At 28.5% G+C, this 72089-nt stretch overlaps 2 protein-coding genes and 1 long non-coding RNA gene across 4 annotated transcripts; 1 reads left to right on the forward strand and 2 right to left on the reverse strand.

The window, feature by feature from the left end:
* Positions 1–960: 960 nt before the first annotated feature.
* mle (dosage compensation regulator mle) lies at positions 961–58450 on the reverse strand. Of its 2 annotated transcripts, XM_071184328.2 has the most exons (29): positions 58315–58418; positions 54937–55058; positions 53307–53450; positions 50464–50652; positions 49003–49142; positions 46936–47077; positions 43885–43931; positions 42339–42475; positions 40080–40175; positions 37744–37896; positions 37280–37357; positions 35155–35274; positions 33480–33551; positions 29428–29569; positions 23923–24005; positions 22447–22603; positions 21126–21232; positions 20371–20469; positions 19800–20009; positions 18303–18376; positions 18010–18162; positions 17679–17839; positions 15664–15775; positions 15316–15568; positions 12908–13006; positions 10908–11075; positions 4291–4406; positions 3351–3578; positions 961–1511 (listed from the first exon to the last, which is right to left on the reverse strand). In XM_071184328.2, exons 6-29 carry the CDS (start codon positions 46941–46943, stop codon positions 1202–1204), a joined length of 3183 nt encoding a protein of 1060 aa, XP_071040429.2. In that variant the 5' UTR covers positions 46944–47077; positions 49003–49142; positions 50464–50652; positions 53307–53450; positions 54937–55058; positions 58315–58418; the 3' UTR covers positions 961–1201. The 2 variants fall into 2 exon arrangements, with proteins under 2 accessions (XP_071040429.2, XP_042899163.2); XM_043043229.3 differs by lacking the exon at positions 46936–47077 and having other exon boundaries at positions 58315–58450.
* Polr1E (RNA polymerase I subunit E) lies at positions 58396–60725 on the forward strand. The gene has a single exon (XM_016061492.4). The coding sequence runs from the start codon at positions 58675–58677 to the stop codon at positions 59854–59856; it is 1182 nt and encodes a 393-aa protein (XP_015916978.2). The 5' UTR covers positions 58396–58674; the 3' UTR covers positions 59857–60725.
* A 2815-nt stretch (positions 60726–63540) lies between these two features.
* LOC107446753 (uncharacterized) lies at positions 63541–68089 on the reverse strand. Its single transcript, XR_015429607.1, has 2 exons — positions 67290–68089; positions 63541–64052 (listed from the first exon to the last, which is right to left on the reverse strand). It is a non-coding gene; the product is annotated as an uncharacterized LOC107446753 (long non-coding RNA).
* Between the last annotated feature and the right edge of the window lie 4000 nt (positions 68090–72089).

Raw genomic sequence — 72089 nt, forward strand, 5'->3', positions numbered from 1 at the left:
GGTAAACGGGGAAAAATTCTCCCCTTCCTTACATTTTCATCTACTCAACTTCAAGGATGAGTTCAATTTCCGCTTTTTTTCTTCACAATCGTTCTAGTTTAAAATGGCAGGAAAACCAATCAAAATTTTTCCCGGTTATCTGGATACCGGATGAATGGTTCTCTACTGTATGACTGTTTTGCGTCCTACGGCATTTTCTGCTGGTTCTTGAAAATTGCCCAAACCGCTATAAGACTGTTAATTAATAAGCATATCATATACTAATAAAATTGTATCAAACAAAAAAAAGTAAAAGTTACAGAATTTCTACCAGTTCATCTTGTAAACGTAAATTTTTGAAATACATAATTTTTTTTGCCGGATTTTACGTTCACCTGCTTCATGAGTTTTTTAATGCTAGTCCGAAGGAAAACATAAAATTTAGGGTTTTACTGAGTTTCTTTTTCATAGAAACACTGCATTTTAAAGAGGTTGAAAGGATGAATAATGTATACAATTAGTAGATAGGAATTATCGATTTCAATTAATATTATCAATTAAAATTTAAAAAAATGTCAGAACATAATTCAAATTTTTCGATTCTTCAAATCTTTTTTTAAAAAAACTTTCATTTGTAACAGGAAAGTGGATGATCTGAAGACATACTAAATTTAGTAATATCAGGGGGGGGGGAAGAGCTAAAAATCAGGACAAATATGAATCCTGAAAAAAAAAAACTTTATAAAGACTAATCAATGAATAATTTCCTAATTAAAAATCCAATTTACTAGCATCTGGCCTCAATCTCTATGAATCCATACATTTAAAACATTATTCGATTAATTGTTTTCACTAATTTTCTAATGTTAGCGATAACTGTACCTTATAATATATTTCTAATTTCATTTATGTTTGTTAAAAGAAATATAAAGAAAAAGATTTCATTTCATTAAAACAATTTTTATGCATAGTACAATGTGCTTGAGTAGAAATAGTTTAATAACAATATATACAAAATAAAAAATACACAATATTGCTGACTTTGCAAATATGGATCAAAGGCAATGAGAATAAGTTACAGAGTTATATAAGTTTCAACAGGCAATTCATACAGTAACAAAAAAGAAAAAGGCACCTACAAATGTTGAAAAAAGATAAATAAATTTTCTTATGATACAACTCTTTTACCAAGTCTACAATTTTATCTCTAGAATCAAGTTAATCACCAATTATTTCCACCTCCCCATCCTCCACCATTACCGTATCCACCTCTGTTACCACGGTATCCTCCGCCACCATATCCACCTCCACCTCTGTTTCCTCCATAACCACCGCCATACCCACCTCCACCTCTATTTCCTCCATATCCACCACCTCTATTATTCCCATATCCGCCACCACCACCTCCATAGCCTCCTCGATTTCCAAATCCACCATAATTTCCACGGCTACCATAGCTTGAACCTCTGGTAAAGCGTCCTCCTGCACTGTGGCCCCTGGTATTGCTGAGACGCATCATTTTCCTAGGAGGTCTACGGAGAAAAGTAAATTATGTATAATTAATAAATATTAGAAATCATTATACATTGAGCTTCCCTCAGCATTAGTCTGTCTTTTTTTTAAATTAATTTTTTTTAAACACAAGGCCGGATAGGTCGCTTGCTATCCTGAACTTCAGCTTTTTCAAAATAATTAAAGCTTCAATCGAGAAGTACTGTGTATCAGTAAAATTCAATTTCAGATTTGTACAACCGTTATGCTGTAGAGAATTTAATTGAAAAAACACAAAAGCCCAACAGAGTGCTAAACACAGGGTATCCGGGCACCTGGAAAGTCATGAAAAATCATGGAAAGTCATGGATTTAGATCTCCAAAAAATCTAATTTTTTAAATGGAATCTCCCTCTCCCCGATTTCACCATGTTCCAAATATCTGAATTTCTAACAAAATCACCACTCAGTCATATTTTATTTGAATATAAAATGATTTTATCATGCTCTTTAAAAATTATGGTGTTCTTTCAAAAAATTAAAGAAAAAATATCATTTCTAGAGCGAATTATCTTTTAAACTCTCTTCTGTGATTTAAGAATTTTTTTTTTTTTTAATTTTATCAATTTAAAATTCTAGTTGAAGCAAACCAGTTATTGGCGAATTTTTTTATTACGAAATGAACAGAGAAATCAGGAGTATTTCTTTCCTTTCTGATGAACAAGAAAAGCATCTTTATAAAAAAAAAATTTTTGCTTTCGTATTTTTTTCAGCTATTTTATTGTTTCAACTCTTTCCTTACTCTGTTTTTTAAGTTTAAAATCTATAAATATGAAGATGAAGAGTATAATAGTTTTGGTTACACCTATTTTGAATAATGTTATTATAATGCTTTTTCTAATTTACTGTTGCGTTTTTCTTGGAGAAAATAGCAGCTTCGTTAAGTCATGAAAAATTCTTGGAATTAATCATGGAAAATCATGACAAGTCATGAATTTGAAAATCTAAAATGTAGCAGATACCCTGTAAACGTAATAAGTGAGATCTGAATTTATTTTCAATTTAATTGAAGTAAATTACTGATAGTAAAAATTATACATTTTTAACCTTAAATTATTCTTACAGTAAAGAATATGGCATAAGGACGGGGAGAAATCAATTTTCTTCAATTGCTTGAAATTTCTTTTTTTGTAGGAAATGTTATTATTACTATTTTGAAAAAAATCAAACTTTTCAAGGACCCTATTGCGGAATTCAAGTACCATGAGAACCCTGTATTTTCTCTCCTTATAAAATATTTTACTCACACAACCAGCATTTTTTTTCTTCTTAGTAGATAAAATAAAACTTTGTAGATAAAATTTATAATAAAAAGCAAAAGAGACAACAACAACAAAAGATAAAAACAATATGATACACTACATTTTATAATAGACAGTAAAACAATAAAAAGCATTTTATTACTTACCATCATAGGTTGTTTTTTTAATGTTTCAGCATATTTTAAATTGAAATAACTTTAAAATTCTGCAAATGTATTTTTAAACTAAAATGAACTTAAAACGAAATACAAGTGTGGAATTTTCCATACTATTCACATTTTAGTTAGAAAAATTAGGACTTGTATAATTTGTTCATAAATATAAATACAAAAAAAATAAGAATGTATCTTAAATCTCATGCAAGAATTAGAACAAAAATAAAATTCCTTAAATAGTAAAAAAGTTAGCTGTTTGCATGGCAAAGGTCACACACAAAGAAATATAAAAAAGGCTTTTTTATTCGAAAAAATGACAAAAGTTACTTTAATAATATGATCATCACATTTAGATTTTTTTTTTTTTTTTTGGAATTGGACAAAGAACAAAAAAAATTATTTACCCATTATCAAGCCCTTGGTTTTGTATGGCTTCCTCAGCTTCTTCAGTTCCAAATTTAGCTGCATTCATATCACACAATCTTTTGATGATGTCTGCTATTTTTGCGATAACCGGAAGTGGCTCAGCTAATGATTCAGGATCTGCAGCTGCTTGCATAATTAGATCTTCAATAGCAGGCTGCAAGGCAACAATGACAGCTGCATGATGTGCAGGCATTCTTAAATTAATCCTAGAAAATAAAAGCATTTCATGTTTCCAAACTATGAGCAATAAAGGTATAAATTTGAGGTAAGTTACAGTTTAATAAACAAAACTTAAATATTTAACAGTATAAGTGCTGACAGTTAGCATTTATTAAATAAAGCTTTCTTTGAATTTAATCACCATACAGGAAAAAATTATAGCTTGTCACCTGTATAGTTAGAAAATAAAAAAATTAGAATCCTATAACAGAATGCTAACAAATGAGTTCCTGATTTTTACAGGGTTCCCACTCAATTTCAGAAAAAAAATTCTCTGACTTTTCCAGGTATATCAGGTAAATTTCAGTGAAAATCCATACCATATTTTATATTTACTATGGAATTTTTCATGAGAAAATTTTTATTCTTTTATTTGTAATGACAAGTATTAGATTTTCTGTGTAAAATAAATATCATTACATGAGAAAGGAAGCATTTCAGTTTGTTTAAAATATGAACTTTTTATAATAAATAATTGTAATAAATGTTAGAATTGTTTACCTCCAATCTCAATAACTGAGTGCTAATACTGACAATTTTAAGACTATTTTTCTTATCAGGTATAATGAAGGAATTTTCCAGGTTTTTGTAAAAAAATTGCAACTTTTCCTGATTTTTGGATATGAAATAAAATTCCCTGACCCGTTTTTATAACTATAACACTAACATACTTATAAAAAAAGAAATATTTCTACGTACCACCTATCAACTTGTGCACAGCCTTTAACGTATTCCACCTTTTTGGATCCAAACAACAGCAAATGAAGAGGGGTAATCATTGTCATTTGTTTACAAGAAACAGCCCTGGTTCTAATCTGCAAAAAAACAAATATTTCATGGCATAATTTATTGCATCTTAAAACAAAAACATTAGCTTCTCAACTTTTGAAACATGCAGTTAACCTGCAGCATTGCAACTAATAGGAGTGATAAGCAACAAGATATAATGAAACAAGGAACCTCTATGCAAATTTGACTTATTTTTGCAGTCAACATACAGCATAGACCGATGACCAAGTTGTAATCCCTTTCATTATATAGCAGGGGTGGACAACCTGCGTCTCTTTGAACGATTATTTATGGCTTTTGATAAATGTACCCGAGTTCAAGGGTGCCGGCAGCGGGGTGCACTTGCACCCCCCTGGCTTTTTTTTTAAACAATTAAAGAGATACAGAAAAATTATGTTATAAAATTTTTTTTATTAAACATATTTTTATGGAAAAACAAATAATTAAGTAATTATTGATACATAACAATTGAAAAATTGTTTAATCTAACAAGAATTGTAATCGTCTTGTTTGCTGTCCAAATCTGTTTATAACTTTTTCAATGAATTCTGCGTTATCTTTAATTCTTTTCTTATGCACACTGAGCATTCACAAACTTGGCAGATATCCAAGCTATATTTTTAAATTTCATTTAATAAAATGTAAATAATATTATATTTTCTATTATTTATTCAGTTTAACAAAGGTGTATAACACAAACTGACTTCTCGCAACTGTAAAACTTCATCAACACAATAAATACCAATGTTAAGCGTGCACAAACACGTTAGTATACGAAACTACTGTTTGTAGTTATTTGTGTTTCAAAGTCAGTAGCTATGCCAGCGCGATCACCTTTGGGCAAAATTTGCAAGTACGAGAAATTCATCCTTTTTTTTAAATATCTTGCTAACAATGAAGAAATGTATCTTGAAAAAATGAACAGATGAAAGTATATGTAATAACAAAATAAAATGTAATAGCAGAATATTTAAAAAAAAACTTCGGGGGGAGGGCAGTTTGTTAGAGGGTTGCACCCCCTTTTATATTATTCTGCCGGGGCCCTTGCCCGAGTTCTTTTTTCATTTTTGTGCTATTATATTTAAAAAAAATTATTATCATTCCGTATGTGTTTCAAAATGTCTTTTAAATTACTGAGAACAAATATGAAAAAATTATTATCATTCCGTATGCGTTTCAAAATGTCTTTTAATTTACTGAGAACAAATATGAAAGACTAAGTGCAACGTTGTTCAATTCAAGGTGAGTTTTCCATTTCTAATATAATTATGACGCAAAAAGCATCTGCAGAATTAGAATTAATAGAGATACAAGATCAAGCTGTACAATGAGAATATAAGTCGACGTCGATTACTGAATTTTAGAAATTTGTACCAGAATCGAAGTTTCCTGAATTAAAAAAGGCTGCCTGTCAAATTATTTCAATATTCAGAGCAACGTACTTATGTGAATCATTTTATTCCACTTCAAAATTCGTGAAATCCAAACACCGATCACTATTAACTAACCAGCATCCCAAAGAATTACTTAGAAGTAAAATAAATGTGTTTAATTTTTAATATTTAAATTCAATACACATATTTTGTACTTATACTTTTTTTTATATGTTTTCAATAAATATAATTTATGTAAAAAAAAATTTCAATACCTTTTTTGCATACCTTTCAAATACGTATTTAATTGCAGCTCACGAAAAATTTTAAATTTTGAAAAATGGCTCGACTACCAAGGAGCTTGGCCACCCCTGTTATATAGGATCAATTTGGTTCTTGACAACAGAGGTAAATTTAGACATGCAGGGATGCTACTCGCAAAATATCAAATTGTCTCACCAGAAATTGCATTTCGTCTCAGTTAAAATCTCTTTTTGGCTCAGTTTGTCTCAGCTAAAATTATTTTTTTCACTCAGTTTATCTCAGCTAAAATGATTATTAATCAGTTTGATAACAATATAAAGATAATTTTCAGGATCCATAAAACCATTAATAGCATACTAGGAGTACTACAATTATACATACATTCACTATTGCTAGGATTTTAAAAAACCTGCATATGATTGATTATAAGAGTCCACAAAATTGTTTTATGAACTCTGTTGTTTTCATATATATTGCATTTATCATTTATGCCAATGAATAGTATCTGTTCGAGAATTTTACAAAGTAAATTTTAACTTTCTTATTTTTTAAAATATAATGGTGTTAACTTTCTGAAAAGAAATATCTATTTAGTTTCAGTAATTCAAAAGGGAAAATACCCATTTCATTTTGAGCTCAAATTTCATCTCAAAATATATAACTATTCAGTTACAATGAAAGGTCTACAGATTTCAATAATTAAAAGAGAAATTCAGTAATTAAATAATGAGAGTTTAAGAAAATGCAAATAACACAAAAAAAAACACTCTTTGATAGAATTCAGGAGGTGCAGTGAAATTTTGAAATATTTTAGGTAGGAATTTTTCAAGAAAATTTTAGGGAGCACTTAATAGCCAAAAATTAGCATATATACATTTTTATATCAAAACAGAAATATTTAAAAACTATTATAAACAATTTAAAAAGACACATATAAATATAATTTTCTTTCTAAAATGACTTGCATCCTTTATTAAGTATAAAAGTAAACTTTTTAGTTTATTGGCATTGACTAGTAGATTGTACTTTCTTGCATTCACAAGATTAGTTAGTTGACTATGTTCTTTTAATTTATATAGCTAAATATACAATCATAAAATGTGATTATGAATGCACTTAGTAATTGTTTAAATGCAACAACTGTAGAAAAATATATCACATCTTTACAGTAACTAATTCGAGAAAAAACTTAATTCTACTTCTTTCTAGAATCGTGAAACTGGATTTTAAAATTGCGTGAATATGAATTGCGATTTTGGGTTTTAAAATCGCGTGAATATGAATCGCGATATTGAATTACAAAATCGTGTGAATATGAATCGCGATTTTGGATTTTAAAATCGCGTGAATATGAATCGCGATATTGGATTTCAAAATCGCGTGAATATGAATCACGATATTGGATTTTAAAATCGAGTGAACATGAATCGCGATTTTTGATTTTAAAATCAAGTGAATATGAATCACGATATCGGATTTTAAAATCATGTGAATATGAATCGTGCGGTTGGATTTTAAAATCGCGTGAATATGAATCGCGATTTTGGATTAAAAAATCATATGAATATGAATCACGCTGTTGGATTTTAAAAACACGAAAATACAAATCACGATATTGGATTTTAAAATCGCGTGAATATGAATCACGTGAATATGAATCGCGCAGCTGGATTTAAAAAACACAAATCACGATATTGGATTTTAAAATCGCGTCAATATGAATCACTATTTCGGATTTTAAAATCGCGTGAATATGAATCACGATTTTGAATTTTAAAAACACGTGAATAAGAATATCGCTGTTGGATTTTAAAAACGCGAAAATACAAATAGCGATATTGAATTTTTAAATTGCGTAAATAAGAATCACGATGAATAATTTTTAGATCACGTGAATACGAATCACAATGAGTAATTTTTAAATAGCGTACAAATACGAAAAACGAGATATGATATTACAACTGCGTGATAACGAATCGCAATATTGGATTTAAAAATGCGTGAATACGAATCGCGACGTTGGATTTTAAACTCGCGAGAATACAGATCGCGATATTGAATTTTTAAATTGAGTGAATAGGAATTGCTAGTACGATTTTTAAACAGCGTAAAAAAGTCGCAACACATAAGTTTTAAATAAGTTAAATACGAAAATCGATGATTGATATTAAAATCGTCTGATTAAAAATCGCGATTTTAGCATATTCCAGCGCAATTCCTAAAATTTAAAATTCCGAAAATCAGCCAAACGAAAAAAAAAATCATATATCGGTGGTCGAAACGAAACACTTAGACTCCTTTCCACTCTATAGCGGAAGTCGCGGGAATCCGACTATCGTTCCGGCGGCTTGGGTTTCTCTAATTGGACTCCCTAAAAATTATAGTTTTTGGAACATGGTCGAAAATTTTAAAAATTGGGAGAAAAAAGCGGATTTCCGCTTTTTCGTGGAAGTCTTTCATCCCTTGGAGACGTGAACGGCAAAATGATCTCCAATGACTCACGGCAATCGGATTAATATTTGAAACTGAATTCAGGTTTGCCAAATTTTGGACGTTTTGTCTCAGAATGGCGCAGCTTTGGCAGAAACTGAGCTGAATGTCGCAAAATGGCGCAGGCGTAGCATCCCTGGACATGTAGTAAACATACAAGAGTGGTCAATTTGACAAATTGCACTATACTATAAATTAGATGTGATTATTAAAGGATTTCTAGCAACAATTATATCTCAGCCCCAGTTGGGCTCGAAATTGGCTCAATACGGATCCTATATGAACATGCTCAGTGGAACAAATATTGAGAAGTCCAGATTATATTAATATTGGTCCTTTCTGGTGTCAATATCAACCTACATAGCGCTTATATTGGCAAAATAGTGATTATAGAATATCGGGTGAATCTGACAATTTTATATAGGGCCGATATGGTTTGTAAAGTGGCAGTAAAATATCGGATGAATTGGACAATTCCATATAAGGCCCATATTGGAAAAATATTGGTCCTTTGAACCCTTATTGATCCAAGATTCGTGAATATTGGTTCAATAAGGGCCCAAGTTATTTTGCTGTTAAGGATGGTTTAAATATTACACAAGAATTTAACAGGGGGAGGGTGTTTGTGATTTGCTTATTTCACAAACAAGGGTGAGGAGAAATATAATGATGAATGCTTATGTCAGACAATAAAATCCTTCAACTCAAAATTTTATAAAATAAATTAAAACATAAATTTTGATTTATGCAAAGTTTTATTTGTTTAGACATACTCTATTTAAATTTAATGCTAAAATTAGATTGCTAGAGTAAAAATCAAAGCAAACAAAGGATCGGGTCTTGATATGGGAAGAGGATTCCTCAAAATATGCCTATGCAATATTTAAACAGCTCATAATCAAGATTTGAACGTTTAGTGAAAATGAATTAGATTCAGAAAATTTTAATTTTAAGAACACACAAAAAAAAAAGTTTTAAAAGTTGTTCCGATTAAACTTTAAAGATTTGTAAATCTTATGCAGACCTTGATTATTTGAAGTAGGTGTGACAGGACCAACTTCAGATAATCACAATATTCTGATAATAGTAGTGCTAATCAAATAAATATAGGGTTTGCTTAGTGCTATATAAATAAAGCTAAGAAAGAATTAAGCACAAATAATGGCAGAAAAATAAGTATACAATAGAGTCTGTCTGTTTTTCTGCACTAATTTGGGGTTTATTCCCTTAGAAGCAACATATTTTTTTTAAATTTATACACAAATTTAACTTACTTTTTCTTTAAAAAAGAAGCATGACTACACATAATTTAAAATATCTGATGTGTCATGATTTGTTTTAATCTTCTAAACAAAAATTAAATTGAATATACAGTAGAAGAACCTGTTAACGCAAACATTGAAATGTGGGGATATCACTATATGCAATTTTTGTGTTAGATAGATCATTTCATGTATCATTAAATTTTACATCTATCCATGGTAATATATAACTGGAACAAATCACCATTAATGTTTTTAAAAAAATTTTAAAAAATATTTTGAAACACAAAATATACTTTTGGTTACTTATTATTTGTAATAAAAATAATTAAATTATTAAGAACATTTGAATAAAATCCAGCAAAAATATCAATTTTATATTGCTTTCAGTGTTTTCATCATAGAAAAAAAATGGGTCAGAATTTTTTACCCTTTCTCAAAAACAGGGTGAGAATCCAAAAAGTTAAGTGAGATTTCTAAAAACTAAAAAATTCTTGAAAAAAAATCATTTCTTTAATTATAATACATTTTTAACATCTTTTTTTTAAAGCATTGAATATTTTTGGTGCATCATCATAGAAGATTTTGCCCTTACAAGGTATTTGTCCATCTTACATTAGTGCATAAAAAATTTGAACCTTTTACATGAAGAAACCTTACCTACAGTAAACACGTGGTTGCAGAGAAATGTGTTCTGAAAGAGGCTGTGTGGTTGTGTTCTGTTGTTCAAAAAGGTTCTGAACAATACTGGTAAATAGGGAAGCTAGATAACGAGGCAGATGTTGAAAATAATGAAAGATCCAAGAAGAAAAGTGAAACAGATTTTATTCTAAATGGCGTAATTTGAAGCTTTTTCCAAAATTCGAGAATTTTGAAATTGATTTATAGAATGAGCGAATTTCTCGCGGTAATAATTTTTTAATGCAAGAAAAGAAAAAAATATGCGAGATTCTCGCGCTGTAATGAAAACACTGGCTTTACAGAGATCGTAAATTTGTTATATAGATTTTTTACTGTAAAAGCTAAACTATTAATGAAAACAAAACTTCTTACACTATATAATTATCCTTAAAACTGACTTATTATGTAAATGAGTCAGTTTGGGCTGTTTAAATTAGACAAATTACTAATTACTTACCTTTTCTCCAAACACGAAAAAGGGAGAAGGGAACTTTCCAGGAGAATTTGTGTTATTAACGGAAGATTTATGAATCAAAGCGGCTCTTCCTTCAGTTGTAATTACCTTCCTTTTCTCTTTGTGGAAACAAACATTTGGAAAGTGTCCCATAGCCAAGAGAGCAGCAACCTAGAAAGAAAGAAAAAATAAACTAAGTTAATAATTAAGTAAACCAATTTTAAAATAAAATATTCCTTTTAACCATAGGAGCATGCACGTATAGTTTGTCTATGGTAAGAACTCTCCCCACCACAAAGTCAGAGCTCGTCTGCTGCTATGGAAACAAGAATAGCGCATTTCGGGGAGGACAGCTCCTCTTCACTCCAGGGCAAACACAGTAGATCGAAGAAAAAGATTTTCTTCCCCTCTCCAAAACCTGTTCCAAACTGTGACCCCAAACCCTTACTTGAAATAGTTATACCATGGTCACTGTCATGGGTTCAGGCAAATGGTTAGGGGAGTTCTTACTTTAGACAAACTATAGTTTCTGTTACCTGAAAATGCAATTTTTTCTTTCTTTTAAAACAGAAGGAAGAAGGCACATGCAAGCATACAGTACAAGTATTCTGTAAATACTGGTAAACAAAAACCACAGTTGTTCCTCATTCTGCCATTTTTCACAAGATGGTACTATCCCCGGGGCGACATTGTTGCAGAACATTACAGAGTTCTTGCAGAAAGATTTTTCTTTTGCAAAGTAAAAAAATTTGGGTTTTTCCCCCAGAAATTTTCAATAGTTTTAACTTTACTTCAGAATTTTATTCAAAAGATGTCTCTTGAGTGCATTGGAGTGGAAAAAAATGCTTGTGATTTTTCTATTCTCACTTGAGAATAATGAAAAATAGTGAATAATGAAGTAAATTTGGTTTTCTTTTCTACAGAAATTTTTGTTCTAATTTTTTTTATGCAGTTATCACTAATAATTTTTTCATAGTTTTTAAAATCCGATACTTTCAATATGATATAATTTATTACAACTGAATCTCAAAACGAAAACACTTATTCAGTAACATTTTTTCAAAGAGTCTGATTAGCGTAATTTAGCAGTTTTTTTTTAAAAAAAAATTGATGATGATTTACAAAATGCGAAAAAAGAAATAATTAAGTGTTTTTCCCTTACAAAATTAGAGAATATCGTCCATAATATTAGAATAAAATTTATTATATAATTAAAAAATTATTTTGTTTGAACCCAAAGTTTTTTTTCTTTTTTGAAGTTGACACTTTTGTCACTTTAATTTAGCAACATGTATATTTGTTATTTTTCAAAGTACTTTGCCAAAAGATATTAATATTAGAGAGGTATGTCGCAGAATGCCCCAAAAAATTCTGCTGCAGGGGTACTATGCTGATTGCAAGCAAGTAATGTTTTCTACGATGATTTTAATTTCTAATTAATACAGTGAACAAAAACTCAGAAAGAAAATTCTTTGACTTCTTCAGATTTAATTTATAAAATTTACCTGATTTTTGTAATTGATTTTGTAATTATTCCAATGAATAAAATATAATACAAAATATTTATAATTGCTATTAGATCTGAAATTAAACAAACTTTTCTAAAAAGAAAACTGTAATGACTAATTTGTTACAAAAACTAAGATTTAAAGCTATCTTTATCAAAATTAATTTTCCCAGACATTTAGATTAGAGGTAAATTTGTTTCTATAAATTTTGCAATTCATGCAAGTCTTTAAAACTAAAATTCGGTCCTTTTTAAAACACTGAGAATTTTGTTCCATTTTACTACAAAGCAAACATCTTATTATTTCAGTTTTTGTTTAAAGTTCTAAATAAACCTTAAAAAAGCATCTTTTTTAATGTTGCCAGATGAAATTTGATATTAAGGCATCAGAAAAAAAAATTATCAAAGAAAAAAAAGTGAAGCAGTTATTTTGGGAAAGGCACACATTAAAAATTGCTTTATTCATATATTTAGACTTAAAAAAATAAATACTCACTATATCAAGTTTAGAATCATTCCCCTCAAAATAATAATTTTGAGCTACAAGGTTTTGCTCAGGAAATCCAGCTGTAGTTAGAAGATCTTTCAGCTGATTCTGTAAAAGAAAAGGGAAATGATATAAATAAAAAAAAAATGCATTAAAGGTTTTATTAAAAAAAAAAATACAATATATATTTTTAAAAAATAACTACAATTATTCAAATACATTATCATTAACATTGAACAAAAATTATACATATTTTAAAAGTAAGGCATTTCCACTACCCATTGCTGCAATTTTAAGACATGCGGCATCAGGGTGCACAGCCAAATCTTTCAACAAAAAATAAGCACTTTTTAAAAACTCAAAAATTTTTAAGCACTATGTACATTAAAATGCAAAATAATTTTCAAAGACTTTACATGATCTATAAAAATAAACAGTTTCTGACTAAGAACTCTTTTCTTGAATATATTAGCTGTTATAAAATGATCAAGAGGTTTTTCGGTTCAATATCAGACATTGGAAAATGAAGCCTGAAATTGTAATATCTTGCAAAATGCAGCAGAGTTGCACATGACAGTGCAAGAATCTCAGCAACCCCCCGAATTTAGTACACGCACATGTGGACTTTCAAGGATGTCATCAAATATGTAAAATGATTGGTGCTTTCATAAGCTATGGACCGACGGGACGCCGAAATAAATTGTGAATGAATGAATTGTGAAAATGTTGAATTGACAATGTGAAAAGCACATGCTTTTGTTCAATACGTGACAAAAATCGACATTAAAGAAAAAAAATCTAATTTTTGAAAGGGAAAAATTAAGCACTTTTAAAAAACACCCAATAAAAAAAGCACATTTAAAGGCTCCTAAAAAACAAAAGTAAAAAATAAGCACCTTTAAGCACTTCTTTAAAACTTTACGCACCATGGGCATGATAGTGGCAACATAGTCAGTATTGTGCATGGGTTTTCTTAATTTCCCGGAAAAGCTACTAATGTCAACCCACCTATCTGAAGATTGGGGAACTTCAAGCTGCCACTTTGGATAGAACCCTAGCTATCCACAATGATAGTTCAGTCCCCTAACCACTGTGCAATTGTCGCATAATTTACGTTCACAAAATTTGGCATACTATGCAGAATGTCCTTTATTCTTCATTCTAAATAAATATTTTTAAGAAATAAAGTAAACAAGAACTAGTAGCTGTAAATGAATATTTAAGCAAGGAAGAAACATAAACGAATAAACGATATATAAATCAAACAAAACACCAAAAGAAACTTAAAACAACAAAGCATACTGAAACTTGGTTGCACAGTGTTTCTCATAATTGCCTCTGTCAATCAACAAGGTTTTGACGTTATCAGTTTTGACTGTTTCAATGGTTATCTGCAAGTTTTTAATAGAGTTTTTGTCTTTTTTATTATTATTTCAGATCTTTCTTTTTTACTCAATTTTAAACAAACTATGTAAGAATAAGTTCTATGAATGCACGTGCACAGCTGCGGTCAGAACAAGGGACAAAACTACCGTAGTTGTCACTTCATATCAAAGCTTGCTTACTTTTTTAAAAAAATAAGTAAAGAGAAAAGTGCAATACAAAAAATTACTAGTTTATATTGACTCCTGATAACTACTTTTAAGGTTAGTTTAGTAAAGAATCAATTTTCAAAAGCAACTAATTTTTTGAACTTGACTGATCCGCAAATCAGCGGGATATATTAGAAGAACATATTGTGTTAGGTAATATAGTACTCGATGTTCGATACTTCTTGGAAGTAATGAAAGAGTTTTAGACACTTAAGAATTTATTGAAATAAACATTCACTTTGAAGAAAGGCAAATACAGCAATAAAATTCGAATGATGAAAGAAAAAACCGTACAGAATAATAAATTGGTACTTTTAAACCAGCATTAAATCTTTCTTAATTATTTCCTACGTTTAAATAAGCTACTTTTATTTTTATGACATCTTTCACTCTCAAAACCTTTTTTTAAAAACAATTTGAACACAAATGTAAATTGAATTCTCCTGCATAATACATCTATTAAAAGTAGTTAAGTAGTGGCTAGTTTTCGAAAGTAGTTGGTAATCACTACATTGAAAAAAGTTAAAATAAATAACTACATTTATAATTAAGTAGTTGCAGTTAACTACAGGAAACAAAAAGTTTTTCCAACCACTGAGTATAAATTCAACACTGATTAATAAGATCATAAAACAGGGTGTGTAGCCATATATGAAAAAAGCACCTTTAAGGGCTTTTAAAAAACGATAATCGAAAATAAGCACCATTAAGAACTTTTTAAAAATGCTATGTACCCTGAAAAAGAAAGATGTATTAAAATAACATCAACTTAATGTTTAAAAAGTTCCAGAAGAAAAAAATTGACTATCTGTAAAGCATACAAACCCTGGCATCATGAGTGATTCTCAAGGTGGCAAGATTCAAAGAGAAGCGTTCACAGAATGATTGTTCAGCATATTCACCCTGCATGTGAGCCTCTTCCCATTGTATGAATGCATTCAACATGGTCAAGTGATCACTGTAACGATTCCCACAGAACTTCCTGTGCACGTATGCAAGCCTCTTAGGATAGGGGGTGTCAAAAGGTTCAGGAAAAGTGCTACTATGAGCAGCAATTGTACACAATGCATCACCACACCTAGATGGTACAATAAACCATAATTAATGCACTACACTCAAACTAATAATCAATGTACTTCATGCAATTAATTTGATGAGATAAACAAATCTTACGAAAATAGGCATCCGAGAACAAGCATTTTTCCAAGTCTGGGTTCAATTGGAAGACGGGCTAAGATTTTCCCCAAAGATGTTAGCTCACTTTGGCGATCTAAGGCTCCCATTTCTGAAAATTATAAAAAATGTGCATATTGTCTTTAAGGATCAATTAAATAATCAGATTTAATTCGTTTTTCCTATCAAAATTTTCTATTTTCTAAAAAGAAAAATAAAGGTTACAATATATTTTTTATTCAAAGCAATTTTGTAAGATCACAAAAAACAAAAAATTTCACATAAAAAACTTCAAAAGATTCATCAAAAATATTCAAACCCACTTACTGAAAACAGAAAATCAGGGGTGATTGTGACACAAAGTGGAAAAATTCGAAAGTTGCAAACCCAAACAAACAATTGAACAGTGTGCAAAAAATTGATAACAAGATATCAATTTTTATATTATTAATATTTAAAGTAATTTTTTAAACTAAGATTTATAATTAAGTTACCTCCAATAAAGAACATCAAACTTTTATATAACTAATTTAGGAAAAAAACTTAGTTCCTACAAGAATCGTGACAGTGGATTTTAAAATTGTGCGAATTGGATTCTAAGAAAGCAAAAATGTTGGCAAATAGTACGTAAATCCTATCCCTATATTAAGTAATTCCCATTTCTTTAATATTAAGTAATTTTTCTATTAAGGATACTCTAAGTTCAAGTCAATGAAATATTGAATTGAATTCTAACAACTTAAGCTACGAATATTTGTTTACGAGTCGAACCAGCACGTATAGAGAGTAACGTCACTCTTGTTGTAGTCGTGACCTCGAATGGCAGTCATTCAACTCTTAGTTTATCAGCGATTGTCACCAGAGCTTCGAGGAGATTCGCTATTCAGTATATAAGGACATATTTCAGAAGCTCGCTTCTCTTCGGTTTTGCCTTTTATGTTGGTCATACTCTTCACAGTATGTTAGCTAGTTAGACGCTGGAGGGCAAATATGTAGTTCAGCCAGTATATTATGAATAAGTTTTTAATTAATTATTTGAAAGTTTTTGAGATGAATAAATTTTGATTAATATTTTAAACTTTTAAAACGCGATTTAGAAAAGGTTTCAAAACTTAAATATTAGAAAATTAAAATTAGGTTATGCAAAACCTACTGGAATACCAAAGGGGTCACTCTGCCCCCGCCCCTCTCATTCTATATAAGGCTTTATAAATATGTTTTTGTGAAGCTAACAAATGAATGATTAAATAAGTACTTAAATAGGATCAAATTATGAAAACTCAGAAAAACCTAAGAGGGGGCAAATTGACCCCATCTGTTGTTTTAGTGGTAAATAAAATTTTGTTCTTACGTTAAATTCCTGTAAAAAAACTCAGAATCCTAAGCAATAGAAAAAGAATTGTACACGGATTTTTTCTGGATGAAATCAAAACCATATAAACCCCTTTAGTCATTTAGTTTATTACTTGACAAACTTAGAAACATAAAAGCCTCTACATTTTCTTTCGATTATTGAAATGAGAAAACAGTAGTTTATATGGATAATAATGGAAGTCATTAAAAGTATGGAAGTCATTAAAGTTGCACAATTTTCATATATATATATCTTCATGATACCATTGTTTAAAACCCTTTAGGATTTTATTTTCTCTATTAAAAAAAATTGAGATTTTGAAAATATCCCCTTAACCTAATCCAAGCATTATACTAACTAACAATTTACCAAAAAGCTATGAAGGAACATTACCATACTTTTAATAAATATAAAACTAGAGTAAAATCAAAAGTTCATAGAATATTTACTATGTGCAATTTAAATAGTTTATAATAATCTAAAAATATTAATAGCTGCCTTGATTGAAAATTAAATGATCACCTAGCCATCAAACAATAGACAAACCTTTTTTTAATTATAGCACTATAATTAAATAGTTCTTAAAAATAGTTTTATGACTTAATTAAAAGTAATGCTGAAATTGGTTGTAAATGAATATCATAATATTAAACGTGAGTACCTCGTAAAAGAACTTCTGATTCAATAACGGCATCAATAGGTGGTGGTTCTAAAGCTTTAGAAAGAAATTTACCAATATCCCCCAAGCGAAGCAATTTAATCGCAAGAGCAATTTCATGCAGAGGAGTACGAAATATTTCAGGAGTAGTGTAATTATCTAATCTGAAATAATAATAATAAAGATAGGTGACTATGTCTTTCAGAATATAAGAAAATATATAAAAAAATTAAAATATTTATGTGTATTTAGCACATGAAAACTGAATCAATGTAAACAAAGAACTCTATAAATACACAAGCTAAACTGGCAAGAAACACTGAAAAGAACTTACTTTTCAAACCGAGCTCGACTGCACAAACGGAATGCAAAACCAGCTCGGACACGGCCAGCTCGGCCTTTCCTTTGTTCCAGATTGGTTTTAGACGCCCAGACAGTTGCATAGTTGGTCATATTGTTATGAGATGTAAATAACTTCATTTTAACTCTAAAGAAAGATTAGATAATAACAATTATTACTTTTTTTTAAAAAAAAAGAAAGAAAGACACAGAACAACTAACTGACTATACTAACTGACTAAAGATACAGAAAATATTTTTTTGAAATTCATTATGAAAATAACTTACTTGCAAGAATCAATAACAAATACTACATCATTAATTGTTATGCTTGTCTCTGCAATATTTGTAGCCAAAATAATCTGCAATATAAAATTTCAGTGATAAATACACAAAAAATTTATCTGCATGACCCATAAAAACCCAATTAATCTAAAGAAAAAAATATATCATGTTCAATATCTGTAAAAATTACTATTCTGAGAAAAGAAAACACAAAAGAAGAAACTCGAGCCACAAATAATGTTAAGAGTTTCTTAAAAAAAAAAAAAAGAAAACAAAAACTACTTGAATGATTAACAAAAATTCAAAGATTAAGAGAAAGGGAACCAACTTAATTAATTGTTCAATTAGTTAAATAAGTTCAAATAATTCTCTATGAGTTAACAATGAGTAATCAGAATTTTTTGTCAGAAGTAGGCCCCGGCTCTAACACTGAAGAAACTCTGCTTCTCCAATTTCAAGTGAACAAATTCTGATTCTCATATATTAGTAATTTAAAATTAAAAGTATAGAAGAAACAAAGTTATTCCAGATAAACCAAGAAGTTTCATCTGTGTAATTTTTCATTTTTCAATATCATAACAAGGGAGTGGGGAATAACATTAGGATAATTCATGATTATGAAGTAGAAAAGTAATCTTACCACAACTTGTTCTGATTTTGATATTTTTTTAAAAAATTAATAAATAAGCATTATAGAACTTTTATGGAATACTCTGATTTATCTAAATTCACATTTTTCTAGACTTAATTTTATAAAACTAGTGGATGTGAAATTGAATATTTCACGAATGGTTTCTTTTGCAGCATAGTATCTTTTCAAGCTTAAAGCATTAGTTTTAAAGGGTAGTATTTCAAATACTTTAATCAAGGATTAAATTTTGCTAAAGGCCAGGGCCCATCTGAGACTGTCACACCAGTGAGGAAGGATCTTACGCTTTAATTAGTAACTGCAGACTATAAAAAATTTATATAAACTTAAATGCACTCTGAACCAGGGTATATCATATTTCGATTTAAAAAATAATAATAATATTAAAATAAAATTCTGAATTATTAGATTTAACTTGATTTTTTTTAAATGCTACAATAAATTTAATTTATAATTCATTAAATTTTAAAGATATAATTAAAATATTATTAAAAATAAATCCTAATACATTACAACTCAAATTTATAAAATATATATATATATATATCTTTATTAACTATTGCAAAACAGTCTTAAAAAAACTTTTTATAAAGCAATATATTACAATTTTATAAATATAATATATATAATATAATATAAATAAAATATATTAATCATATAATTAAATAACAATTTCGAAAATTAATGAAAACTAAAAACTCAACATTAGAATGCTTCGTAAATTTAAAATTGATGAGAAATTAAAAAGAAAGAAAAAACTTTTAAATGAACACTGCTTTTAATAAAAAAAGTAATTGCACTGTTTCGCAAATTGCATATGATAAAAAATAATCAATAAAAATAGTATTAACCTTAGTTACTCCATCAGGTACAGGTTCAAACACTTTATGTTGATCCTCTCTTGGTATTTGTGAATGGAGGGGTAAAATGGAATACTGAGGTGTATTAAATTTAGGATGCTGCTGAAGATGACGCATTAAAGCAAAAATCAAATTCCAACCTGGCAAGAACACCAAAACGGCACCAGGTACACCTAAACCTTTGATGTACATCAATAAAGCCTAGAATTAAATCAAACAAAAACAAAATCATTGAATAAAAATAAAATTAATGCATTGATTACGTGTTTTTTAAATAGTAACTTTATGAAAGGAACTGTTAACTAGCTTTTAGTAAATCAAAATTAAAACCCAATAGACTTTTCTAGGAAAATCACAGGACCAAATTCAATGATGAAAACTTGTAATTTTTAACTCATATGCATAAAGAAGAAAAGAAAAAAGACTGTGGAGGAAAAAAAAATCATAAAATATAAGATTACAAAAAATTGCTAATAGATGATTTACCTAACAGTTTTTATGATACATTTAAGAGTTAGTTTTAAATAGACAAGGAAAGAAACATAAGAGTTCATTTTCTTACCTCAATAAGTTCAAATGACATTTCTTTTTCGCTCATAGTAGACATAGCTTGCATTGTACTTTGTGAATAATCTGGACCAATTACTTTGTTTAGGTTTTCCTAAAAAAAAAGGAAAAAATACATAATTTATGTGATGTAAAGATTACAGAAACAAAACAACAATTATAGAATATCAAGTATTGCACAGACTCTAATATATTTAATAAACTTAATGGAAATATTCAGATTTTATGCCTTAATTGTGTCCTCAAATAAAGAGAAAAGAAAAACCTTTTAATTTTCATGTAATCAACATTTTTAAAAAATAACAGATTCTCCTGCAAGGCACCAAAATAAGAGTATTTCAAAAACCTAACGGTCTGTAAGAAGAAAACTTTTTAAATACTGTTGTGGCTTAAATGTTGTCCTCATAATTATAAAATTGGTCTAAAAATAAAAGTTTTAAATAAAAAAAAAAAATTAAACTTAACACTGTTGTAATAAAATAAAACGGAAATATTGCAAGAGATTAAAAGCTGCAATTTCTGCTTGATAATGTCATCTAGCCCGGATTTATATAAATTGAATCCAATTTATAATATTTTATATTATAAAATGTAGTACATAATTGTTAATTTTTTTACATAAATTGATAATTAAAATTAAGTGCAATATTTATTATTTCCTACCTATCTGTGAGCAGCCTTAATTTAACATAGATGATAAATATTCTTAAAGTAAAATTGCAATTAAATACAATTTTTGTAACATCTTACTTCCGGCTCTTCAGTATCAACACCTGTGTCTTCATCTCGTTTTCTCTTTCTTGTGCTGGGGGGTGGAACGAAATTCAGCATTTGCACACAATCTTCCAGAAAATATTCTTTTTTTAAAAAAAAAAAAAAAAAAAAAAAAAAACATAAATTATATAGTGTATTTTTCATAACTGAGGAATTAAAATTCGAAAAACACAACTACTACACAGTAATTAGAAAATATTTAGTGTTAAGAACACAATTTTATCAATCACCATCTATAAAAGATCCTATTAAAAATAGTTAATATGTTTTTTTCATGAATTTCATGGTAGGGGTAATAATGCAGCTTCTGAAGTCCTTAGACTGGAGCACCATGCTGGTAGAAGTCTGACTTGGCTCCTTCGCCTGTTGACTTTAGCTGAGTGTAATGGAACGGCCCTCTCGCCATGGGTGACCCTTCCAGGAGTAAAACTCCAGACGTACATCGCCCGTTCCACTCAGGGTCACCCCCTCGCCACGATGAGGCAGCCAACAGGACTTTTTGGATTCTCTTCTAACACTACAGGATCACAATAACATCTGGATACTCTCTGACAGTCTCAGTTCCATACAGTACTTATCGCATTGGAGGAAAGTGAGAGACAAAACAGGAGCTTCACACTTAAAATCCTCTCACAATTGCGCGAAGTCCACCTCCAATGGATCCCTTCTCACGTTGGGGAACTGCGAAATGACATCGCCGACACGCTGGCTAAAGAGGGGACAGAAAAAACTTTGATGAGTCCAAGTTCACTCACCTTCATGGAACTGGCATCAAAAAAGAAGTCAATGTTTCCTGGCTCGTACCCCCCAAACATCACTGGTACCAGAGCACTCGTCCAGGAGGTGCACTCAACATTCGGTGCAATTGCAAGGAATAGACGGCACTTACCAGGCTTATCAGCGGCCACCTTAAGTCCCTTTCTTTCGAGGGTAGTGCTAAAACCTACTCAAACTGCCCCAGGTGCCACAACATGCAGGCTTCTCCCCAACATATCCTGGACTGTCTTGGTCTGGACAAAGGGGACATTCTGAATAACCCACTTTTGGTGGTCGACTTCCTCCAGGTCATGAGTTTCATGGACATTGTTTAACCCTGCTAACTTTGGGGATAAGGAAGAAAGAGATATGCATTTTTAAAAAAATTTTCCAATGCCAACCTGATTCACACTCATCATTTATGTAATGTTGTTAAACATTCAGAGAGTTATAACACAAACTGAATTAGACTCTGAAGTTAAACAATACGGCAAAAAATTAAATAAAAAAATAAAACATATGAATACTTTAGAAAATTTACCTTGAACAGGAAATGTTCTGCCAGAAACTTCAATGATTGGGCAGTTTCCAAAATATTCACAGAACATGGTTGTATCGATTGTGGCTGACATCAAAACAACTCTCATTTGAGGAAAAGCACGTACCATGTCCCTCAACACTACCAGGATGAAATCAGTCTAGAAGATAAAAACAATTTTTTAATTCTACTTAATAAAGTTGAGACTTTACAAAATAAATATAAGGCGACAATAAGTAAGCTTTGAAGTGGTTCCATATAAAAATCGGATCGGTTAATTAAAAAAAAGAAGAAAGGATTAATTCAGGATATTTTTTGTTACAATGTAGTAGGATTGGGAAATACATCAATGCATTGAGAGATATTGATGTTATGTAATCATCGCTGACCTGATGTCTGGATTAGGTTCTTTTTCTTCAAAGCATCATAAATTACAATGTACTCGCAATGTGTATGATGTTTCCCAATCAATCCTAGATATTGGCGTCTACTTGAGTGACGAAGTACATGGTTCCCGATAGTGCATCAATTAATTCGAGCAGGTGTGAAGAACAATTCTCCCAGTCAGACATGGATGATCACAAGCTCACACAATATGTGTTCAAATTATTTCTTGTCATATGTATAGGTGGCTTTAAATTCGATATTTTTACTAACGACATACAGTGTTAGATATTCACAATAATTTATAAATTACGATTTAAAACTTTTAATTTAACTATACCGTGTTGCATATTTGATTATACCGTGATGTTGATATATGCAGTAAAATAAGAAAAAGGAAACTAAAAACAAATTTTTGAAAACCAATGTAGTATTTTTTTAGTTAAGGAACAAAAAATTTGGCCTTTTTAAGATATATTTGATCCATTACAACCTACAATTTTAATAAACAAGGATAAATTTAAAATTTTAATAAACAAGGGTTATTTGTAGATTTATGAAAATGTATGCAAGGGATTTGTACAAGTATAACAAATAATTATTCTAAATGAACTAAAGAGTTTTCCTCAAAAATGCCAAGGAGAGAAGTTAATACTTAAGCAAAATAATAGTCGAAATAATCTATTTAAATGTCGCTTGCTATTTAAGATGCAACTTATTTTCAACTTAAAACTAATCTCAATGGCACAACAGCCTATAGAGGAATAAAGTCTACTGGGCCCATCTCAGTTTTCTTGACCTTGGGATCTAGGGTGCAGGAGCAGATTGCTCTGGTCGGGAGGTCAGCTGAATGCAGAACCCCCAGCGTTTAGTCCCCAAACATGCTTAGTTCTCATTTTATCAACCCACTTAAGGGATGAAAGGCTGAGTCAACCTTGCCTGGTTCAAGGATCAAACCAAGGAAGAACTTGTGACAGGAGTGCATGAAGAGTTACCACTCAGCCAACAGGCATCTATTTTCAATTTAATTATGAATAATAGTACTATACAGTACTTATTATCATATAAACTATAAAATGGGACTGCAATACATACATTTACATCTCGTTCATGAATTTCATCAACAATAACATGTGACACTCCTCTCAAACCACTCTCAAGCTTTCGCAATAGAACACCTAATAAAAAGAAAATACACATTAAATAAAACATTTTTTATTTATTGCAAGACAACAAAATAAATAAATAAAATATTTTAATCAATTGCCATCAATTTTATTTTTGTCCTAATCAAATATATAAAAGAGTCTCAAAAATCTATCTAATACATCTTGCTACATTTTAGAGTGTTTTTAAGTTACTATAATTATTCAGGGCGGCCACTCAAATCATTTCAAATTTCCCTGATTTTTCCAGGTAAAAAATCTTAAATTTTCCAGGTTTTTGTTTCTTTTTTCTTATAAAGTATAGAATGTGTACAAGAAAAGTGTCTATATTATAAAATATTTTATTCAAAATGTTATTTTTTTAACATATCATCTTGAAAAAAATTAATTATTTTGACAATTTTCAAGATTTTTTAAATTTATTTTTTAATGTTTTTAATGTTTTGGTACAAAATTTTGAATCAAAAATCATATTAACCAACAAAAGAGTAAAATTAAATATTAATATATAGTTGGTTCTTAAAAAAACCTTTTTTTTAAATTAAAATATGCTATAAAAGGTTAAAATGAAATAAAAAAAATTAGCATTAATGCAACAATTATATCGATTTGTTGACAAACATTGCTGTTAGCGATTGTAAAAAAAAATGTGCGATTGGTTGGTTTGCTGAGAAAAAATAATTCACTGATTTCTTTGAATGGGAGTAGAAAAGCTTTCAGAAAAAGTATGCGATATAAAATCTATTATTAAATTATAACCAACTAATTTTTGGAGAATTTTATAAAATTAAAAATACAAAAACATTTTGTCAAAATAGAGAAAAAAAATTACCTCCAAAGCATTGGAACAAACTTGAGATTAATAACATAACATAAATGCATTCAGCCGAAGGACAGAATTTTAAAAAGAAGGAGCTAATATCCTAATCCCTTTTTCCATCTCCACCAGAATCTTTCCTGAATTGCACAGTCTCATAGCGGTCAAAGGTTTCTACATTTGTTTAGAAACCGTGGGAGAATTTTATGTAGCATTCTAGTTTAACAGCAAGTAAAGTATCGCTAAGTTGATGATATTTCAATTTCTGTTTAAAAAGAAGTGGGTATAATGGATGAAATAATTTAAATTAAGAAAATTAGTAAATAATTTAAATTAGTGAAATTAAAAAAATTATCAAAGAAAAATTTCCAGCTTTTCTTTAAAATTCCCTGATTTTTCTAGGTTTTTATCCAAATTTCCCTGATATTTCCAGGTTTTTTGCAGTATAAAAAAAATTCCCTGATAATTCCAGGTTTTCAAGGTGGGTGGCCACCCTGTTATTACACAAAGTTCAGAGTTAACATTTATTAAATTAATGATCTAAGAAAAAATTACATTAGTTACAATAATTAAAACATTAGTTACAATGATAATTAAATTACATTAATTACAAAAATTAATTATTAATTGTTTTTTTAATATAATAAAATAAGCATCAGTATGCAGTGTCTCTGACTCTTTGTTATTCAGGGAAAGTTCTGTTAAGTAAGCAAATGGGAATTCTGGGCTAAAGGGAAAATCTTCTCAAATTCATCTCCCTTGTTTTCATGCAAGTTTCATGCCAATTATTTTATATTATCCAATATTTATTATTACGTAAAATGTAATATATATTTGTCATTAGATAATATTTAATATATACTTGTTATAATCATATATCAAGGTTTAATTTGCATGAGGATGTACAGGAACTCAGTCCCCTTTCTATTATTTTTTTTTTCAGTGTATTTTTACATGTTATTTGGAATGCAGAGGATGTATGTTCTGAAGAATATTAATGTATCTACAAACTTATACATGTTAAGTTTAAAATTAACCTTTTTTTAATCCATTTTTTGCAAAATTTAAATTAAACTTCTGTTTCCCAGAGTAAATTTTAATCTACTTCTGGCATGTTTATCATTAATGTTTAGTATTGCATATTTGGATGTCTAACTTGGACTTATTATGATTCATTACTAAAGCCCGGAATTTCAGGCAATAAAAAATGCAAAAATAGGCAGGCAAAAAGGCATTTAAAAAGCTTGAAACAGGCACTTAAAATTGGAGCAAAATGGTAGTTGGTAATGCCTAAAAGCCCATATAGGTATCCAAGGTATAAAAAAAGTTGCTAGAAGTATCCGGTATACCTACATATTCATTTCACTCGACTGTCGTAGCAATAGTACAAAAGAAGTGGACATAATTGCACAAAAAAAAACTCAACTGCGTAGGTGCGAAATAAAAATTGAAAACTCGTACTTACAATAATATTGTATGCAGATTTATTCTGATGATTGGTTGTTGTTGCACATCACAACTAGATGCTTTTTCAAATTTTCGAAAGAGAAATTTTGTCTCCTGTCAGTCAATATAGTTTTAAACAAAGAGAAGGATCCTTCTACTTCGACAGAAGTTATGGGCGCGTACCTAAAACAACTTGCCATGGTAGGAGATATGGTAAGTTCAACTGTAGTATCACCAGAAAGTACTTTTGCAATGTCCTTGATGCATTCAAAGTCTGTATTTGCAGAGATGACGTTTTCACATTTCTTCCTTATTATGTCACCAGATGGTCCAGGCACAGACATTAGTTCTTCAATAGTATTGTCAAAAATCTTTAGTGACTCGGACAAAGACATATTTCTTTTTTCCATGTGTTCAATAGCTGCAGGGAGCTTCCCAAAATAAGTTGAAATAAAAGTCAGTTCATTTTTAATTTTAGAACTGCTAAGCAAATTTTTACTTTTTCTTATGGATATTGCCTCTTCATCCGAAAAGCTGGTAAGGACTAGAGTAACTTCCTCAAAATTTGTGCAGTAGTATGAGACTGCTGAAATCCATGTTCCCCATCTCGTAAGGATCGGTTTAGGAGGTAATTGAATGCCTGGTGCAATTTCTTTGAACACTTGAACTCTTGAAGAGGCTTTCACAAATACTTTTTTCACACTAGAAACAATAGAGTCTACCTCAGGATAGAGACCTCTTACTTCCTCTGCTATCCTGTGCAATGCATGAGCAAGGCACGTTAGATGGATCATATTAGGAAATAAAACTTTTAAGGCATTTCCAGCTTTTTTCATGTAGGAGGCTGCATCTGTAAGAAATAATAGCACTCTTTCATGCTCAGTACCATTTGGCCAAAGTAAAGCCAGTGTATTAGTGAACAACTGTGCAATTGTAGTACTGTTAGTCTTTTGCAACTGTTCAGATGTCAACAAAAAGATTTTATGTTTTTCAAATGGGTCCATAACACCAACAATAACATTCGCAACATATCGTCCAGTTACATCTGTCGTTTCATCTATAGATAGCCATATGTTTTTCGTTCCGATTTCATTTTGAATAGTTTTAAGAACTTAGGTATAACAGTCATCTAAATAAGTTTTCCTTAAAGTTGATTCACAGGGCACACTTTGATTCGTATATTTTTGCAAAAAAGCTCGTATACTTTTATTTTCAAGTTTCCACAGCAGAATGCTGGCATCTACAAATGGTCTGCATAAATCCATTGCAAATTCCGATTTGCGAGAAGATAATTGAAAACAGGTGGAAATCAGAGTCGATGTTTTCCCATCTTTTGCTGTTTTATGCTTAGATGTCTCCAAGTGCTGAGATATAAAATACTTCTTCTCAAAATTTACTCACTTCTCGCATGCCTTACAAAACAGAATGCTCCCATCAGTAGAAAACACATCCATACCCTCCAACTTATGAGGATTTTGAAAATAATTCTTTCTAGTGGTAGCGAACCAAAGTAAAAATTTTTAAAGCAAATGGATCTCTTATAAAACTTTTATCAGAACTTAAGAATCTAGCCATATGGCCTGCACTTTTATAAGTAATAGTGGACAAGTTACGCTAAAATTAATTTTTTTTAAATATTAAGACATTAATTTTGCTACCGTCTGAAAAGAAGATTTCTGAAACTACGGAAATTCCGTAGCAGTTGGAGGGTATGCACATCCGACCCAAATTTTTTCACAAAACTGTCCAGTTTTCTGCTTGTGCAGGCTTTTAGTTTAGGCATTTCAGAAATAACTAGTATACTAGAAAACTTTTTCGTGCTCCTGCTACAATGTGCTCAACCAGCTTGGTGAATTCGTTTTGTAGATAAGAGAGCATACGAGTTATTCGATGGTGTAGGCTATATGGGCCGTAAGTAAGAATAAATTCTATTGACTGTAAGTAAAAATAACTCCAATCTTTTCACTCCCTTTCTCTCTCTCCTTGCAAAGCGCATCGGGCGAAGGTGACGCCACGTTTTCTGACGCCACGAAGAGACGGAGAGAAAATATTAATAAGACAAAAGGAATAAAGTCCTAATCTCTATAAATGCATTACAATCCGTTGGATGACAGTCAACTATTTCTGTACTTCAAAATTTCTTCATTTTGCGTTTATGCTCGGTCAAAAGCACAAAAAGCTTGGCAGAAAAATTTTAAATTAGACAGAAATAGGCATTTATGAACAAAAGGAACGAAAAAGGCATTTTCAGAAGAAAACGTTTAAAAAAGGCAGAAAAGGGCATTTATGGCATTTTGCCTGAACTTCCGGGCTCTATTCATTACATAAAGTCGTCAGTTGTATTGTTTAGCATAAATAAAATTTTACGCGTGAAGAAAATTTTTTTAAAATGTCGATTATGTCTGAATATCTGCTACATTTAAAACTAAAAATGTATGCACATTTTAAACTTATCATTTTGTTTATTTTTTCAAAATTGGCTACTATGTATTAGGGTTTTACACTTTTTCTCTAAAAAATTAAACCCTCTCTAATATATATATATTACAAATATAAACAATATTTTACACTAAAATTGGAAAAATTTAAAATCTCACTGAAACATAGTTTTAATAAAAAATATCAGTCATGTAGTGAGAATTCTTATATTTTACTTATGATTAAGAACCAAAATATGTATACAAGGCTTAATATTTAAAACTTAAACGGCATGTAGTTATATTAATAAAAAAATTACAAACAAGAAATTTCTAAGAAAAATTATTCCAATTTCAAACATCCTGAAACAAAATTTAACCACATAGCAGTAGAAAAAATAATTAATAATTGCTAGGTATAGATAATGCTAAATTTAAAATTGGTTCTTTTCTAGGTTAGTTACAAGATTTACTCAAAAATTGCATTATTCCTTAGTAATTGTGACTTTTTTTGACTAATTTTTGACCATGACAGTACCATAATTTTTCTGAACACTTTGATTTTAAAACTTTAGTCATCACCTGCTGATAAGAAGGAAACTGAAAAGATTTTTTTTTTTTTTTTTTTTTTTTTTGAATTTTGCAGTTGATAGCAACTTTTTCCTATAGTATTGAAATACCTGACTTGATTAAGGAAAAATTTAAATGGGAAATGAATGTGAGATGAAAGAAGAAAAAAAATAAAGCTACTTACCAACAGTGCAGAAGAGAATAGAGCCATAGGGACGAGGTAAGCAAGATTCAAACCGAACACTGTAACCTGTGGTGTTACCAAGTGCTTCAGAACGTTCATCAGCTATTCTTTCTGCTACTGAGACAGCACTGATACGACGAGGCTACAAAATAAAAAGCATTCATTCAGGGTGCATAGCCAAATCTTTGAATCAAAAATAAGCACTTTTTAAAAACTTTTCAAGCACTTTACAAAAATTTTCAAGCACTCAAAAAATTCATATTCAATCAATGATATTGTTGAAAAACAAAAACTTTTTATAAAGAGTTTTAGCGTTAAATAAAACACAAAAAGAAACGGGCGAAATCAAAACAATCAGTACTTTCCCACATCACCGAGTGAATTCAACTTGACCCTGAACTCGGAACAAAAGTACCCTTACCCCCTATGTCAAAAAAGTGTTAGAAGTAAAATATAATAAACAAGAATAAAATTAAAAAGAAAAACATTTCATAAGGATCTGATATTCTCTATCTGAATTGGAGCACTCGGGTTTAGGTTTTAAGTGTGCGCGCATGCGCAAGTCATAACGTGGGTACGACATGAAGTCCGCGTGAATGATTACGTAGCAAACACCCCAATTTTCGTGAAATGCATGGGATCCACCAGATATCACTCAAGAAAAAAAAATTTTTGTGGAAAAAAAGCACTTTTTAAAAACACCAGCTGAAAAAAGCACCTTTAAAAGCTTTTTTAAAAACGAAATCCCCAAAAAAGCACCTTTAAGTACTTTTTACAAACGCTACGCACCCTGTCATTTCATAACACAAGTTCTATTGCCAACGTGAAGTATTAGAAGTAAAAAATACAAAATAATATCTAAATTTTCGCTAGTTGGGTTAGTAAATCGTCCTTGTTTGCTTTACTGAGACATCACACAAAATATTGTGAAAAGCAAATAATAATAGGTTTACTAATGATATTATTTTTGAAATGTTTTTCAAACTGTATAAACATGCAAACTTTATAAACATGCATTTCTAATTAAAAAATCGTAGCATTAATACTATTTAGGTTCTAAAATATAAAATTTTTTTCAATATAAAAAATTTAGATAAAATGCCGCATAAAAGAATTTACAGTAAAAAAATATACCTGACAGGGGTGATAATGACATTAAGTGAAAAACCCTGAAATTTTTATGTGCAAAAAATGGATATCAAGATAACAATTCATATACCATACATGTTTCATATTCAATTAAATTCTCTGAACTAAGTTTTATAGTTAAATTACGCATTAAAGACGAATATCACACCTCTATAGTAACTAATTCATTAAAAAACTTTTTACAAAAATCGCAACATCACGAATTTTTAAATAGCTTAAATATGAATCACGATTTTTAGATCATGTGAATACAGATCACAATGTGCAGCTTTCAAATCAAGTATAAATACAAAAGACGATGCTTGATATTATAACGGTGTGAATACCAATTGCAATATTGGATTTTAAACTCGCGTGAATACGAATCACAATATTGGGTTAAAAAAATGAACAAGTATAAATTGTGCTACTGGATTTTTAAATGAATATGAATAGTGAATATGAATAATTGCATATGAATATGAATAGAATGAATGCGAATAGTTTCATATGAATAGTGTCGCGATGAGCGATTTTTAATTTGAGGGAATACAAACCATAACGTAAAACTTTTTAATCAGGTAGATCCTAAAATCGATGTTTAATATGGTGGCAATTAGCATATTTTTATTTAAATCCAATCCCTAATATTAAACTAAGTAATTCTCCTTATTAACAATATTTATTTAATTCGATACAACATTTAATTTGAAAAACCTAAGTACAATATTTATTAAGTTTTACCTTGACCTCGGCAGAAAGTTTCATAACTTACTTTAATGATGTTTATCTAATTCAGGTTACTAAATAAATAGTATCTAATGTAATTTTCCCACTAAAAGAACTCATAAAGTTTTTCATACTTAATGTTAATCATTTCAAATCTTGTTAAAGCTTAAATCAAACATAAATAACTTTCCCAAGTCAGAGGCTTTAACTTCGTTGATAACAGTGTCATAATATTTTTTTTACATTTTCTTGCATGAGATCAACCAGCTTAAACCAAGCTGGGTTTGCACATGATGCAACTTGGGACGTAATAGTGATGCTGTAGTGATGAAGGTACTTCGACCTTCAGCCAATCATAGATAGCCACTTTGCTGAGCGTTTAAGAGGGGAGGGAATTTCAAAACAAGTATTTTTATTCACAAATTACTTCTATGGTTTTACAGACGTTCGAGAGTTTGAAAGCTGCAGAACAGCCATGTAATTAACAAAAAATTATTAGTATACAGCCAGTATTCAAAAATGATTTTAATCAACTGTTTCTAACTTTAATAGTTTTGAGATTAATAAATTAGAAATTGTTTAAAAACTTAGTTAAATAAGTGTATTAGTAAGTTGTTTAAAAACTTACATTTAAAAAATCCTACACTTCAGTTATATTTAATCCACTCGCTGTGTTACTTCCCCACCTAAAGCAGGGCTCTGTCCAAACATTTTGTGAAAGGTCCGTTTTTGTAAAATTGTGAAAAAATTGCTTGTAATTTGTGAATACAAAATAAACGTTAAGTCACATTCTTTCAACCAGGGTTCGCTTTTGTGAATTTGTGCAAATAGGGTCCGTTATAGCAAAAGAAAAAAACATTTTCAAGGAGTTTTTAAATTGTAAAGACATACAAGATTATGTTCAACACTGTAAAATTATAATTAAAAAAATTAAATTTTAAAAAATAAACAGCAATTGCAGCTACTAAATTAGCGATGCAACATATAAATATTTGGTATTTAGCCAATACTGCTGAACGTAGAACATTCTTTTCAGACGAATAAAGGAAGAAGCCCCTGCCGAAGACAAAATTTAGTTCGTTTACATTTGTCTTTCACCCCCCACCTTCCTGGGAAGGGTTTATTCGATTAACAAAACAATAATGAAGATAAACAAATTTGGGAATGGTCTGATTAAAAGATAAATTATTTTGTGAAGGGTCCGTTTTTAAGTCAAAATATTTTGTGAAGGGTCCGTTTTTATGAAAAGATATTTTGGGAAGGGTCCGTTTTTATGAAAAGGTATTTTGTGAAGGGTCCGTTAATGGACCCAAATTTCTTCTAAACAGACCCCTGTAAAGCGAAACAATATTAAAACCATGCCAATAAGAATTGTGATATTAGCAGATTCCGGCGCAGTTCCAAATATTCAAAATGGGTGAAAGTCCGCTAAACCAAAAGAATCAAACTGGCGGAAGAATCACATGTAGGTAAACATCTGGATAACAGGATATAGCAATTTTTGATTCTCTGCAAAAACCAATGGTCTTGAGATACTCGCGACTTTAGCAGAAACTGCTTCTAGTTATAAGACCCGGAAGAATGATAGGAAAAACTCAGGATTGTAGTGTACACCCGGATTGCAACTATCCGATTTGATAATTCTTCATTATTTAAAAAAAAAAATTATTTCTCATTCTTTATTAGTAATAACATACAAGGCAGCGCTGTATATAAAAAATAAAATGAATGCAAAATTGATTTAAAACTGAAAAGGCTTGCAAAAAAATTCTAAATTATTTTATTACTTAGGGAAGTTAATATTTTTTGCTGTAACAATGTGAAAACTCTTTAATTACAATTCTTAATCATTGTGTCTTTATTTTATTGATTTAAGTCAAAGTCTTAAAAAATAAAGTTATTAAAATAACAATCTGATTTATGCTATTGGCACTCTATAACAAATAATATTTAGATACTCCTTGGGTAGAAAATCTATCTTACTCATTATTTTTCAAATTACTTAATTATTTAAGAAGTATGTAAACTGTCCTAACTTTCACAGATCTGCAACATACTTAATTCTTATATTAAAAGAAATGAAAGGGTGAATGTTTCTTTTAACCTTGTACAAATATTTTTATGAAAATAATTATAGACTCTTGTAGTAAGAGCTTAGCAAAAAAGTAGTTCAAGCAATGAATCAAAATATTTACCTGAGTAACTACAATACAAGAATCAGCTCCACATTCACTTTCAAGATAGTAGTCCAAAATATACTGAGGTACCTAAGGTTTTAAAATTAACACATTAATTAAAAAAAAAATTAATAACTAAAGTGTGCAAAAATAATCTAAAAGGAAAATAATAATTTAAACAAAATATGATAAATTAAACAAAAGTTTTCAGTAATATGTTATTAAAAACCTAAACTACTATATCACGAATGCTGTAGAGTCTATGCAAGCAAAAATGTAATTAGGTCACTAAATTTAATACTTTATACAATTTAAATTTCGATACACCAAATTTATAACCTTGTCAAAGAACGTTTTTTTTTATTGAAGTACAATTTTAATTTTTTTTTATTTATATCAATGGAATACACAGTATGAGAAACATGTGCTCTAAATGAATTGTTTTTCACATTTTAAATTTGAAGCAATATTTTAACCTCTTTGGCTCTAGCATACTAGTATTAGAACACATATTTACATCGCTAAATATTTTTTATTTTCATGATTTTTAATGGCGAAATCTAGTGCCTTACTAATAATGAACGCAAGAATAAAAACACACTATTAAATTTGCTCAGTTTGTGGAAACACATTAGCAGCTTATAATCATCTTTACGCATCTTTTACTAGCTTTAAAAACATCATTTTATGTATCTCATCAGTTCATTTAAAAATTATTCCTTAGACCAAAATTAGACTACTCTATATGCCCGATTCAGTACTTTTAACTGAACTGTTCTCATTTTGCTTAGTTATGACCTGATTTCCTACAATGAAAACATTTTCGAATTAGTTTGGCACTTTTCCAATGTTATATTTCATATTTAATCGCTTTGTAACTAACCAGTCTTCAATTTTTTTTTTATCTGCCCAATTTAAAACTTTAAATAAAGTTGTACATTAAAAAACGGCAAAGGCACACATATATATATGCCAATATATATATATCCTCAAACTTGTATAATATTTTACTTTAATACTTCATTCAGAGAAAATATTTTGAGAGAGTGGACCTTAAGGATCAAATCAATAGCAAATTTTAAAATTAGATATTTAAGAAAAAAGAAATAAAGGTTCACAAAATAAACTAGAAAACTTATTATTTATGAACATATAAGAATAATCTGGAAGAGGAAAAAAATACAGAATAAAGATTTTCACAGAACTAATAATTAAATTATCCCTGCACCGCAGTTGTTCAGTTCGTTTTGATTGTTGATAGCTGGAAAACAAGCTTGTATACTGATAGTGTTCATTCAAAAAGATAAACGGAACTGGCCAAAAATAATAATAATATGAATTGAAGTATCATCATGTCAAAAACAATTTTTTTTTTCTCCCCAGAACAATTTAAAAAACTTTTTTTAAGTGTAATATAATAAGAATATGTAACAAATAACTATCAACTTAGTCAAAATAATTTTAAACTCAATAATTAAGAAAAAATATGCACACAGTATTCAGATATAGCACAAATATGTAAAAAAGATTCATTCATTATAATTACACTTTTAAGTTAACAATTCCATCTTTTGTAATTCTATTAAATTAAATAAAAATATGATCGAGCAACTCAGATAATTTTTTTTGTTGCGGAAACATCATATACAAAGTGTACATAACAATATCTACAATTCAGACAAATTTAACGTACCTGAGTAGTTTTACCACAACCTGTAGCTCCTCTTATGATAACTACTGAGTTATTCTGAATAGCTTCTAATATTTCCCCTTTAAACTGATAAACTGGTAACTCTGCTCTTGCAGAAAGCATCTAAAAAGGATTTACAAAACACAGTTTGAGATTTTTTAAAAATTTAAATCAGACATTCTTTTATTCAAATGAGATTTTTTTTTTAAATTTAAATCAGAAATTTAAAAAAAAATAATAATAATAATGCTGTAGAAATTTAGTTAGTTAAGTTTTATAGATAAAATTATAATTGAAATATTATTAAAAGTAAATGATAACAAAACAGTCAAAATATATTGTCACATTAAAAAGAATTTTATAATAGTACATAATATACGTCAATGTATGATTCCACTTTATTGAAAATGGGAAAGAAATATGACAGACAAACTGGCTGAAAAATCAGAAAATTAATTTATAGTTAACAAATATAATTATATAGAATTACTTAATGTACCTATTTATATCTTATTACACTACCTATATATATCTTACTCACATAGTTTATCTCACTATTTGAGAAGGCATTCTCAATTATTTTTTTTTTTTTTAAATTTATACTACAATAAGATAATTTCCTATTAATACTGCATTTAATTAAAGATTCAGAAATACATTTGAAACATCAAAATAAAGTGCGGTTATGCAGATTATGCTTTAAAGTCAGAAATTAGTAGGATTTTCATAAAAATCACGCTTTTTGTAAAAATATTTACAAAAATTTTAAAATTATAAAAAATAAAAGCTTAAAATAAACTCACATTAAAAAGTTGAGCAAATTTTTAAATTGATAATTTCCTTAAATGTATAATTTGATTTGAATAAATTTGATGATGAGTCCTCAGACAGTTTACTAAAATGGAATTTGACAGTATTTGAAATGAAATTTTATAGTAAATTTAATAAACATTTACATTTTCTTTCCATTGTAATACACTAATATAATTAAAAATAACAACTGAGGTGATTGTGACACAATGAGAAAAACTCTGAAAATTTTAACGGCAAACAGTCAATATCAAGATATCTATATACCATACATGTTTCATATTTAACATAATTGTTTGAATGCAAAATATAAAGTATTTATAGTAACTAATAAAAAATAATAAAAAAACTTACATCTTGCAAAAATCCCAATATAGAATTTGAATATCACGTGAATATGAATCGCGATAACGGATTTCAAATACCCGAAATCATAAATTGCGATATCGAATTTTTAAATCTCATTAATACGAATAACGATGTATAGTTTTAGATCATGTGAATACAAATCGAAATGTGTAGTAAATACGAAAATTGATGTTTCATACTACAAACGAGTGAATATGAATTGCAATAATGGATTTCAAAAACATTTTAATATGAACACCAATATTAAAAATGTGTAAATACAAATTGTGATATTAGGCTTTAAAGACGCATAAATACAAATCACGACACTGGATTTTTAAATTGTATGAATAGGAATTGCCGTATACGATTTTCAAATTGCGTAAATATGAATCACAGAATATTACTTTTAAATCATGCAAATACTAAAATTGCTGTTTGATATTAAAATTACATGAATAAGAATAGCAATATTTTGGCACAGTTCCAAATATTCAAAATTACGAAAATCCGACAAATCAAAAATAATCGAATTGGCATATGAATCACATGTATGTAAGTGTCTCATTAACGAGATTTAAGAAAAGTTTCAAAATTTCGTCGAATATAAGATTCATGAAAGTCAATTATCCAACCTAGTCTCGAAGTATACCGAATTCTGCAAATATTCGTGGAAAAACGACATGCCCTGCTTCAAGTTTTTAGACCTGGAGGAATGATACAAAAAACTCAGATTACAATCACCCCTAACTCACATACTAATTGATATTTTGATAAATATATTTGTTATGTTATGAATTGACGAGATTCCATATTTGACTTTCAAGCTGAATAAAGTATATTTATTGTATTCTACTTAGAACATTTAAAAATAAATCATTTATGAAATTTTGCATAATTAGCAAATAAGACATTCTAATTACAATAATAGAAGTTTCAAGAATTTTTATAAATATAAATTATATTTTACCTTCTGAAATTTAGAATCGTTACTAGCTCTTTCTTCATATTCTTTCTTTAAACCGGCGCTAATATCCGGAAGTGTCATCTATATCAGTGGATAAGTAAATAAAACTAAAATTAGAGACATTAATAGCTTAATCACAGTTAACTTTAAAATTGTGTCAATAAAAACATAAACTATTTATAAAAAGAATTTAAAATTTATAATGCATTCTGAAAAACTAATTAAAGCACTCCAATTAATAACTATGGGGAAAAAATCCTTTCAGAATGAAGAATTAAAAAAAAAAGAGAATTTAAACAAAGAACTAATTAAAAAAAAAAAACATGCTAGAGGTTTTTCAATTACATGCAATTACTACAGATTGTATGTGTTATTAAAAAAAAAAGGCACTAATAGTAAATCAGATTGCATTTTAGAAAATACTTAGTTTCTACAACAGAAAATGGGAATAAAGTTTGAAGCCTTACTGTGGCCAGAGGTCCTTCATCAATGTTGCAACTTGTCCAAGGATTCCAGTTATATTGGGGTGGAGACCAGGGAACTACACCAGTGTGAGGAGATCTTTCATCGACTTCTACATTCTTCTCAATTGTTAAAGGAATGGGCTCTTCACTTTCACCCTTTAAAAAAATACAGATGTTTAAAACCAACAAACCAGAAGATGTTATGATTAAATCAGGATTGCTAGATTTTAACCGGGTCCAAAAAAAAAAAAAAAAAACTGATTTTTTTTTCACACAAAAAAAGGACCAGCTATAGTTTAAAAAAAAGGGAGGCTTTTATTAGAACTAATATTTTCAAAAACTGTAATAATATAAAAGGGATGTAAAATTGTTAATTAATCACTACAATGTTGTATGCTAGGAGCAATTCGGGATAACACTTTTGCATTTTCGAAACAGTCTGAAGTGACAGTTTTAAACTAGGAAGCATTAAGAATAATAATTAATATAACCCAGCACTAATTTATGAATAACACAAAATTACTAATAATTCAACTTAAACAAAACATAATAATTGTTTTGAACAAATCAAGCACAGTTTTATAGAAAATAGATAATTAATAGAAGATTTAGTAAAATTCTTAAAAATAATTATTTTGAATCAATAAAAAGCGCAATTAGGATGAATTAGAACATGATTGAAGTAGATTTAAAACAATTTCAGACAAAAAAGGCTGGTTTATGAACAGATATGGAACATCAATTACTTCATTAAAATTTTCATTTTATTTACTTATTGAATAAATGCTCTTCAAAGAAAGTAACACACAACATATTTTACTAATATTATTTTACTGTTAAATACTATTAATAGAAATTTAAATGTGTATGCCAATTGGAACAGTAAAATGTAAAATATTAAAAAACTAATAAAGACTAGGTTTTTTGAAACCCTGTTCTAAGCATATTAGGGAAAAAGATATTGATATGTTACAAACAGAAAACTATATTTTTTGCTCCTGTAACTTGCTTACAGGTCATAGAACAGAAAATGTTCAAAGTATGTCACAGTCCTTGTAGAATAATTTGTTTGAATAATATTTCAACTTTCCAGCCTTACAATTTATGTCCCAGTTTGGTCAAAAATTTTATGCGCAGTTAATTTCTGATTCATTATGTAAGCAATAATGTATATAATTTGATATCTTCACCTTTTAAATATAATTTGAAGGTTCACCTTTTAAATTTCCTTTATAAAAAAAGTAATACTTTAACTAACAGACATTTATTTTTTACAATACTCAGAATTATAATTAATTATTTTGTAATTATCAAAAGCCTTATTTGAAGAACATCAGATATAATTCTGCTTTTGCACTTATAATCATAAATGGATAGAATGACAAGAGAAATGCAAAACCTTTATTTAATAAAATAAAGAAAAATGGTTTTGCATGCTTGTGGGTGGACCACTAAGACTAAAAAATACCATGTTAATGCCAAACATGAGCCACGGTAAATCTGTAAACATAAAATTGTAAGCTGTACTTCGATTATAACTAAAAGTAACATGTATATACATAGTAATGTGCAAAATTCGTAACTTATAGCATTTTCCTGCAGGTATTTAACTTATGATCATGAAAAGAACTTGAAAAATGAAATGGTTACAATCAAGTTCTGGATGATCAAGGTATGAGTAAAAAAAAAGGCTTTCTATTAATTTTTACATTTTGTTATTAAATATTTTTATCTTTTATACATTTTTTATTCGCAATAAAAAATTAACTAAGGCCGATTTTGGTGTAAATGCAATAGGTTGTACATTTTTGGATATGAGAATACTAGGTTAGATAAGAGAATATTACATTAACTAAATTTTTTTTTTTTTTTAACAGGGACACAAGTTATCTTATTTGTTTCTATTTTACAACAAAAAAATAATCAAAAATAATTTATTTTCTACGTGAAGGAAAGTATTAATTTTCTCAAGAAAAATGTAGCAAGGAGAAGAAATTGCTCAAGATGCGTAAACAAACGCTCTAAATAGAAAAAAATATTAATTGTCTCATCAAATGATTTCAGTAGCACACTCATGGTATTTTTCCTTAAATAATAATTACAGATTAAAATTTAAGTTTTACAATTTCATATGTGTAAATTCAAGTATAGATTGAGTAAATTAAGTAAAATATCAAAAATTGTTAGTTAAAAATTGAAAAAAAAAGAAACTAACAATAAGCAAAATAGGTCTAAATTTAATGTTTGGCCTATTTTATTAAATTTTAATTACATAATTGCAAATTGATTGCATAGTTAATTAAAGACAACATTATTAAATTTAAAAAGAAAAATCATACCTCAGGAACAGATACAGGATGAATTTCCAATTCCATTAGGACATCCTCAATTTCACTTATTAAAGCAGGGTCCACACTGACATCATATGGTTCCAACTAAATAAGAAAAGCTTAATAATTGCAACTGCTAATACAGACTGCATAGCCAAATTTTGCAACAAAAAATATGCACCTTTTAAGTACTTTTTAAGCTTTCAAAAAATATTTCTCATCACTTCCCCCCCCCCAAAAAAAAATCATAAATAGGATTAGAGCAGTAATAAAAATAACTTTTTTCTATCATTTAAAGTACTTAATTTATAAAGATAAAAACAATAAAATTCAAAAAGAATTTCAAACAATTTACACAAACATTACAGAGAAAATTGTGAAAATCATGCATTTTTCATAACTTAGAACGACAATCGACAAAGACACCATTAACGACAATCGACACCATAAACGATAAAGATAAAATCTCTTTTTAAACCACTGACAGTTCTGCACATAAAAAGACGCATTTTAACCTGCATTCTTCTCTGCATAGCAAAACCGGTTTTTACATGGTAATAGATAGGTGAATAGTGTAAAGGGGAGAAACATTCTCCCAATTTTAACCATTTGCTTAACCGCCAGTGGGTTAAAAGGTAGAAAATTAAACACTTTTTAGAAACCCCGAATAAAAAAAGCACCTTTAAGGGCTTTTTAAAAACGTAAATTAAAAATAAGCATTTTTTTTTAAAGGCTAAGCACCCTGCACAGCATATTACAAAATATGTTGCTTCTTAAAAAAAAAGCATTAACATAATTAGCATCTCATAGCAGAGGTTTATAAAAGCTGTTCTGCGAAACCTTGGAGTTTAGTGGAAGGATCACAGGGGCTCAAAGATTTGGAATTTCTTTTTTAACCATTAAAAATTCAGAGGAATTATTAATATTTTTTTCAAGTTTCTTAATATCTTTTTTTTTTCAATCAAGGGGAATCAAGAACCTCGAGATTTCTATTTGCTGATTCACTATTCTCTATGTATAGATCTAAGTTTAATAGCTCATCTAGATGTTCTCTCCATTTTTGTAGAATATCATATTTAGCACTCAATATGCTGTCATTATTTCCTTTGTTCTTAAAACTACTTTTTTGTCCACAATTAATTAAATGAAAGAAAGCTCTACTCTCCCCAACTCCTATAAGATGTTCAACATCTCTTGAGAGACCCTCATGAAAAATCTTTTTAGTTCTATGGATCTTCTTTTCAATTTTTCTGGTACATTTGTAATTGACACTCTCTGTTCTAATATGCCTTAATTTTATTTTTGGAAACAACCCTAAGAATCCTCGTCAAACCAATTATTATATTGACCCTTTTTTCCCCCTGCAACTGTGTAGTCAGTTTCAGCAATAGCCATTTTCATTAAGCTAAAAATATGAGAATAATAATTTTGATATTAATATTTTGATATTAATATTAAATAATAATTTTGATATTAATATTTTGATATTAATATTAAATAATAATTTTGATATTAATATTTTGATATTAATATTAAATAATAATTTTGATATTAATATTTTGATATTAATATTAAATAATAATTTTGATATTAATAATAATTTGTCTATATCTGGACAAAATCCCAACGCAGAAAAGATTAGAAACCTTTTCTCTCCAAAAATATTTATTGGCAACCTCTATTTTATGAACCTTTCTCTTTTTTAAAAAAAAATCTCAACATACATAATATAATGGCAGTCATGACAAAATACTATCCCTACTTTTACTCCAGTGATCAGACCAATTCTTTTTGAAATAGCCAAAGTAGCATTATGTAAAAACATCAGAGCCAGTTTATTAGTTTAAAGGGAATAAAATGGATTCGCCTTGCAGCAGGAATTAAGAGGAGTTCTAAGATAATTTCTTTCCTTTCTCTGCAGTAATTGATCTCAACAGTGAATGGCTAGTATTTAAAACTGTTCTTTTTCACTAAAGTATTAATTTACACACTTAGTATGTATACTTTTATGACTTCATATTTTTAAAAATAGCCATTAAAGGTTCATTAGAACACCCAGCACTGCTTAAAACAATAAGCCTTAGAGTAGTGCCTTTTAAAATTGCTTAACTTCATAAACTTAGAATTTTAGAAATTCAAAAATTGTTCTAATTTGATAGTTTTATAAAATGGTTTCTTTGCTTTCAAACAAGTATAAAACATAACACTATTTTAAACTATTAGATAAATAATTGGAAAACAGAAAAATTAACAATAACTGAAATGTACCTTATCGGTTTCCTTTTTCTTAGTTACACCAGAATATCCTTCAATAACTTGTAAATGGTATAGCTGCCGCACAAGAGACAGGGCACATGATTTAGAAGCCATTTGTTTGTTCGAACCATGCTCTCTGGCAAAAATATCTGTCAAATGATTACATTGTAAGCATGTTGATACATTATAAAAATATTTTTAGGTACAGTGATAAAAATCTGTTAATTCACTACTTGCAGTACATTGCTTTGGTGGTCAACTTGGACAGACCACTAAAGCAGTACACTACAATGAAAGGTTAACTTATAGAGTATCGCCAGTCATTGTTTTCGCCTACCATTTCTTATATCACAATATTCTTATACTGATCGTATTATTAACAATGGTATCTCATGTAATTAACAATGATAGATAATGCTATTAATGATTTATATTAAGAAATGAGATTAATGAATTACAATTTGTAACAAAAATTTGTAATTAAAAACCTCAACAATACATTTATTCAACATTTTGAAAGTTATCTTATTACATGAATTTCTCAGGACAGAAATTCTAAATTTAATGCAGGCGAAAACCAAAACATTTTTTGAGAAGTCATTGCACTAAACTTAGAATTTAGGAAACTAAAAAGGTATTAAGGAAATTTAGATTGTTACAAGCAAGTCAAAATTGCATGCAAATTTGTATCATATTTTAAAGTTTTTAAGAAAACTGGAACGGAACATCATTTCTCATGAAAATGACATAATTAAAATAGCACTCTAGCATTTGATTGGAAAGAACTTATCTTTTTCTGCAATTTCATAAATTTGTACCAAGCTATGGGTTAAAACTTTTAAAAGAGATCACCAACTACTTCATTGAAAGAAAAGTTGGTTAAATTAAACTTCTTTTCGGTGTATTGAAAAGGTATTAGAGGAAAATTTAGATTGCTAAAGATATATTAATATTGGGGAACATATAGCTTACTTTAAAGTTAATTAAAATCATTTAGAAAAGTAGATAGATAATAAATAAAACCATATGACTATTTTATTTGAATTGCTATTTTATTTTATATTATTGAAAGTTATTATAATGAAATTTGTATTGGAAAGTGTAGTTACTGTATTGTTAAAGTTTAATAAAGTTTTGAAAAAAAGTCAAACTGAACATAACTTCAAATAAAAATGTTGCAGTTAAAATACAGCTCCAACAATTGGTCTTTATTAAGTAATTTATTTTTCTCTGCAGTTTTATAAATTTAATGAAAAAAATGAGTTAAACTTTTGATACTTAATCCCACCTGCACATTTAAAAATATATATATTCATATTTTAAAGATTCTCAATTTGAATTTTGTAAAAATGTTATTCAATTTTTTACTTCGAATTTAGATGAAAATTTTTTTTTTTTTAAATTCTATCTCCTTATTAAATATTTTGCTATAGACCGGACAGTTACAATCATGATTTTGTCAATAGAAATTTGACTAATAAAAGTGATTTGTAATAATCTAAGTTAAATTAAATAAGTGGTAAAAATATTTATAATGAAAAGAGGCTATAGAACTTACTTCTACCCAATTGTTTCACATAAAAAGACATTTCACACAGAAAGCTCCTACAACAACAAATATAGTAAGTTTTATTTAATATATATAAAAAAAAACTTATTATGAATATCTTTAGGAAACAAAAAGGCAACATGCTATAAATATTTGAGAAAGTAATATTTTCTTAATTTAAAGGGAAAATACACAATGTATTTATTTATTTTTTAACAACAAGAACTGAACTTATCGTTCTTTGAAAAGAGAAGGCGCCGGAAGTGTTGTTCATTTTGTGCTGCCTGGTGAGCATCTTGTGACCAAAGTCATACCCGTTCATAGGGTGGAAGACATTCATACACACAAGAGAAGACAACACACAGAGAGAAACATCCAGCCCTTGAGCAACCACAGCCATTGGCTTTGCAGTTAGGCATGTTAACTGCTCGGCCACCTGTCCGCTTCACAATGTATTTATTGAAAAGAGGATTCAAAATTATTTTCCTTTGCAATAACAGAGAAAAAGGCAGAAAAAAAGTTGAAATCTCCCTTTTCAATTTTTTCCCCTTCACATTCTCTGAAATTGCATGTATTCCCCCCCCCTCTTTATCTAATCATCTATTGTATTTCATGGGTTTGTTTATTTTCGAAACATAATATGAATTATCACCTGAACAAGAGGACATTCTGTAGGTGATGATTACATTGTAGGTGATGAAAATTAATGAAAAAGGCAAATGGATGGCATAAACATAAACAAATAAAATTGTAAAGGTATGTTTTAGCATTAACAGTTAGAAAAATAAAGTATAGAATTTTTTTTGCCATTTAATTAAACATTATAGAACTTTATATTTATCAATATTATTCTTGACGTATTGCAGTATTAAATAAAATAAAAAAATATTTTAAATTAATTTAATATTTTTCTTTAACAGATTTTTTTAATATAATATGAAAATTTCAATTTGAAAAATACAATAACGAATATAATTTACTACATATGAAAGATACAAATTTATTTACACTGGTGACAGAAAATAATTTTAAAATTAAACTGAAAACATTAAATTTAGATAATTTTTATTTATACTTTTGACTGTAGCAAACAGAATGTATTTCACAAGTAGATAAAAATAAGCTTTGATTACATTATCTAGCTATCATTATCTATTAAGCTAATAACATTATCTAATTCTAAAAACTACAGGACATGGGTTGTTTATTTTAATTGAAACATTTTTAAGATATATTATGAGTTAATTTAAATTCGCTCACGTTATTTTATAATCAGGGATGGTAAATTGCTTCCCCAGTGGAAGAAAAAATAGCTGGAAATAAAAAGGCCCAGAAGTAGTAGTCTTCTTTCAATTCAAATGGTAGAAACTCTTTGTTAAAAAGAATTAACAGAAATCTAAATTTTTTAAAACGGTTTATCATTGTAAAAATTTTTTATGAATTTCTTAAAAAATTAAAATAACTGGCTTTTCAATACTGAATGTTAAAGAACACAGTAAAACTTAATCTTATAAATTTGTACTTATTGTTGTTTAATCTCTTTAATCATACGGTTTTTTGACATTAGCTTTTCAAAGGAGTACAACGGGGATCATGAGTACGTACATATGGTCGTTGTTATAACGTGCAGTCTCAGTCGAGTCCACACAATTGAGTATAAATAGTAGTGGTGTTATATTTAACCTGGAAACCACAGCAATCCTAGTTTGTTTCTTGCTTCCGATCAATATCCTATTGGTAACTTGGGGAAATTCCCGAATTATATTGGACTGCTAGAACTTATATAAACTATTATTGATCAAAATTTACCCATATTTTTTCGTTAATCCTTTTCTTGTTTATGTATATTTAACTTATTAGTTTATTTATGTTTATATAGTGTGTGTTTATTGTGTTTTTCTTTGTCCACTGTTCTTTATTCCTTTGAGAGACATAAGGCTGCCTGATCTCCATGGATTGAAATTCGAGCTAGCCATATGTAACAACATATTAAGTGAGAAGGGTGATTGTGAGCCCAACTCAAAAATCCTGAAAATTCCTTGAGAAAAATCATTTATAATGCATTTCCAAAAAGTGATGTCTTTATAAATTTAAATCATTGAACATAGGCATTTAACTTATTGTTTTTCACCATGGAAGGAGCTGGAAATGTTGTTCATTTTGCTTTGCTAGGTGAGCACCTCGTGGCTAAAGTCACAGAGGCGAGCAACATTACCCACACCATACACATACCCCTGTTCATAGGGTGGGATACATTCATGCATAACAGAGGAGAACAAACAGAAAGAAACATCCATGTCCTGAGTGGGATTTGAACCCGCAGCCATTTACTTTGCAGTTAGGCACGCTAACTGCTCGGCCACTTGGCCGCCTTACAATGATACATATACGGGGATAATTTTTAGCCCAACTCAAAAATCCTGAAAATTTCTTGAATAAAATCATTAATGACACATTTAAAAATTTAATGTCTTTATAAATTTAAATCATTGATATTTTCAAAACATGAAATTCTAAATAAATTATATGCAGCTCAATTTAAATGAATAATAATTTATAAGTTAACTTTTATCTCTAATCACATTTATTATTCTACCAGAAAAAAATATTAACAAATGAAAGTGACAAGTATAAAATCTAGTTCTCATATTTTTAAATATAATATACAAGAGTTTTTAAACATAAATGTGATCGATGATTTCTCGAAACTTCTGATCCTTGGATTTCCGGAAACTTCCAGATCGCGGTTTGCAAAAATCTGGAAGTCTGGATTTTTCTCGGAGCACGAACTTCAAAATTACTTAGGACATGGAAATCTTATTAGATCAAAAGTTGTATTGTTAATTTCCATTTTGAACACAAGTTATTTATTCATTAACTAACAAGCTGCACATAAAAGACAATAAAACATTAAAAAATAATGAGTGCTCTGAAAATACAACAACACATTTGTGAAATATAATATTCCTTAAACATAATATATAGTTAGTTACAAAAAATACATATAAATTAACAAATATAAGCAAAAAAAATTTAAAGTATGTTTTGCATTCAACCAACCTTTTCATAAGTAATACATTCCAAAGTTTGTAACGTGAGAGGAATTGGAGATAAAATGGGGATTGACTGTTTTATCACTTGCAGCAACATTTTTAAAGTTCTGATTAGTAATAAACTTCCATGAGAATCATAGGAAAAAACGCTACAAAAGGCAATCACAAATATATTACATACATATGTAAGCAAGATATAAGTTCAAAATAAGTAGACATAATCTAGGGATACACAACTTGTGACTTGGGGGGCAAATACAAATGTTAAATGTGTTGCCCTCTGCATTTCAACCTAAAATCGAATTTAAAAACAAAACAAACTACTTAACAAGATCAATAAAACCTTGATCAATCGTTTCTCTCAGGGCTCCTTATTTTGAATGATAGATACAGGAAAGAGGCTGTTGGCGAATCAGATACAACTTTGAATTATATAGACTCTATGGACAGCCACAGATAGTGCAGGTCATCCGAAGCAATAGATTAAGATGGCTTGGCCATATCTGGAGAGGTTCAGAAAACAATGCAGTACAAATCGCCACCTTTAAAAATCCTTCTGGATCTCGGGACAGAAGAAGACTTCCAACTAGATGGCTGGATGACACTACTAAAGATCTCAAAGTAATAAAGATTAACAACTGGAAAAAAGTCGCCACGGATAGGAGGCATTGGTGGTTCCGCGTGGTTGAGGCAGTCAAGGCCTGTAAGGGGCTGTCGTGCTAAAGAAGAAGATAGAGGAAAACAATAATTGCAAGCTACTATAAATTATGAAATAATGACTTGAAAATGTATGAAAATTAGTGAAGAAGCAATGAATACAGATTGCTATTCATTTTCTGTAAGCTTGTGTGAATGCAGAAATTTCATCGTTTTGAAGGCTGGCCTAATGTAAGTTTTGGCATTGGTTGTGGTATTGATTTACCATCTTCATAAAGATTAATTTGCTTTTCTTTAGCTTCTGGAACTATTTCTTGAACTGACAACATAAGTTTCAACATTTTCATCAGCTGACACATAAACATTAAAGATACTGTTTGATCAGTTTTCCCTAAACTAGAACAAATTCTCATTTTCATAATCATTAGCATCAAGAGTTACTGTTTTCCTTTTTAAAATGAAATAACTTTAATATTTTTTCATACATCAGTAGTATTTCTGATTGATAGACTATACACTATTCCAAAACAATCTAAACAGGTGTCATTTTAAAAATATCATTTGAGATGAGACTGTTAAAAAAGGTGATATGTAAGAGAAAACAAAAGATCTGGGAACAATGGATTGAGGTTTAACTAATTTCTTAAATGTTTTAAATTAATTTCAATAAACTTTGAAACAATGCCAAAATTTCAAAATTGAGATATTTTCATGAATAAAAAAAAATATTCTTTTTTGAAATAAAAAAATAGAGTAAAAAGAGCTAAAACTTTTGGCATTCAAACTAATGCTTCTGCATTTTGATGTTATAATTTTTATGACAGAATAAATAAAAAAAAATTAAATTGGTTTAAGACAATTACAAATATTTTTTATACAAGATAAATTATTTTTCATATAATTTATTTATTTCAGTTAGCAGGTAAGGATAGCACATTAAACACTTGAAGACAATAACTAACCCCTAAGCCACAAACTGTATGCCACTAATCTAAAATAAAGCAATTGTATTTAAGTAGACTTAACAAAATTGACCAATGTTTAAACTGTTATATACATACATAACACATTTAAAATTAAATAATGATTTATGGCAAGGAAAATTTAAGTATTTCCTTCCCGTAAACATTACATTAAAATATCACAATTAATTTGTATAGTATATAACAATTCAATCATTGGTTACAGTGAAACATGTGTAATATAATGTGCTATGTCCACTTTAATACATCTTTTTATTTCCCTCAGTTCTTTACACAGCACTGAAAGAAATATCTGAGAAAAATGAAGAAAAAAAAAACTACATAAAAAACAGCTGCAAGTGATAAGACAGTGGTGACAACTAAAGAATGTATAACCTAGAAAGGTACAAAACAGGAATTAGAGATTCTAAAATAGTAAAAAATAAAAAGGAAACCTGTTGTGATCAGGACCAACTTGAGAATATTTATACTCAGGATTTAACTTGTTCATCTGGAGAAATTGGTGAAGCCGTGATTTTGCATTATCTAAAGTCCAGTTACCATGGATTCCAGAATTAATATCCAAGTCTTCAGCCTGATATAAATATTATACACATGTAAGAGTAATATTTTGAGTAAGAGCTCTAATTATGAAATTTTAATTTCAAGTAATCAGATGTTCAGATCCATGCCTTAATCCCCAATTATGATGTGACTTTTCTAAAAAATTGATTTCCCAAAAGTTTATTTATTTAGAGCTCTACTTGTAAGTTTATATTTTTATCTAAACACAGTACTGTTTGTCACGAAAATAAACAAACATTAAAAAAAATTAATACAAGATCATTTTTTTTTCTTTTTTGGAAAACTAGAGTTTGATGGTCTAAGAAAATATCTTAAGTCAAGCCTAATAAAAAGAAAAACAAAAGTTTTACTCTATAAATGTCTTATCCGATCATTGCTTACATACGCATGTGAGACCTGGACAATGACCCGTGGAGATGAAAATATGATAGCTAGATTTGAGAGAAAAATACTGCGAAGCATTTTTGGTGGAATAAGTAAAAGCGGTACCTGGTTTAGAAGATCAAACACGGAACTTTACAAAGCATATAAAGAACCTGATGTCATTAAATTTATCAAAGGATTAAATGGGCAGGCCACATCATAAGAATGGAGGATAGCAGGACAACCAAAAAAGTTTTCAGTGCCAGGCCAACAGGTACAAAAAAAAGTGGACGGCCAAACCTAAGATTTTTAGACTGCCTTAAAAAGGACCAACAAGTTTTAAGGATTATAAACTGGAGAACCTTGGCTAAGGGAAGAATGTCTTGGCATAGGCTTGTTGAGAAGGCCAAGGCCCATCCTGGGCTGTCGTGCCCATGAGAAGAAGAGTTTTAGATACCTCAAACTTAAATTTATTAACTTTCCCTAACTTTTGGGTTATTCAGTTAACTATCTAGACATTTCCCCGACTTTACCAGATTAATAAAATTCCATGTTTTCTGGCTACCCTGATTTATTCACTGCATTTTCTTTTAACATTTCTATGTTTATTTTCCACCTACTAACATTTTTTTTCTCTTTTAAATTTTACAAATCACGGAACAAATAATATCAATATCCAGTGACTGAAGCACAATTGTGTATTCTACCAGGGAATATAAGAATTAACATTTTTTAAATATATTGGTGAAGGAATAGAACATTGATAAATAAACAAAGGAATTTTTGGCTTTTGTATTCTCATAAGACATTGGGGAGAGGAATTTGTAAATTTCAAATTCCTCCCTCTAAAAAATTTTCCAAGTCACGAAATTTGGTAAAAAGATGTTCGGCAAAACGAATCCCGATTATTATTAACTATCTGGATTATTAGCTAATCTTAGATAATTTCAGAAAGCAATATTCTTTACCTCCTCCGTCCGTCTTTGCTCCTCAATTCTTTTAACATAGTCAGGTGTAGATTCTTGATTTAAAGGCACGTAATCATTTCTGATAGGATAATTTTGCTCAGAAGAAGCTAATTTAATATGAGGAGCTACAGGTCCACCAGCAGGTAATTCAGAAGGGCCACTATTATATGCATTTGGAACTGCCTGACTCTAAAATAAATAAAAAATTACAAATTTTAACATTAAATACAAATAATGAACCAGTCACTTAATATGGAAACAAATTTATTTCAAGATATATTATTATAAATTTAATGTAAACCAACAAATTTCCTGATTTACCAACAAAATTTTTGGAATGAATAATAAACCAACAAATTATTATTTTTTTTCCTGATTTACTGATTCTTTGTTACAAAGTGCAGTTCAAAAGAAAAGAAATTCAAAATCAATTTAATTAGTATCAAACATAAAAAGTTTATTACAGTAAATAAATTAATGATATTTAAGTAAAGAAATGCAAATAAAAATTTACTTCTCAAAAGATTATCAAACAGAGTTACAGAAACCTAATTTGTAAAGTATGTCTAATATATATATATCCGTCGTTAAACAGCCAACCCAATTTTGAGTTTACGACTACTTATGTTCAACTCCGTAGCCTTGTAATTTTGAGCCAATCCAAAAGACATTGAAACTCCTGGATCACTACCCCCTGAGGTATTGAGAGGATATATATGGGTCATTCTCACAAAAACAGTCATTTTCATGTCCCCAGTATATTTTATGTTTGTTTTACAACTTACGAAAAAAAATTTTTCAGGGAAAGTGTCCTTCAGAATACAAGCTAACAAAAGAATAAAAATAAAATTATCAATTTTTATTTTTTATTAATTTTAGGTAATAAAAATATACCAATATGTCATTCCCTCACTTGTCCCCACTGCTGATTTAAAAAAAGAAAAAAATTGTATCTGAAATAAATTTTTTTTTTTTTGCAAATTTGTGTTTTTTATTTGAGAATATTGAAATATAGAATTCAGAAAATAAATTTTAAATTTAATTTCTGATAAAAATATTAACACAGTACTATTTTAAACTTTGTCCCCAGTGTTTCGCGTCATTCCCTCACAACAATGTTCTTATCACCTGCAATCATCTTAGAATAAAAATATTTTAATAAAAACTTCAGAAGTTAACAACTGGCATCATAGAACAAAATTGCAGTATGTTTCCATTCTCAACTTAAAGAAGCTTTGCTGTGGAATAAATTTGAATGAATCAAACCAGGTAAAATTTTTTACATTTGTCATTCCCTCATGTCGTTTTTTAGAGTAAAATAAAATACAACTTCATCGAGAAAGTGGATAATTATATGTTGCTTTCTTGTATGAATATAATTGCATGTGATTGACTTCAGAAATTAATAAAGCCTAACTGTTATTTTTAAATTTTATTGAATTCATCATTCCCTCACTAGTGTATAAAGTGAGGGAATGACGCTGAAGTGAGGGAATGATTCAAGATGAGTATATTATTAAATTTTTTTTTGTTCAATCGTGCCAGCCAATTTTATTTCCCAAACCTGTAAAAACTATTAAATATATAAGACTAAACTATAATAAATATTAGATATACTTAGTATGTTATCATTTTCAAGCTTTAGGTAGATGTAACTTAGATAAAAACATGTATTAAAATAAAATATCATTCCCTCACTATTAGTGTCAGTTCCTCACTTTTTAAATAGTGAAAATAATTAATTTACTTATTAATTAATTTGAAAAATAAATTAATAAATTGATTTATTAAACTAATTAATTTATTTATTAAATTAATTAATTAATTATTAATTATTATAAATTAATAATTATAAATTAATTATTAAAAAATTAATTAATTTAAATATTAAGTATAATTTATAGGATATATACTTTCTTTATAATGCCATTACATATTTCTATTAATATAGACAGTTTCAGAGCTTTTTATTCACTTTACTTTTTTGGGATTTTATGAGCTGAAAAATGACAGTTTTCGTGAGAATGACCCATATATATAACGTCGTTGCCGAGTGGAAGGATTAAAACAGGTTTTAGGCCGGGAAGGAGGGTACAAAATTTATTTATTAATTATCAGTCAGAGCAGTCATGAGAAAGTGTAAAAGTGAACACGAAAAGTTGCGCTCCTTGGTTATATGTTAGGGAAAATCTTGCAAAGTAAAATCCGTAAAATGTCTTAATTTAGGGAAAGAGGAAAAATCTTAGTAATTGCTATTGGTTTATCAAATAGATTGAGTGTTTCCCACAGAGTGCAAAGGGGAAAATGTCATGCTTTTTATTAAATGCATACTTGAGCCAAAAACAGATTTAAGAACAGGATGTGGCTTTTAAAAGTGTGAGAAAGTATTTCGATTAGAATACTTAATTGGGATAACATAAAAAAATTAATAGAAGCTTTTTATGTTACATATATATATAAGGGTATAATATATATGTTTGAAAGAAATAAGTATAAATGAAATAATACAAGTTCATTATGGTTTATCACACATGCAAAATTCTTTCTAAAAAAATGTGAACCAGCAAATTCTTTGCAAAATTTGTCAGCTTTACATTTTAATTTAACAGTAACTTCTAATAAAAAAAAAATTAACAATTTCCAACTCTAAAAATAAATTATTTTTATACTTCATATTAATGATAATTAATAATCCAATGTAACTTTATTTTGAGTTTGACATAATACCTAATAGTTAAATTGAAAATAGAAATTTTGCATCTATTCTCTAGTAAGTGATGAAATAGCACTAAAATAAGAGAGCAAATATATGAATAATAAAGTTAAAAGGTTATTAAACTTACAGGTAGTTCAATAGGAACCTCTGATTGTGATAATTTTCCTTCTCGAACAAGAAAAGATAGGAAGTCTCTCGCAGCATTAGTCTGAGCATCCTTTTTGTTTGTAGAATTGCCAACACCAACATATGAAAACCCAGGAACAGTTACCTACAATATAAAAGCAATGAATATGCATTAATTTTAAAAAATCAATAACTTTTCAAATAATTTCCTAGTAACAAAATTTAACTAAGTATGTCCAAAAATATTTTTCAGGAAACTAATAACTATAAGATTATATAAAACTAGTCAGAAAGATTATATAAAACTATTTCAAATACCCAGAAGAGACCTTGGTAAACTTAATAATTTTTCCTCTAAGTAAAGATTTTAATTATATTTCTTAAATAATTTCTACAAACCTGGATGTTTTAAAACTTTTATAACACACTAGAGTTAAAATATAATCAAAAATTTGTTTTTCCCTTTTAGAAAGTACAGGGTATCTGCTACATTTTAGATTTTCAAATTCGTGACTTTCCATGACTAATTCCTAGAATTTTTCATGACTTAACGAAGTTACTATTTTCTCCGACAAAACACAAGAAGTTTAAAAAAGCATTATAATAACATAAATTGAAATGATAGGTATAACCAAAACTGTTATGCTATGCATCTTCATATTTAAAGACTTTAAATTTAAAAAAAAAAAAAAAAAAAAAAAAATAGCAAATAAAATAGCTGAAAAAAATACAAAAGCAAATAATTTTTTACTGCAGAATTATATTCTAAAGATACTTTTCTTGTTCATCGGAAAGGAAAGAAATACTCTTCGATTTTTCTGCTCTCAATTCAGAATAGAAAAAAATTCGCCAATGACTGGCTTGCTTCAGCTGAATTTTAAATTAATAAAATAATAACAAAAATTCTGAAATCACAGAAGATAAAAGATAATTTGCTCTAGTAATGTTTTTTCCTTCATTTTTTGAAAGAGCACAATAACTTTTTAAAGAACAAGATAAAAACGTTTTATATTATAATAAAATATGTCTGTGAGTGGGGATTTTATTACAAATTCAGATATTCAGAGCACCATGAAATAGGGGGGGGGCTATTTTTAAATTCCATTTTAAAAATTAGATTTTTCAGCAATCTAAAGTCCGGACTTTTCATTATTTTCCTTAAAAAAATAGTTAAAATCATGACATTTCAAGACAAATTTTGTTCAATACGACTTTCCAGGTGCGCGGATACCCAACAAGTAGCTACTTCTTTCAGCTGCTTAGCGAACAGAGAAAAGGAGAAGTTATTTGAGAACAAAAATAATTTGTAAGAGAAAGTTTTTTTTTTTTTGCCCTAATATTTCGAAAAACACAATTATGATTTGAAAAACAATCACAAGATAAAAAAAAAAAAAAATGTTTTCTTCAATACAAAATTATAAAGCAATGCTTTTGCCGAATTGTAAAGTAAAGAACAACAAAACTAAGCACATTTTATTCTTTGTCATACAAAATAAAGTGGTACATTATTTACAAATTATCCAAACATAACTTTGATTACAAAATAAACTAAAAAATACATACTCTTAAATAGGTTTATTCAAACAGAAAAATTATTGCAAATCTATAAACAAATTAAAGGTATACTGTACCTCACACAAAAACCTTGGCCTATTTTTGCCACCAGAATTTCTGACTTCATATGATGGGGTACTTTTATTTTTACCACACCAGGCATACAAAAATGATTTAGTAACATCACCCATGTTAAGAACTAAAATGGGAAATGTAAACATTAATGTTTATAAATAATACTAATTTGAAAATTGAAACCAAAAATATAAATAATAATGATGATAAATTAAGGTAAAAATTATAAATTTGAGCCATTAAAGGAATATCAATAAATATATACAGTCTAACCTCATTAACACGAAATCACTTAACGTAAAATATTGCTTTGCAAGAAACAAGTGTTAAGACCTGTGCGTCAGAAATCAATTATTATTGTATTTTATATGTTTAAAATGAAATTTTCAAGCTGATTATAGCTTAATGGCTTAACATGAAAGGAAACTGGATACTTTCACAATTAATGTAATTTAATAAAAACAAAAACCAGCAAATATTTAGTTTTTAGTTCAAATAAACACAAAAAAATGGAGATTAATATTTTAGTAAATCTATGATAACTTACATTTTAAGAATCAAACATAAAAACATTTTTAAACAAAATCTTTATAAAAAAGCTTGCAAAATAGGAAAAATCAAACTTAAGCAAAGACTGCAGCAAATTTTACCCTGGGTCTCGTAAATCTTTTGTCTACCTTTGCTCCAGAGGATACAAATTTGCATCTGGGCAAAAATTACTTTTCTTTCGTTTGTAAAAAAAATACGCACTTAGTTTTCTTTTTAAAGTTTTTCTGTTTTAGTATAAAATAGGATATTAGTTTATAAATTAAATGTTTATCACTTAAGTTTTCATAGATTTGATAATAACTCATTTTACCAATTTCAAGTACTCCTTTATTTATATCAAATATTGTTATAAGGTAATGAGATCATAAATAAATATATTTTCTTAATATTATGGTATGTAATATAATTGATCACACCGAATTTATATATATGTAAAGAATTAAGCAAACTAAACTCTAAAAATTTCATTTTACAAATGGAAATTAGTGAATGGCTCCTAAAATTGTTTATTTTTATTTGTTACTTGGTTCAGTATTAAAAATTCTTTAAAAAAATGCTAAACAAATTTTAATTATTTTTGAAATGCAAATACAATAAGTATTGAAGCCAAATATTTTTACACTACATTCTTAATATTTAACGAATCTGAAATAATTGAATTTTTTATTTTAATTGTTATTAAATAAAACCATCAAGAGAGGAATTAAAATTTTCTGGAATTCTTAAAATACATACATAACTTTTTTGCATAACTAAACATAAAATTTTCTTGCTGCATTTAAAATATTAAAAGTCCCTCATTTCATACTTTTTTAAAAATCTTGGCTTTAAATATTATTGGGTTATCTCATAAAACTACTTGAGAATACTGAAAATCTTAAAAGTAATAAAATAACAATTAATAAAATGTCTGTCCCTAACAATCATTCAATAAGAAAAGGGTCTATATAATCCTGTAAAGTCCAAAAGAACATGAAGACAAGTATCAGTCGTTGTACACATTACTTCCAGAAGTGGCAAATCAGACAACTGATTCTCTGGACATGTAGGATAGAGTAGAACTCTGATTAACCCACACTCTTAGGACAAGGGACACCTTTCGGTTAATTAGAAGACCTTATAAAAAGTTGCTTTTTTAATGAAATTACATGAAATAATAAAACCAAATTTGAAAAAAAAATTTTTTTATTTATTTAAACAACTTAAAACTCCTCATGCACCACAAAGTATAGCATGAGGCTTACAGTTGTAAGTAGAAAACAAAAAGAAGAAAAATTTACAAATTTACATTAAAAACAAAATTCCGCAAGGCCGCAAGACTTTCAATACTTTTGACCAGTTCTGATAAGACAGGTGGCCAACAAATAGAAAGACGTCTCAAATCAGTCCTTAAATTCATTCGGGCACTCGCATACAGACTACAATGAAGAAGAATATGTTCTGCATCTTCATCAGCATCACCACAAGCACAATTTCCACTGGTCTGCAGATGGAAACGAAATAAATATCTCTTAAAATTTCCATGGTTTGTTAAAATTTGGGTCAATTTAAAATCAGTTGCAAAGAATTTACATTGCAAACGGTGAAAAATGGATGGAAAGAACCTTTTCGTCCAAAGCGACCGAGGTGAAGCAAAAAATTCTGCATTCCAGTCCGCAATGATTTTATCTCTAGCGATAATTGTGCTTTATTTTTCTGTCATAAAAAATGATAAAATTAGTGAAGAAAAACAAAAATGGTATATTTTTATTTCCTGTTTATTTATAATTCATAAGTAGCCAAATATCAGATTAATCTTTACTACAACTATAGGTTAATGTCAGTAGTAATAATTATAAAATGGGACTCATAACACTTTTACCACATAGCAGATAACCAAAGTATCAAATGATCGGATGTCCAATAATTGGAGTTCTACAGTACTTTTGATTTTTTTTTTTTTTTTTTTGTTAATTTAATCACTTGCTCCCAATCCTGATAAGATAATTCTTACTAGGTATATCAATTATTAATAACTAAGTGTGCAGTGATTCATATAATTTTTAAAAAATTCAGCAATTTAGATAGTGAGATTAATTAATGATTTAACTATACAAAACATTATGAAAAATAAGAATTCTGATTGTGTTACATTAAAATATCAAAGAGATATTTCTAAATTGTTATCTGTCGAATAAATTTTGCACATCTTTTTTCAAAGAACATATAAAACAGGATTTGCAGCTGCCCAGAAATTAACAAGATTTGGAGATCATTTTGCTGCAAGTCATAATATGGAAACCTTCCCAATGATGAAGATTAATAATAATAATCCTTAAAAACCGAAACAGCACATGATTGAGTTCGTCCTGCAGTTTAAAATTATTCATAAATAGATGTAGAAAAATCCAATGAACAACTTGAATAATGGAAAGAACAAATCAAGACAATAGGTATATACTCCATGGCGTCTGTATGCAAACAAACATTAAATGACTTACACTGAATGTAATCAAGATGTGGAAATTAAATCAGTCACCAACAACAATATCAGTAACCAACAACTAGAAATAAAAAGTGCCTAAATATGATGCAGATATTGAATCTAAAATGGTTCAAATGGGAAATATTCCCCCAAATTACAATAATTTATGAAATCTATGCTTAAATAAGTTTTCATAGAAGAAATAAAAAATATTTAGCTTTATTTCTATACAAATAACACAGGGAATAAACAGAATTATTTTGCATGGATTGTAGATCTGTTTAAATAGCAACAAATTAATAACAGTAGTTAACAAAATAAATATCCTGTTTTTTTGTACATTGAAGAAAATTAAAATTATTCTAACCTTTTATTTATACTTCTTTAACCATCAATAAATCAAATGTAATAAATTAGCTATTTTTCATAAACGAACAACCGGTTTTCACGAAGATACACAACACTTCACTTAAATAAAACATTGTTATTTTTTTGTACGTTTTTAACGAAAAAACATAATTTATAACAAGTATAGAGACTTAAGCCAGTTCACTAGTTGGTTGCAACCGATAGATAAACACGTGTTTTGTTTGTTTATAAACAGTTTAGTCTATTTTTTAAAAAAATTAATTACAGATCTCAAGCGATAAAAAGCTTTAAAATTATTATCACTATCTATCTATTACTATCTGTATGAAGGATTTTAACTGTTGTTTATACATTTAAAATGGAGCAACCCGATGAAGTTAAATTGAAATTTTCTTCCAAAATCGGCAAGAAAGCGCCTGTATTCATAGCTGAATTCACTAATGGTCGGGTAGATGCTGATTCCAAGATACAATTTGAATCGTTCATACTGGAAAATAGAGAATCTATGATTGGAAGTGGTGATGCAAATAGAAAACTGATGGCTAATAATGGCCGTTTATCGTATCTCGGATCCTCTCGTGATGCATCTGCTTTACAATATTTTGTAGGCGTTCGCAACAAAAATACAGGTAAAATGAAACTATACGACTCCACTCGTTTTATTTTAAAACCGATGATAACTTCTAAAGATGCGATTGTTAGTGAAAATACAAATACTGAAAAAAATTATTGGGAAGATCGAAATAAGTTAACTCAAGAATTTGGTGGTAAAACACAAAAACGCATTTTAAAGGCAAGATTGAAACTGGATGTGAAAACAGATTCACTAGAAGAGTTAGCTAATGATGATTCTGTCAGTGCAAGTCCTCAACCTCCTGATCCTTTTGCTAATTCACCACAAACCGTTTCCTACCTGCCACCTGCAAATAGAAATGCGCAATCCCTTGACGAAGTTTTTGACATAAACGATATTATATCGCCTGAAATTGAAGCAAGTCTTCGAGATCATGCGGATTCATGGCTTGAGACATACGAGACAGATAAGGATACTGCTAAACAACATTTCTGTAAATTCGTTCTGGAACGCATTGAGGGAAATCTGCAGAATCCTGAAAAGCTGAAGTATTTGCTATATTATAATCATTTAGTGACATTTAGCCAGTTGACTTATGCCGATATTCGTAAAAAAGATCCGGCGCCACTTATACCAGAGCCATTGAAAGGAAGTATGATACGCAAGTTTACGTTGACTACAAAAACTGAGGGTGGTCGTACCTCAAGAAGCTTTCCACCTCAACAAAAAGATAAATTAATTGCTAATCTTATTGTTCTGGCACTACTTATTGATAATTATTGTGCTCACATGCCCCACATTCTAATGGATCTTAAAAGAGTCACTCCTAAACATTTTACTAACATTGCTCAAACATTGGGCTGTTTCATAACTTCCCAAAAACTTGGAGACCAAAGTGAAAAATTTGTTCAGCTGAAGCTACCCTTAAATATAGTATTGCCAAAATATACTAAAAGGCAATTTTAAATCTATTTTTTTTTTAACTTTTAAAACTGAATTTCTTTTATCAAAAGTTTAATTGTATTATAACAAAAATTTATTCATTTTTAAAAAAATTTCTCCTATTTCAGTAAATAAAATTTTTCTTTTATCATAACTACGTTTATCAAACATTTAGTTGTGTTAATCAAGAAATTTATATATTTGATCTTTGTTTATTTCTATAAATTTATCATTGCAAAAATATGCTAAAAGGTAATTACAAGTCTATTTTTTAACTTTTTAAACTGAATTCCATTTATCAAAAGTTTAATTTTATAAAGCAAAAATTTATTCTTTTTTTTTTTTTTTTAAATCTTTTAAAATTTCTCAGATTAAAGTAAATATATTTTATCTTGTTTTATAACTACATCTTTTATCAAATATTTAGTTGCGTTGATCACGAAATTTATATTTCTCTTTACATATTTGATCTTTGTTTATTTCTAACGAATTTTAAATTTTTCACCATGGCTGTATTGTATGTATATAAATTGAAGTTATGTTGACATTCAATTGTTAGTACATTTTAAATTCCAAACCAAAATTGGACAATTTTTTTAAGTGATGATTGATGTTTATTATCTTATTGTAAGCATTTACCTACTATTAAAATTTTATGACTACCAACCTTTAAGTTGTGTTTGCTTAGAAAAGTAAATCTAAATCAGGGAAGATTTTAATAGCCTTTTAGGAAATTTTACTTTAGTTGTAACTTTAGACATCGTGAATATGTTTTTGTTTAAGTAAACAATATTGAATTGTATTGCATTACTATAGAAACTTTCACTGTAATTGACTTGATAATATTTTATGAAAGTAAATAAAATTTGTTACTATTTCTATTTTTTAAAAAATTACTGTCCATATTTATCTTTTTTATTCAAAGAAATTTTGTTACTGTGTTTTAAGATCATTTCTTAATATTTTGTCTACCTTAGCTTTCCTATGTAAACACATTTTCTCAGACTAAAAAATTATTTTTGAAAGGCAATAATGTTTAGTTCCAAATTTTGTTTTTAACTTAATAAGGTTTGTTTCATAAATAATGAATATAAATTTTTTTTCCAACGAGTTTTTTTAAACAAGGTGCAGTGCTACTGCACTTTCACAATATAAGTAATACATTTAAGCATGAATGATCTGATTTACACATATGTTAGTAATTAGTATTTATCGGTTTTAATAATTTATGTTACAAAATTAAATTATTTAATAATATCATAAATTTTTAATTTATTTTAATGTTATCATTGATGCTCAAGAGCGAAAGACATACAATTTTCCAAAGTCTGTCTTTTAATTTCAAAAATATGTCTTAGATTTGAAAAAAAAAAATTCAGAGAATTTTCTTATGTATATCTGAGAAAATATAATATTGATAAATTTGAGTATAGGCTCTATAAATTGTGAAAATTTGACTTGGTTTTTCAAGGTAAAGACTTATGAAACAAATGTGCAGCCTTGTAACTGCACTTATCTTGAATAAAAAGTCCTTAAGTACTTTAGATTTGCATCTGCTAAATGCTCTGTAGCTGCTGTTCCTTATATATAGTTTTAGAATCCTTTTGTCTTAATGATAAATATATTATTACTTGCAAATTAATATTTAAGTAATAAGAAAAAAATTACTGTCAAGACATTTAGGTACCACTATTATAAATATCGTCAAGATTCAACTATCTATCAAGTGGCTTTAACTTAAACCCACTTTCCGCAGTAAAGATTTATTATGTCAGTTTAACTTATTTGTCTTCACTTAAATATTAATTTGTAATTTCCTCCAAGTCTTTCTTTTTTTTTTTTTTTTTTTTTTTTAATTTATTATTTTTCAGACAACTATACAGCTTGGCTTAATATTTGTTTAACTCTATCATTAAAGCATTGTCATTTTCAACTGGTTGATAATGTAAGATTTTTATGCAGTCTTCTATTATATCCATGTTAAAAATATTTTTTAAAAATAAATTATGTGTACTTGCGATCTTAAATTAATTAGAGGAGAAAGTTTCCAGACCCACCATTGTAAAGTTCAGAACAGCAAAGTACGGTTTAAAATCATTACAATTTCTCTAATGAAGGAATGTATCAGTCTTTAAGCTTCCTTTTCTAAATTGACTAGTATTTTAATACTCTGTTTTTATTCAACTCTAGAGTGATTATGCAGTTTAAAAATGTTAGTTATTTCTCACTTAATCTGCAACCCCTACTGTGCCTATTTACAAATATATATTAAGGGTAGTCATGGCTGAACACCCTCTACTGTGATTTATCATGTCTTGTTATAAATTGTCAGATTTTTACTTGAAAGTTTTTTGTATTAACATTCTTCAGCTATACAATCTAGCATTTTGTTTTTAAATTTTAATACTCCTCGTCTAAGCTGCTACATTCTGTATGAGGCAAGGCTGTCCAAATCAGTTTCTGTGATCTGGCACCATTCAATTTTCATTCTAATATCAGTAATTATATTTGCAATTTAATTTTCCTACAAGCGAAAAATAGCACAAAATGAAGGCCATTTATTTGTGCTAAAGGTCGTGGGTTCATTCTTCATCTCTAGCTAATCAGTTCATCCAACTATGATTGGTATTGGGTTGAAAGTATTTAGAGCTGGCTTTGATACTAGCATTCATTCTTTGCTTACATTGACTATCTTAATCACGTCTAGTAAGTAAACCTTGGACTTTTGAGGTGTATATTGCAATATTATTACAATGAATAAACTATTTAAATGCTGTTTACATAATATAATTGAATATGTGGTAAACGCAGTTCCTAAATTAGTGCTTAGCAAACCTAGGAATAAATTTACACTCTCTCACAATATGCCAGATTTAACAGTCACTTGTTTCCAAGGTCCAAGTTAAATTTTAGGTTAAGTAAAAAACTGAATTGTTTGGTATATTTTTGGTTTTAAAAGATAATAAAACAAGTCATATTTTTAAGAATTTAACTTAAAAGATATAATATTCGAAGAAAAAAACTCATGTAAGGAATTAGAATGCATATAAAAATATTCTTAAGCATAAAAATTATTTTAGTTTTGTAAACACATGTCATTCTCATACAACCTCTTGAACTATTTATTCTCTTAATAACTTATTAATAAATTTATTTTCAATAAAATTGTCTAAATTTTTAAATTGTAATTCGGTGAAAAGTAAGTAATACCACAAAAATGTTAAGAATATTTTCATTTACCAATTGTTTACAACAGATATTAAATTAAAAATAACACAGATTTATTATCATAAGAGTTTCGAAAATAGTTATTCTCTATGTATATGTACGTTACATAATTCTCTAATTCATTTGTTAATTATGATTTGTATTAGTGTATTTAGACACATTTTATTCTGGGATTCATTTGAAATTATGTAAGGAAAATTTAACCCCCTTCTAAGGTAGCACCCATAGACAGGTGTCCCTTCTAGGTACCTGTTTGCAATGACGAATTTTTAAAATAAATTAATTAGAAAGTGTTCGAATTTTCTCAAAAGGTTTGAAATATATATTGACCTTTTATGTTTAATTAAGTTTACGAAATTTATCAACAGTTGACATGCCAACCCAATTTTCAGGGTTTTCTGAAGTCGACTACAATTTAATAAAATACATTAATCTCTGTCTAAAAGATAAGAAATATAAAGCAGATAAAAATACACATAATTTTGAAGACAAAAATTTATTACAAATACATTCAATCATGCAACATCATTTTACAAATTAAAGCTTCAGAGCTTTATTAACACATTTTTTGATAAGTGTTTTATTTTTCAAGGATAAATTCAACATTTCAAAAGTTCCCGAAGACGACTAATATGGTGAACAGTGAAGAAACCCGAAACCAAGATATATAATAGCAAATAAAAATATATTCAGCAAGCTGTAATAGTTCATCTTTTGATTTACAAGTTCTTTTCCAGATAAATCTTGACCATCTTGCTGAAGACGACGATATGGTGAACGTGAAAAAATAAAAATATTATATTCATAGTCCATCATTATCTCATTAAAAAACAGGAAGATATAATAGTTCATCTTTTGATTTACAAGTTCTTTTCCAGATGAACCTTTAACCTTATTGAAGACGACAATATGGTGAACGTGAAGAAATAAACCCATAACAAAGATTTGTAATGGCATTCCGTTTTCTTCCTTCTAAAGACCTCTCCACAACCCTATATAAAAAGAAAACAAAATAAATTTTTTGCAAAAAAAAAAAAAAAAAACTTCACCTATCAGAAAATTTATTTGTTAAGCAAAAAGCTGCTATTCAGATTTATCAAACAAATACAATATTTTTTTAAGGATCAAAGATAATGTTGACAATTCAAATTCAGTAAAACAGGGGTTAAATGTAGTAAGGTACTGCCCATGGTCCTAAGGCCATTGGAGCTGGTAGAGTCTAAATCAAGATAAATCTTAGGGTTTAATAAAAGTTTTTTTGATTAATTTGCTAATCTTAACAATATGTACCATTACTCAAAAGCTCTATGGCGAGTGATTACAAGTTTAGACAGCCATGGTCAATCCACTCTCTCTCTCATGGAGGACAATAAAAAAAATTTAAAATTGGTGACTTGCAAAACTAAAAAGATTGGGAACTGCTGCAGTAAAGCACTGTCTCAAACGGACAATGTAAATTGTTTTTTAACTGAAAATAAGATTAGGGATGTTTTTGACATGACAGATTCTGATAGTTTTATTTAAAAATAAACCTAATAAAATTGCTGCCAACAAATTGTACACCAACAAATATTTTAATTCATAACATGTGTTATGAATAAAAATATACTTAAGTTACTAGATTACTTTTTTTCTCGTACAAACTAACATTGAGATGAAAAGAAAAGTTTTGAGATAAAAAACTTCTTCATCACAAAAATATGTTCAGAGAAGTGTGATCTTTTCATTCTGATGCTTCACATAATCAAGCGACTATCTATACTGGAGTTCCTTATGTGATTAAAAGGACTATTTCTTTTGCTACAATCTCCGATTCTCTTGATCATAGTCCAGCAGCGAGGTGGGCACTTCTAAACACTCTTTTTTAGTTAATAAAAGAGAAGTTCTCACAAATTGAAATTCTGCACTTCTTTTTTAGATGAACCCCCTTCTCAATACTGCCAAAAAGAAAATCTTTTTTTTTTCTACTCTTTTGTTTGATTTCTTATTTATATCTGGCACCTGGTCATACTTTGAACAGGCTGTGTAGCCAAATTTTTCAACAAAAAACAAGCACCTTTTTAAGCACTCAAAAAATATTTTAAAACACTATATACATTAACAAAATGCAAAAATTTAAAGACTTTTCATGATCATGATAAGGATTATATATACTTACTATATGAATTATATAGGATTATATACTTACTACACGAGACAATTTTAATAAATTCATCTTTATAAGAATCGTAATTTAAAATTCCACGTGGGGTAAAATAATCTTAAAGAAAAGTAATTATCAATGTCATTAAATATACAAACATTTAGGAACTCAGCTCCAGGTAAAAATATCAAATCCAACAATATAAAGAAATTTATAAACAATCCGGATAATAAATTATTGATGTCACAGCTAATATGGCAGTATACTTAAAAATTACCCTATTAACCTAAGAGTTACATTTTAAAATAAATGCATAAAAATAAACCAGATTCCTTTCTGTATTTAAACTATCTTTTCAAATCATATCTTCCTTATTCATTCTTGGAAAATATATTGTCTAGCTATTGATTACCTCTATACTTCATTTCACCTTAAGTTGGCACTGGAGAGAAAGGCAGGTAGCCGTTGTCATAGAAACTAGGTTACTCTTTAAGTCGGTTGGGGGATGAGGTAGCAAAAAAAGGAGAGAAAGTGGCCAGTTTTGGTGTTAAAGAAAACAAAACGCGGATTATTTTTTTAAAATTATTTTCTTAAATCCAAGAATCTTACTAAAATTTTGAGTTATTTTAAAGAAAATAAACCTTATATTGAAATTTTAAAACTCAATTTCAACAAATTCAGCCAATCACAATCAATGGAATTTACATTAAATTTGCAATTTTTTGTAGTACAGCCTCTATAAGACATATTTGATTTATGGATAACTGGTAATTTCCAACTTATTTTTTAATTTCTATAACCTATTTAAATAAATATACACAATAACATGGGCAATATTTAATCACAACCATTCCAAATTGATGAATCTTTATTCATTTCTGTAAAAAAAAAAATTAAAAAATGCCTACTAATTGTCGCTCTTCTTATTTCTTTACAAGGTGTAAAAGATCTTGTTAATATTTTTTATCATTGAAGTTACAGGTACTTTTCTTGTACAGGTGTCATTTTCATGTACTTTTTCAAAATTTAATTGTAGAAGTTTAATACATTTAAAATATATGTGTATTCTTTTCTGATAAAAAATAGCTGTCTTCTTTAGAATAATCTTATACATAGAAATATTCAAAAAATTGTATTATCAGGATTTTGGTATTAAACAAAACTTTTATACTAAATTTCATCCAGAGTCCTTTTTAACTATAGGCATTTATTTAGCTTAAGAAGCTAACTTAGATTTGTAAAAAGATATATCTGAGGATGGGTAATTGTCTTTTTCAGTAACTTTATTGAACTTTCTAATTCAATGAAAATAAATGAGGTAATCACAATCAATGTAAATTGATTTAAGCTTTGATTTATTTAGTAACAAAGCCTCACGGAGACTGATAATTAAGATGAACATTAATATATATTACATACTGATAATACATATTAATATGCTTGGAATATTTGCTGTTGAGATACAACTATCCCAACACATACACTTCTTAATGGTGCCAATTTGATGGCTGGGCACCATTAATGTTAGAATTTTTATCTGATATCCTTACTTTCTTTCAAATAAAATTTGTCCTTTTTTCTGTTAAAAATATAGAAAGGTAAACATATCTAAAAATATAACACAAGATAGTTGTAAAATTATTTGATTACTTCAGCAAGTGCACATCACATGAAATATCAATTTTGTTTTTTTCATCATGCCTTAAGTTTCAGAAATCAGAACTTAGCATATATCTCTGACCTCATTTTTAATATTTCATTCATTCTTTTTTATTATCTTTCCCAGAAATGCTGTTGAGCAAGAGAAAAATATGAACACAAGAAAAATTATTTCTCAACTCAAATAGATAACTGCTAACACAATTGTAGTCCTCCTCAGAAAAGATACAATATCATACAGAGATAAGAAAGGCACAGATTTGTAAATTTTTATTTTTTATATTTGCATTGCTTTAAATAGTGTAGTTTTCTTTTGTTTGTCACTAGTATAGTATAAATGTGAAACTGTAGGACTTCACCACTTGAAAGAGAATAGGCCAGTAAAGAAGTTTAATGTGAAGCATAAACGTTAATGAATTAAATATACCTTGTGATTCCAATATTGTCCTGGTTTCTTCTGGTAAATCTTTATATTTTTCCAGAATAATATCTCGGACAAATTTATCGTAAGATAATTCTTTATTATAGGGATCTATACGTTTATTATGTTCCAGAAAATTTTGGAAGTCAGAAAGCTTTTCTGATAATACTCCCCATCTCTTTTCATCATCAGTAGCTCTATGGAAAGCAAACAAAACAAACAAAAGAGCGTATCCGCCGCATAGAGTCGATTCTTCGTTTTGATACTTCTTTCGGTTATATTTCAGGGGATAGTTTTTTAAAGCAGATGATAGAAATTTATCGAACTCGTTTGCACGCTCTTCATCTATAAAATCACGGGGATGTTTACCAAACGAATCGAAGAAAATAAAATTTCGTCCGTCATTTTGGCAAACTAGCCAATGTGCATCTTTATTTTGCTCGCATTGGGTATTGACTATAAAAATATAATTGTTATCAATGTTTTTAATTTCATCAGATCGGAAGACATTTACGTTAATGAATTCCAAATCTAATCTCTTTTCTGAATATTTCTTCATTCTTTCGAATTCATTGAGGATTATTTCTCTCATTACATAACCATGTAACATCTTGCTTTTTTGATGATCTGTGTTAGGAGAAGAGATGGGGAGTAATGTGTCTCTGTCAAATCTGTAATTAGTTAAAAATTCTTGTATTTAATTTAAAAAAAAGAAGGTTGAGTTAAAAATCTGATCAATTTATATGATCAATTTATATCAATCAATTTATATCAATTTACCATGCAATACTTTTTCACATTTATCTGTTGCCAGATTTTAATGTTAAAGAGTTTACTTTTTTTGCTGACCTAGAAATAGTTTGCTGTTATCGCCATCTGCTGTTGAGTTTACAACGCCATCTGGCATTGATTTAATGAACTACTTCGTTCTCAAGCCTTTTGTAAGGTCACTTGGCAGTTTATCGCTATTTACTACTGGCTGAGACTTGGCCACCACTATTATTATTTTTGTTTGCCAAGGGCTGAGGCGTCAAAATTTTTGCATTGAGAATACGTATTTGCTCAGCCAGTTGTACGTACAGACCTAGACGGCATTCTCAAATGAGGAAAAAGTCAGATTCCCCAGTCGTGAAAAGTGCTGCACCAAGCAGATTCTGCTTTTAACATGTAAAGTCTATGGCGGGCTTGTCATACTTCGAATCGATTTTTCTTGTTTAAGAATCGGAATGATCAATTTTTAAAAAAATACCATTGATTTTTCAATCTTTTCAATTCACGAAAATGTGGGTCAAATTTTTTTATCTTTAATACTTTTTGTAATATATCCTTTAAACTCAAGTCACTTTCTACCTTTATGTTAGGGAGGAAAGCAACTTTCTCTTCCAAGTTCATCCTCCAGGAGACAATTGTGGTCTCACAGTGACGAATCATCTCCGTAGGTGGTCTTCCTTCCTCTCTCCAAATTACTTTTACTCTATTCTCCTCTTGAAGAATTTTAAAAACCGATAGCTTACTTTTTACTTAAGCTTGTAATTTATTATGAAGGTTATTTTCGCTGTTAATTTGTTCTTTCTATTTAATTTTTATTTAATTAGAAGTAATATTTTTTTTAGTTTCTACTCATTTTGAGAGTGTACTTTATTTTTTAAATATATTATTCCCTTTTTCTTAGAATTTCTTTTCCTTGTTTTTTAAAGATATTTTGAAATTAAAAAATTTAGTTTCTGAATAAAGTGAGCTTCATTAAATTGAGACAACGACTTAAACATCTTAGAATTTACTATAAAGCATCCCAAAACTATCATCAAAATACAATGAATTACTACTCAGGAAGGCAAGACTGAAAATATTAAAGCCAGTTTAATTGCCGGAGGAAATCGAAAGAATGCGAACTGTGATTATTATAAACACCACAAACTTTTATCGTGATAAATTAAAAAATAAAACTAAGTTATGACAGTTAAAGTTAAGCTTCTCTTTGTTAAGTCAGGCAATCAAACTGGTTTTGATGTTTTCTGTCTTGATTCCTTAGTAGTAATTCACCAGATTTTGAAACTATTGGTCTTTTTTTATTGTTTGAATATTAATCTGTAATTCCTAATGTATACTTTTTTAAAACTTTTTCCCACAAGATTCTTAAAATATATATTAAGAGTAGTAATTATGCCATCTCTTATGTATTTAATAACGAAAATTTTTTTGAATTCGATTAAAAGTGTGTAATATTATTTTTCTTCAGAATTTTTCGTTCTTTTATATTGGTAGAACAAATTATGTAAGCTATTTTAATCTCTCTTCCATGCCTCTCCTTTGCCATTCACGGAGAAGTGTTTTCTGAGTGGAAATTTCTTCACTGCAAACAATGACGGAATTAACTTTAATTAATCTAGTTATAGTTGATTAAAATATAAGAAAGCAAAATTTTAAAAAGTTAAATTTTGAGAAAGTTCAATTAAAAATTTGAAAGGTAAATTTAAATTAAATATAATAAAGTTGTGTTATAACAATTTTTCGATTACAGGAATTGACAGTCCTTGTTGTACAAAAATTTGTTTGCTAGTCCTTCGTCAAAGTGTTATAAACTTTAAAACGTGCGGGAAAGTGCTCTTCAAAAATTCAAAAAAATTTTAAATGATGTAGAATTAAAATTTCCTTTTAAAAATTAAGTTATTCTATGTGTGTATTTGGTTGAACATTTATTAAAATGATTTCAAGACTCCTGTTTTAGCCCTCCACATGTCGGTATCAAACCTTAGACTAAATGCTCATACAGTAAGGTATATTCTTTTAATTTCTTTTTATAATCGTCGTTCAATAGCCGACCCAATTTTGGATTTACGAATATTAATGTTCAATACCGTAGCCCTGTTATTTTGAATCCAATCTAAGACACAAGGGAACTTCTCGATCAAGTATTGGGAGAAAATTAGCCTTTGTGGAAGACTTTTTGAATGAAACGAACCTGCATTTGCGTTACACGGAGAAGAAAAACACGAAAACCTTTCAAGATTAGCTAGAAATTCGCATCGACCAGCCATCACAGGAATTCAGACCCGGTTCACCACATTGGAAGTTAGGTATGTTTATTTAAATTGCTCAAATCATTTTAAGTAGCGAATTCTCTAGGTGTTTTACATAGTTACAAGCTTTTGGAGGTAAACATTTTATATACCAAAAAATGAAATTAATGAAAATATAATTTAAATTTTGTAACTAATTTTTTTTATAAATTTCAACCATACACAAATCTACCGCTATATTTGCTTTTTATTTTCCTATATTAATTGCTATTAAATACAGATTTTAAAAATATGAGAATTAATAATTATTTCAAACTAAAAAATATAACAAGCAAGAAAATTTGCATACATAACAAATGTAAAAACAAAAAATTATGACTCATAAGCAAAGCTGAATTCAGAGATAAAATTCAGAATTATAATTTATGAGAACTACAATTTAAGAATAAGAAATATAATTTTCTTTTTATAATGCAGATTAATTTTAATTGCTCTTAAGTGCATATTTTAAAAATAAAGAAAAGGAATAATTATTTTAAAGTGAGAAATGTAACAAATATAACTACTGATATTTATAAAAATTGACAAAGCTAAATTATTCCTCAATAAAATTTTAAGTGACAGCATAATTAATATTTAGTAAGCTGTCAAGGTAAAAAAAAAGTTTTCATATTGCTTGAAGTTCAGTATGGGTGTTCAATCTAAATTAATTCTTGTTTTTTCAGTATAATATAGAGGTAATGGAAAGTTTCCGCTTACCTTATATGGACCGCCTTTTTTGAATATCAATAAACATTTACTGATTTTAAAACTACAATGTGACAAAGATGAATATACTTAAAAATGTTATGATTTATGGTTATTAAAAAAGTGATGAATGATTAAGAAAGTTAATAGCAGCTAGCCGCTTCTCTAGTTCCATTATAACATTTACTTGTAAGTTTTTGAAAACAAAAAGTTAATATCTTCTTTTGCTCGCTAAAGGATTAGTTATGAAACATATTCTTAAATTCGTTTAGTAAAAATATCTTTTTTAAATTTACTATTAATTTTTAAATTGAAATCTACATTGCTTTTCTTATTTCCTAATTATAATTTTAACAAAGTTCGTTATCAGATGCACAAAATATACTCAATTCAATGATTGAAAATTTGATTTTATTACTACTTATTTCTTACATGTGATTTTAAAATTAAATTAATTTTAATGGGTGCTCTTTTTAACGTATTGTTCATCGTCGACGAACATCCGGATCACATTATGAATTTACACATCTTTTGTGCTCAACTTTTATAACATTTGTAATTTTCACAAAACTCTGAGGACTATGAGACCTGTAATTCTTTTCTTCATTAAAAAATTAGCTTGTATTCATATTACATAGTAGATATTTTAAATCTTAAAATCCAATGTCAATATTCGATATAAAATCATATTTGTGTGATCATATTTGTAAAAATTTTGCTTCGCAAAAAAATTTCGAAAAATGATTCTTAATGACAGCTTCTTTTTCTTCCTTTAGTGAATGAAAAATTTAAAAAAATTTTGAAATCAATAGGTGCCAACACAACCTTTACGTAATTTACCGATTACTTTTCCCAATTGCAATGAGAATATTAATTAAAAATACAATATAGGCAAATATTTTTATAAAAATGTGCAGCACATTAAACCGAAAAAGAAATTACAAAAACTGCAAACATGCATAACACAGTTTTTTTTTACATAAAAAATCACATTTTTTACATTATCAAATCATTACATCGAAATTTTTTAGACATTTTC

The sequence above is a fragment of the Parasteatoda tepidariorum genome, chromosome 10, assembly GCF_982258835.1.
Source record: "Parasteatoda tepidariorum strain Cologne lab strain chromosome 10, Ptep-v5.0, whole genome shotgun sequence".
Taxonomy (NCBI): domain Eukaryota; kingdom Metazoa; phylum Arthropoda; class Arachnida; order Araneae; family Theridiidae; genus Parasteatoda; species Parasteatoda tepidariorum.

Bases quoted from the DNA above. Each gene is read 5' to 3' on its own strand.
- mle (XM_043043229.3), bottom strand. From the start codon at position 55,050: ATGGGTGATGTTACTAAATCATTTTTGTATGCCTGGTGTGGTAAAAAT. The intron at 37,897-40,079 runs GTATGATTTTTC...ATTTTTTTAAAG, and splicing joins ATCCTGTATCTGTTCCTGAG to GGTGAAAGTGAAGAGCCCAT. The intron at 20,470-21,125 runs GTAAGATGTTAC...CTTTTTTTTTAG, and splicing joins TTGATACTGAAGAGCCGGAA to GAAAACCTAAACAAAGTAAT.
- Polr1E (XM_016061492.4), top strand. From the start codon at position 58,675: ATGGAGCAACCCGATGAAGTTAAATTGAAATTTTCTTCCAAAATCGGC.